The 67,874-nt window shown below is 48.4% G+C and overlaps 3 protein-coding genes and 1 pseudogene across 3 annotated transcripts in view; all 4 read right to left on the bottom strand.

Annotated features, from left to right (window-relative positions):
- Window positions 1-9,942: 9,942 nt before the first annotated feature.
- On the bottom strand, window positions 9,943-13,616 carry LOC144115355 (protein argonaute-4-like). The gene is made up of 3 exons (XM_077649708.1): window positions 13,404-13,616; window positions 12,075-12,427; window positions 9,943-10,080 (listed from the first exon to the last, which is right to left on the bottom strand). Exons 1-2 carry the CDS (start codon window positions 13,599-13,601, stop codon window positions 12,113-12,115), a joined length of 513 nt encoding a protein of 170 aa, XP_077505834.1. The 5' UTR covers window positions 13,602-13,616; the 3' UTR covers window positions 9,943-10,080; window positions 12,075-12,112.
- Window positions 13,617-16,935: 3,319 nt separating this feature from the next.
- LOC144120207 (uncharacterized) lies at window positions 16,936-26,300 on the bottom strand. The gene is made up of 5 exons (XM_077652623.1): window positions 26,291-26,300; window positions 23,978-24,435; window positions 19,594-19,824; window positions 17,830-17,961; window positions 16,936-16,953 (listed from the first exon to the last, which is right to left on the bottom strand). Exons 1-5 carry the CDS (start codon window positions 26,298-26,300, stop codon window positions 16,936-16,938), a joined length of 849 nt encoding a protein of 282 aa, XP_077508749.1.
- A 155-nt stretch (window positions 26,301-26,455) lies between these two features.
- LOC144116740 (U2 spliceosomal RNA) lies at window positions 26,456-26,598 on the bottom strand (annotated as a pseudogene).
- A 32,805-nt stretch (window positions 26,599-59,403) lies between these two features.
- The window catches only part of LOC144120197 (protein argonaute-2-like), an 18,193-nt gene continuing 9,722 nt past the window's right edge, over window positions 59,404-67,874 (bottom strand). The window contains exons 4-7 of the mRNA XM_077652616.1: window positions 65,448-65,675; window positions 64,268-64,471; window positions 59,869-59,960; window positions 59,404-59,761 (exon numbers count right to left, since the gene is read on the bottom strand). Of these exons, the coding sequence (XP_077508742.1) occupies window positions 59,404-59,761; window positions 59,869-59,960; window positions 64,268-64,471; window positions 65,448-65,675 (882 nt within the window). The remainder of the gene's footprint in view (window positions 59,762-59,868; window positions 59,961-64,267; window positions 64,472-65,447; window positions 65,676-67,874) is intronic.

Below are 67,874 nucleotides of genomic sequence, written 5' to 3'. Positions count from 1 at the left end.
TTTTTCTCTAGCTATGAGAACTCTGAGAAAATAAAGCAAGAAAAACGTAATGCAGGCTGAAAGTTGGTGCACCTTGAGCAAACATTCTAAGGGCTACAAAAGTGTATATGAACAGTCAAAAGCAAACGCATGTAACGAGTAACTTGGGTGTCCAAAAGAAAAGATGAGATGGGTGTACGCTGCAGATGCGCGGTTTCAGGTCACAGATTTTCTGCAAGTTGAAACCCCCTTCTCGCTTAGAGACTACATGAGCCTCGGAGCAAGCTTCAGCAACGTGTTATCAAAAAATAAATGATAGGTGTAATGTTAAGAGACAGGAAGAGGGCAGAGTGGGTCAGGGATCAAACACTGGTTAATGACATCCTAGCCAAATTCAAGAGGAAGACATTCATGGGCTTGGGCAGGCCATGTAATGCAAAGGCAAGATATAACGGAGTAGATTCCAAGAGAAGACAAGCGTAGCAGGGGTTGGCAGAATGTTAGGTGGGCGGATGAGATGAAATTTGTCGCGATGCAGTGCCCGCAGCTGGCAAAGGACAGGGTTAATGTAGAGACATGGGAGAGGCCTTTGCCCTGCAGTGGGCGTAGTCAGGCTGATGATGATTTCAAGCCATATTGCCGATTAAGAAAATTTAAAAACTGTGTTCACCATTGATATTGATGGCCTTCATTTGTGCCAGCTTCGCCATCTGCGCCGATGGCTTTCTAGAGCTATTCTCTTGCTCAGAACAAAAACTTTGAGAGCACTGCAGAGACTGCATTGGAGAAATGTGAAAGCATGCGCATTTGCTGCGACGTTGGTTGCTTCTAGTGTACTTTGGTAACTGTTTCGTGCTCTTTAGTAGCTCGTAGTCGACTGTGGTAACTTATTTATTAGTGCTCTTTAGTTGCTCCTAGTAGACTCTGGTGGCTCCTTAGTCCTCTTTGGTAGCTCCTAGTTGACTTGGATGACTTTGGTAGGTGTTACCCACTCCTTTACGATCTAACCGCCAACCTTAGACCTCCGATGCTACCACTCGACGCCGCAGCGTTCATTGGGTGACCAACCTCTTGGGATCAACCATTAATTTAACAACCGCCTACCAGAGTGGGAGCATTGCCTATCCAGTGCGCGGAACGCGCTCTATAATAGAGAGTTATAGCATAGCGCGATGCGCGATCCGCTACCGTGAACCACTTCCGCGAGGCGCCACTGCGCGTGCGCAGAACGCCCTAAGAGCGCCAGATGGCGCCACGTGCCCGTCATCTGTAGAAAGTTTTTCCAGTGACTAGTCATCTGCGTGCACACCTGCCGCGTCGAGACCAATCAACGCATACTCGGTGGTCACTGCGTCAGTGGTTCTCACGGAAACGCATCACGATAGTGGCGGATCGCGCTATGCTATAACTGTATTGTTGCAGACGCCAAGCCGCGTCTGTGGGAACCTTGAGCGTTCTTGCTGCGCCGCTGCCTTAGCAGCGCATCCCGTGACATCGCCGAGCCGAGTCTTTGCCGTCGTCGCTGCGCCGGGGCTCCATAGACGCGGCTTGGCGTCTGTAACATTGAGCGCGTTCCGTGCACTGAAAATGCAGCGTTCCCACCCTGGTAGGTGGCAGTTAAATTAATCGTTGATCGCAAGAGGTTGGTCACACACTGAACGCCACGGCCTATTGCTGCAGTTCTGCCTGTCTGCCACAACGTTGTCAGCACCAACGCATGCAGCCCACATCTGCTGACCCAGGGAGCCAGTTCTACACCCTTCCCTTCCTCAAAATCATCGGAGTCTAGAACGTTGTCAACGCCGACGAACGCCGACCTTTCGCTTTGTATATCCTGGATTAGCTGGGCTAATCCCCAGCCTAACTTCTTGTGACCCATGGCTCGCCACTTTTTCTGAGCCATGACTCGGCACTTTTCGTGAGCGATTTTGTGACCCATGACTCAGCACTTTTCTATCACCCATGACTGAGCACATTTTTGCGACTCAATTCGTAACCAATGACTTAGCTCTTTTTTGTGACCATGACACTACTTTTTGGGGCCCATTTCGTGTCCATGACATGATGAAGACATACAACCTTTGCCGGTAAAGTTCCGAGACTGAGTCGGTTAAAAAATGTGCGTTTAGCATTGAAATCATTTGTGCAGCACCCTTTTGAAATAGTCTCCCTTGCAGTCTATACACAGCTTCCAAGGCTTCTTGAGGTCTTGGAAACAGTTGGAAAGCGCTTCTTTTGGCAGGGCAGTCGGCTCCTTAATTTGTCGTGGCGTCTTGAATGGCCTCCACGCTCCCCACCCAGTGGCATTTTATGGCTCTCTTCACACGAGGAAACAGGAAAAAATCGCATGGAGAGAGGCCAGCTGCATGCCTAGGCGAGTATGGCGGATGGGGAAATACAGTAATACTGTGCTTGGCGAGAAATTTTGTCACGCTGAGAGCAGTGTGCGGCCTTGCGTTATCGTGGAGAACTCTCCCTTGCCCAGATGCCCATAAGTCAGGGCGACGGCGTCGCAGTGCATCACGCATGTGTTCGATCACGCGGATATAAAACTGATTCACCGTCTGCTTTTGTGGGACGAACTCGTGGTGTATGACAGCTCTGGCATCGAAAAGCCTATCAGCATCGTCTTTGTTTTGGTCTTCTGTCGCCGCACCTTTCTCGACGCCGGAGAGCATGTGGACTGCCATTCGGCGCTTTGCCTCTTTGTTTGAGGATCGTCTTGAAAACACCATATTTCGTCTTCAGCAATGATGCTGTCGACGAATGCAGCATCTTTCTCTGCCTCGGAGAGCAAATCAGCGCTCACTGATGCCCGCGTGTCCTTCTAGTCCTGTGTGAGAAAGTGAGGCACAAGTCTGGCATTCAGCTTTCGTTTCCACAAGTTCTTACGCAAAATTTGGTGGCATGTTGTCTTACTAATATCGAGAGCATCTGATAGCATGTGGACTGTAATGGTGCGTTCTTAATATACGTTTTCCCTCATCCTAGCCACGTTGTTTTCATTCCGTGAGGTTGAAGGGCGCCCCTGCCTTGTGTCGTCTTCCACCGACGTTCTCCCCGAAATGAACCTGTTGTGACGTGTGGCCCTGACGTGTGGCTCTAATTCATTGTCTTTCGTCGCTAAAATTTTTTTATACGTATAATTTGACGGTCATAAAGATATTACATTGACTTCGCGTTGAGAAGACCTCTCAGTGGAGACTAGTGTAGCTGCTTTTAACAGCTGTAGAATTCCTGAATGTTTACAAACAACCGAGATGGCGCTACAATCGCTAGCGGGCTCGAGGTAGGAAAGGGGCCGGGGGCGTCATCATGGGGTAGCCCTGAGCACCGGTTTTTCAAGGCTTGAAGGTGCGTTTTCAGTTAATGGGAATCACAACAGTGGTAGATGCTTTGCATGGGTTCGTGTTGACCCCCCTCCCCCCCCCCCCCCTACTCCGACCCTCCTTTCCTCATTCGCCTTTTATCAACGTAGGGCCCAGGTGTCAACCCACTGTAAGGCGGCTGCCACGCCTATCCTTATATCTACTTGCAACCCATACGGAGACGAACACTGTCTCTTTCAGGGCTGCAGTGCAAGGACGTCCGTGACTTGAACCATGCGCTGCTATAGCGGTCCGCCACCTACCACGGGACCACGGGTTTTTTAACGGCTACATTTTCACCTCTCTTTGTCCACCGATCTCTATCTGTTCGTCCGTCCGTCCTCAGCATGAGAGAGCTCGAGCAAATAAAAACTGTGCAAACAGATATGTCCGACTGGGATTCGAACTTGCACCTTTGAGGCGCCAATGTGGGTAATGCAACGCCGTGCGGTAGGGTCGCTTGTGACGACGCGAGCAGACGGCGCTGCTGCCACCTTGACCTGGCTAAGCATTGACGCTTATACAACGGGCGTTTCCTCATGTAATAGTTCGCATCCATTTCATGCGGCACGAACCACAACAGCGCAGCTATAAACGGGCTAATTTCGTACGCAGCGAAGTGCAACGGGGATAGCAGGGATTTATATAGAAGAGAACTTATACGAGATATACTCAGTCCTCTTATGATTGCACACTATCTTCACGAGATAACTAAAGATATTCCTTGACAGTGTCACATATAATAATGAGTCTAGAATAAAATTATGAAGGAAAGAGGTGTGAAGAAGACGGCGTGGTTTAACCGAAGAATAAAGAAGATGAAGAAGCATTCGGTGAGATGGAGAGAGATGACTGGTGAAGAAGCATTCGGTGAAGTGGAGAGAGATGATTGGTGGAGAAGAGAAGAAGGAGAAGACGACAAGCCTTACGTGGACGATCCCGAAAGCTATAAAAGGGCGAGGGAGAGCGAGGCACGGTGGGGAAGAACGGAGATGCAGAGGCTCTGGCGGGTCATGGACGCTTCGGCAGGAAGAGAGCGACGCCGGCCACTGCTCCGGTGAGCTCGCATTCTACGGCTTCGCATAGTGGACATCCTGCCGTTCCTGAGCCCGTTACGGGAGTTAACTGAGGACGCTACCACCTGCTACGGTCAAGGATGTCTCCGGCGCTGTTGCCACCCATCCGGGTGGTGCCCCCAAAGCCAACAACACCGGCATCAGGTCCACGGGCGGTTGGACCGGGAGCTTGTACGACGCCGCCAGCGACGCCAGCCGCAGCATGTCGAACGCCATCTCGACGCCGGCTACTGGACCGATACAACGCCGCAGCCGCACGGAACTAACCGTGAGCACGATGCCGACCGCTAACAGTACAGAACGCTAGCAGTAGACGCTGGTAGCAGTGTGTCCTTGTCGTGTGTATTTTTAATCTTTGTGTTTTGTGTTAGTTTTGTGTACTAGTGTGTGTGTCACGTAGGGTGTATTAAATGTGCATTTGTGTGGATACACCTGTCGCCTAGTCCATTCTTTCGGTCCGAGTGTTCTCCGGGGAGATCCGTGACAGACAGCACTGTGCCTTTACATCCGTTTAAAATGCGCAGTGTCTTCTTGTTATGCGTACTCCGTTGCGTTCGAGCACCCGTTCCTCAACTCCCTCGTACGTGCTATTTTACTAAGCGATCACGTGTCTTTCTACACTGGGGGACAGTGCCCGCGTTCGTTCTTTCGCGTGAGCGATTTTTTGTGGGTCTGGTTGGCTCGTCGGGTGCACAAAATGGCTGTAAGTGTGCTTGTGTCAACAATAGCGTACTGGCTCTTTGAATCCTATAGGTCTACCTCACCTAGTGCGCGTGACAACATTGCAAAGAAAATGAAATTAAAAAAATGGCGGATGATTTGGCGGGATTAGGCCAAATGCGAATTAAGTCTGCTAGAACTTTGGTTTTCAATTCGATTTAGGTTCCAGGCTCGGTCATCAAGGTCAAGCATTCGCCTCAGACAAAGATGGGCGAAATCGGACTTAAGTTCCGCCTTAAGGATGTGACGCGCTGGCATTAATGGGCTGATGCCCATGTATGTGGAATTGGTCACTCTCGACTTTTCATTCATAGATCGCTAGTAGTCCTTACACTGCTGCTGGCGCAGTGGAGCAGCTGTTAAGCGATACGCCTCAGCTCTGCGATGGCAGGTGCTGCCACCTGTGAGGTTTGCGCGACCCAGGTTTCTCTTACCGAGAAAACTCAAGGTTTCGTACAGGCAAGCGTCAGCGACATCTGAAACTGGGGGTTTCAGTCCTGGCGTACCAAAAAGATGCTTGTGCCGAGCCGCCGATAACAGGCGATAATTCCAAGCGGACATATCGTACACCCTGAATGCTTACAAGCGACGTAACATTAAAAACAGTGCAAAAATTGTAAATGCAAACCAAAGTTGACCAATACAAAGATTCTAGGCAGAAGTCGTCACACTGTGGCACGGTAACTACTGGTAGCGTTTATCAGAATAAAAGGCTGATACGTGTATGAGCGACACTTCAGTGCGTTTGAAACGAAAAATCATTTCTCGTGGAGTCGTGCGTAATATTGTGAAGATTTTGATATGATGGATGACTTCATGACTGTATATTTGCACGCGCGTTCTTTGTGAATAAAGAGATGTGAGTTAGCGCGCCTATATTGTCCCCTTCGTGTGTTGCGCTAAAAGTAGTCCCACTTTGATAACGATACAAGTGCATAAAGATTTCTATGCTGACAATCTTTCTTGTGTTGTTGATTGCGTGTGGATGAGATCAAAACAATGAACAGTAGGCATGCATTCCTGCAGTGGGGAAATATAGGTGTAGCATGGATTATCCTGCAATTTTTTAATCAATCAGGGTCGGCCGCATTAGGATCAAGCTGAAGGATCAAAGTCACATAAACTCGCACTCCCGTACAGCTTTTCTTCAGAATTCTCCTCTGCTTTCTGCTGCTGCCCACCCACCCCTCGCCGTATTTCACTCATCCGCATGGAACGACAGCCGAAAAAGCGGGTTAGCGTAGTGCTCACGTCACAACGAGGCAAGGCTTTTCGTGGACAGCGATACGAGTCGGTAACCAGGGGCAGATTCATGTGTTCCTCTTGGAAATGCTGGTCGCATTTGAACCGCGTATTTCTTGGACTTTTTTTTGTCCAGATAATGCGTTCCAGCCGACCGGGGGGGGGGGGGGGGGGCTTTCCTCCCATAAATACGCCCCTGTCGGTGACCCCGAAGATGTGCCATATATAGCTCCCACAATCTATACACGAATAAGCCGATAAAGGTGTAAAAACAAAGTAAGCTGTCCTCTAGCGCGCTGACATTTAGGGGCAGGGTATTTTGCCCAAGTTCCGTAGGAGATTTCAGTCACTAAATATACGGAATGCTTACTCTTAGCAACGGTAGTATATTCCCACTGCAAAGCATGGTAACTTGATGCAGTTGGCAAAGGCAGGAGGCATACAAGCGCAGCGGCGCACTGGTCGAATTGCGTTCCTTACAGTTAATTGTCTCGTGCAGTCGCTAGGATCGATGAGAACTGGCTTAACCTTCTTATCCATGGGTCAATTCAGGAATTTGTCGCACAAGCCCTCAAGTATGTAAACACGAAGCCAAACACGGAGGCCGTCAAAGCATAGACGCGGAACTATAAGGTATTCGTAGTGGTAGCTAGGCTGGCCATCACTGCTGGTGCGGTATGGCGAAGAACGTGCTTAGGCGAGAAATTCATCCCAGTAATCTATGGTTCATTCGAAAGGAACCGACTTGTCCAGGAAATCATCACCGATGTTGAGGGAAGCGATGATCAGCTGTTCCTCAGCTTTGGCCTCGTCGTCTACTGACGTAGCCTGTTTTCCAGCTGACGCCGCCGAAACTGAAGATCCGGCATCTCCCAGCGTGCGATCTTCACACAAGGCTTCTACGACCCTGTCCTTCATACACAGCGCTGTCCGCTCACACTCCCGCCTGACTAGCTCTTTCATGGTCCTCTAGTTTCCAGCCACTGCGTGCGTCATTTCCGACGCGACTTCGCGCTGGTGTTCAGCTAATGCCGTCTCGGCCAGGGTTTTAAGCACCGAGATCTTGTTTTCTAGAGAGTCTGTCACTGCTCTGGCGATAATCGTGGTCTGAGGTGCTACGGTGGTTTCGGTCTCAGGGCGCAGACACTGCTCGACTGAATCCAGCTTCATGCGCAGGGCAGCATTTTCTTCCTGTATTTTTCCTAACGCTTCTTTTACTTGCATGACGACGTTGTCAAAGGTATCGTCTGGTTTGCGTGCGCGAGACGGTACGCAGTCGCTCTCCAGATGTTCCTCAATGTCCTGGTGCAGGACCATCTCGCTGCACCTGGGGCAGGTCACGGCGTGGAACTGGCAGGTGTTGGCGAAGTGTTCCAATATGGCGGATGCCACGCACTCGGCGTCGCAGCTGTGCTCAGAGTTCCAGCAGCGTACCTTTCGGCCGAGAACGCCACGTCTCCCTCCTGGAAAGGCTTATTGTCCAGTGGGCAGTGGCTGCGCTTAGCAGCGGCGCCGTCGTTGCAGGGCTGGCATAGGGAGTGCCGGCATGGTGGCAACTCTGCCGCCAAAGCACGGACGAGACCGCACAGACTGCACACTTTGCTCGAAGGGAAACGGTTCAAGAAGAACGTCGGCCGCCGATCGAGGCCGGTGCCGAAACCGAACACTACCGGCATGCATGCGGGCGCTATGGCCTGGGGCATCTAGTCAAGTGTCTTGAGAGGGAACATCCGGCGCACACTCAGCTGAGAGTGCCGCCTGTCTGGGCGACCGTTATCAAATTTTCAGTCGTCCTTGTCCTGTCTGCCCTTATTACCTGAATCGCAGCTTGCTGCGGTGACTCGGGCTGCCGACGTCATGTCCCGGCATGTCCTACTTGATGCAGTGCCAGACCGCGCAGTGGCCCAGGGACCCAGCTGGGTCTAAACCTCACTTGCTCAATAAAGTTTTTCTGTCTATCTGTCAATACTTAGTTGCACAGGCAGGGGCCTATTGGTTTACATTCTTTTTCTGGCTGCCCCACCATACTTTTTTGTGTGTCTGTCAAGGTGGGGGCGTAAAAAGTAGACTATACTACAAAGCTCACAGCGCGGCTGCGAGTGGACCGAATGCAATGTCCTAGTAGTTTCTATTCATTGCCGAGGCGTAACCCTGACTGCGCTAAAGTGATACCCTATGTCCTTCGCTCTCGCACCGGCTTCCTTCGCATCGCGAGAAGGATCCAGAGTTTTCTGGAAGGCGGTTTCCGCGCTCGACCAACGGGGTCGCGCGCCCGACGCGAGAAGGTGAAGGAAATTGTGCAGTTGATACCGCATGTATGTGCGCGCCTGCCTTGAGGGAAAGAACGCGGACCGCACCTATAAATGAGGGCTTTAACCGCTGTCTGTCAGCCCGAGCCGCCGTTTAAGGTTCTGACATGCGCGCCCGCTCGACTCTTGGGAGAACTCCACTCGACCAGCCACGGAACAGCGAGGCAACGTGCGCCAGTCTGCAGATCGGCCCCGTCGTGCTCCTCAGGTCGTCGACTGTCGCAGTGCTCGGGGAACAAATTGTGTTTTGTTTGTTTATCTCTGACTGTGTTAGTGCTCTTTATATGCAAAGATTCTGTTGATTTGTATTCTCTCTCGATTGTTACTTTGCATGAGTTGCACTGTAACTGTAAACCTCTTTGTATGTGCTCGTACGAATGATTGCGAATACCTCTGTATAGTCTCTTTGCTGTATAAGCTTTGTTTTGTTTTGTGAACATTTGGCTCCGACCCATTGTCTGGCTTGCGACCGGCGAAAGCTGGGCACCAAACGACCAACCCCCTTGAGACTTGGTAGCGGGTGTCTGGCTGAGCTTCCCACATTAAGTCAAGGGCATCTCTTTTGGGACCGAGACCGCTACCTCCACACGCTCTAAGGGTGTCTCGGTGCGCACACAAAGGTGCGCGAAGTACTGACACCCACCAGCACAACTAATCGGACAAATATTGGGAATATACTGGCAAATTTTTATCACCAGAGCGAAACAAGTCATTCCCAAAATTGGCCCAATTGCCTGCGCTGCTTGGGAAGGGACTAGTTCACGAAGTCTAATCGGCTGACCGAGTTTGCACGGAGCTTGACTTTGAGCGTTAACCTTGGCGCATGAAGAAATAAAATATAATTGCTGCGACTGGGCGATGAACCCGCGGTGGGCGAACAGATCAGCTTCGCTCGCCACTGCACGACTGCACTATGCTATGTTCACAGCCGATCATACCTCGTGTCAAAAAGCCACACACACTCGTGTTGTGCATTGCACATAGTCGTCTATATCAACTTCCATCTGCGGCGCAAACAGATCGGATCAGCTTAACCTCGATCAGAGATTAACGTGAGTCCAATGTCCCAGCAAAGCAAAACCCATCCAGGAAAGCAAAACCATGAGCTAACCAAGCTAAACACATGTTTTAGGTTTAACTACGTTTTAAAACCCTTTAACTTTTTTAGCATGTGTTGCAGTAAAACAGACTGGCTTCGGCCAACACAAGCGCCAGTGACTGCAAAACAAGGAAACCTCATGTACTGGTCATCTTTATTGGCCAATGTTTTTTTATTGCAACTTCAAAATTTCAAGGCACATAAACAATAAACAACAATGTTGGCACCCGCACTCTTCGGACAGCCCGTGAAACAACAAAACCAAGGAAATCCTTCGCCTTGCGAGCCTGCAAGAAAACAAAAGCTGCAATTAGTGGCGGCTTGGTTGACTTACGTAACCTCGAAATTGTTCCGTCGAATTTGAATCAAAGGCAGCCCGAGCCTCTAACAACAAACACCAACGATTAACACCAACCACTGCTCAAACCAGGCTCGCCGAGCAACAATTGAAATACACTGATTATGCATTTCTTCCAAGAAAATAAACCCCTTATTTCATCGTCTCCGATTGTTTGCGATTGTTTCCGATCGCAAAGAACGGTTTTTGATCTCTATGTTGATCACACTAGGTATCTATACAGAATGCCTAAAAACAGTGACAAGTGGCACATACAGCAATCTCACAGAACGGACTCCGACATCCATGCTTCCGCTCGAAAAGGCCAATGTCATATAATTCGGCAAATAGCAAACAAATCACTGCTATGAATTAAACTCTCACCATTATTCTCTATTCAGGCAGTAAACACTGTCAGCCCCTTCGTGGGACATAGTGCGTATCACCATTTAATATCTTGTAGCGTTACTTGTCAATGCACCTCAGTCCAAATTAACTGCCCATTTATGCCTTATTCATATTTATTGTATTTTATTCTTTTACTTCTTTAAAGAAATTTTCTGCGCTTCTCTCCTTGAGACTTTCTCGCCTCAATTCCCTTTCCCACGCAGAGTATGCTCTAAACAGAAAGGAGTAAAAAGGGAGTAGGAAAGGGAAGTAAGCTGTCCTATGCGCTAGAAGGCAGCTTACTCCCTTACTCCCATATGGGCGTATATTTGTGTTTAGAGTGTAGCATGCCAGCTAAAATCTCTTTTTTAAGTTAAAGGGCTTCTCCCTCTCTCTGTCGTAAAGGGACACCCGCGGGGCTTGACAACTAGCTGACGGCTATGCAGTTGAACGTCGCGAAGGCTGCGGTTTTTTAAAGTTGGATCCCATTTTTGTGCAGCTACGAAATAGTTTCAAGCAGCACAAATCCTGTTAAGTTTGGTTTACGTTCTCCTCTGCCTGCCCTATGTACAGCATATATGAGTATAGCAAGTCGGGGCGCAGGCAGCGAGAAAAAGAGAAAATATCGCCGGACAGTGGTCAATAACATTTTGTTAGGACAAGACAAAAAAAAGCATATTAGGCGCATTTACATTTTACGCAAAATTTTTGTTGTGCGCTCATAAAAGATGCACAGATGAACTAAGCGCAATTAAACAAGCACGTGAAAGCCACACAACTCAGGGCAGGCGCTGTGTATTCATGTCCCTGTTCAGTTGCGCCTCTGTGATGTACGTGTAGCTTACAATGAACCAAACTGAAACACTTTAAATTTCGATCACAGAATTTGGATCAAAATTCTCTCGGTTTTAATTTCGTCTGGTGGTAAACTTCTTGTTTAGGTAACACAAAAAGAATTTACAACCGACTAATTTTTTTTCTTCGTGGAGGAAATCGAAGCAGCAGTCCTGAATGTGAGCGGAGAAGCACTTCACAGTTAAGTCGTCTCACTCCGACAAAACGCATTAAAAATTGTTGCTATACGCCAAGAGGAACGTGAGTAAATGTCCACTTCGTGTCTCGTATATCTTGTCCTCTACGTGTTGCGCAAGTGTCCAACATTCTTGGACAAAAAAAAAAGAAATTTAGGAAACTGTAAGATTCTGTTATTGAAATATTCAAGGTCTATTCGTCCGATATCTGGAAGAAGCTTCCTTTTATACTGTTTCCATCGCTCGCATCGAGCAGTTAAGACTGTAATAGAAAACCATTGAGGAACGCTTTGGACTGTAGCAAAAACGTTAATAGCAAAAAATGCAAGCCTGCAGGCGGGAGGTTGGGGATATATTGATCGTTGTGGTAGAATCTTACAAAATATGAGGAACACTGCGCTCATAATACCCTCCCTATACCCTATGTAACACCCTCCCTGCAAAGGCCTTTAAACGCGTTCCCGTTCAAAAATGCTTTTCTCCAGAACTGTTGGGTATGACGTCAGTGGTACTCCTCCAGGCTCACCGTAACCGGAATGCAGGGGCAGCGGAGAACCTCCTCCATTACACGAAGTACATGGAGGCCTGCAGTTCCTCCAGCACCTTGACGGCCTCCACGTATTGGGCAGTGGTCAACACTGCGTCTCCGCCGCCCTCAGACGACTGGCTGACCGCGCCTGACGTCTCCAGCTTGCTGGCGATGTGGTGTTTTGCGCGGAAGGCGGCCAGGTGCGCGTAGTACACAGGGGCCGGGATGCTCACGCTCCTTGCACACCGGGAGTATGTGTGGCACAGGTAGAAGCTGAGCTTCTGCAGGTCGTCCGCGCTGAAGTTGGAGTCATCCCACACGATATAGTAGTGGGCCGGCCGGCTGGTGCCCTGCGGGAGCGCAAAGGAGTAAAGTTATTCACATGCCCAGATTCCGAGTGCCATGTCGGGCTGGGTCGCTTCGCATCATGGTATGTGGTGGTGCGGTGTGGTCCTGCTTGTGGTGCGATGTCATGTGGGGTGGTGTGTGCGGTTAGAATACACTTATTTTATTAGCACACATTACGTGGGAAGGAGAGTGTTTAAACGCAATATACAAAAAACTGGCAGTGCCTATGAGCACAGCACGTGCTCGCCTTGCTCCTAATGCTGCATGCACAACATGTTTCTCTCTTTATTTGGCCTTAGATGCCCTTGCGCCGATGAATACCGTGAATAACTATTATTTCCTGCCTGGCTGTCATCAGCGCATTGGTCGGTCATCGTCATCTATGTCGCTGTCCCGACTTCGGTACAGCATAAAAAAACGAGGCATACAAGCCGACACGACTATTTAAAAAATCAGTTTTTTGGCCGTTTTTTGAGACTGCAAAGTCGCGTCCCGCTTTAACGTACGAGCAAGCAGGCCCAGGCGAGCATCAAGCGCTTCTCTTTTCACCCAACCCCATGCATTCATTGTCTGAGCAGACGCCATCCTGAAAAGAAAAACTAATGACCACATCCGTATGACAGCATCAATCCGCACTGGACATAAGGCCCCCCGTGCGCAGCTTCCGCTACCGCTTCCTCAAGGTCGAACGATGACGTTACAGTCACTCATAGCGCTCCTGGTTGCCTCGATGTGAAGCGGAATGCTTCCGCCACGGTGTCGCTTGCAGGTGATCTCGGAGGCCATGCTTCCCTTTCCTCAAGCTGCGGAAGGCCTCCACCGCAGGCGCTCCTGGTATTTGTAGCGCACTAAAGACGCGACGCGACTGTGGCGACGCCGGCGCCCGGACTAATTCCTCCGCAAATTGATAAACGAAAACACCGCGGACCATTCCTTTCCGCTGACAATAGCAACAAGGGCGGAGAAGAGGTCGCCTACCTGGATGCCGAAGTGGCTGCAGAGGAAGAAGTCGAAGTCCAGCGGGTGCGTGACCACCGAGTCTACGGTCGTGCCTGGTGGGACGTTGCGGAACTTGCCCACGCCGTCGCGGTCGTTGGCGGGCATGAACCTCGTAAGGTGTCGCTTCTGGACGACGATGAACGTCAGCGGTGGCTCGTAGGTCTCGGTGGGACACATTTCCGCACACGCCAGCCGGATGGCGCTCACCTGAGAGATTCGAGAGCGGAAACAAAGAAAAACTTGGTCAGGGTTTAAAGGCCATTCGACGAATCACGATATATACTTGAAACAGAATGTAAACAAAACGCTTTGGACCTTCACGAACTCTGCTGTCCTATTTTATATAATTGTCGTTTGGGAAAAACTCTATGGCGAAGAGCAGCGTTTTTTTAGCAACGCTATTATCGGTTGTAATCTGGTTAAACGAGCAGTTTCAGCAACTGTTCGGCTCAACGGAAGTGCAGCTTTTCCAACCAACGCCGAAATGAACAGCAGTCAGCTGCAGTTACTCGCACACTCCGCTAAATTGAGTTCACGCGGTCCACATTCTGGATCACATGATCGGTTTATATACATAACTCTAGGCACTGACTTACTATTTGACTTCACTCAACTAAAGTTTCTGTGCAAGCGTGGCGTTTGAGTATGCCGTCAGTGAACAACCACACAGAGCCAAGAAAATTCAGTAGACGGACGCCCGGCTTCACCGCTCAGCAGTTGTTTTCCTGGTGCCACTTCGCGGCATTTTTTCTTTGTGGCTAAACTAATTCCAATGATACAACTCAAGAATGAAGCCGCTTTTCCCCGTAAAAGGACCCCCTTCCAGTAAATGGCGTCGGCCTGTTTTCACGAACCTGCAAGGTGGACAATGCAGCGAGCGCGGTGACAATGACAATAGTCTCTACTGTGAGGGGGGAGACTAACCCCTTCCTTTTTCGACTTCCTACATGGTTACCTTAGGAGGCTCATGAGAAATGGTCTACACCATTGGCTGCGACCCCCTACTGCGACCCCCTACTGAGCTGAGATCTCAACTGCAGGTGGCGCTGCCTTTTATTACCCGTGCCACACGCGCACTAGAAATAACCACAGATGTTTGTAGCCTTAAGTTTGCCTATGCCATTATTTTCGGAGCTGGCGCTACACGCCCAGATTTAACGACATTACAATTTATTGGCAGATTTATTGATATTACAGATTCGCAACTATAACAGAGGAGATTACAATCCAATCAATGACGAAATTCAAATGTTTTCTGATAATATTCTGACGCCCTCTTTTCAATATAGGGCAGTATTAGATAACCGCGGGTTCAATTTAGAGACAAGCTCGCCTAACTTGTAGCCAAACGTGTCCCGCTTGTCACGCTATGAAATCATAAATCTAAGCTTTGCTTTACAAGAAAGCATCGACAAATGAGAAATAAGAAAAAACGGTTGTACAAAAATGCAAAGCACGAATGTTCGCCCTGCACGCGGGGTAAATATAAAACCTACCTAAAGCTGTGTTGTTATGGCCTTTGTGTCAAAAAAAAATAAATATTTTTTTCAAAAGCCCTTCCGGCGCTACTTAGGAACAATAAAAGCAAGCCCTTCAAAGCAATGCGTCCGAACAGTGTCAGTAATGATATATCAATACATGATATTCACAGCGCCCCCTACTTCGATGCTGAATGTCCTAAAGCTTTTAATTCGTTTTACGCATATATTTTCACCAAGAAGATAATCCTAACATGCCGTAAGTACCAGATTTTGGTTACCCGTACATGGCACCGGTTGACATTACACTTTATGGCTTAGTACACCTGATAAATAGCCTAGTACCCTATTCTTCTGGGGTTGATGAAATTAACTGAAAATACTAAATAAATGCCATTTCTGTCTCCAGCATCATCCTCCTTCATATCTTTAAGCAGTCAATATCTACAGGTGAGGTTTCCACCGGTTGGAAAATAGGAAAGGTTGTACCGGTTTTCAAAAGTGCTAACAAACACTCGCACGGAAACTGACGACTTGCACCTTTTTGGACTTTGCCAAAGCATTTTATCGGGTAGAACATTGCCGACAAATATCTAAGCTTTGTGCTCTCAAATTAAATTCTTTAACTCTGTCATGGGTCCGTAGTCTTCTTTCTAATCGCCAGCAGTTCACCGCTGTTAACAATTATTAATTTCCTGTTTCCGATGTTACATCGGGCGCGGCACTAGAAAGCCTCCTCGGTCCATTACCATTCTTAATTTACACTAATAACCTGCCAGCAACAATCTCATCTTATATGCGCATATTTGCTGACGACTGCATTATTTATTCACCAATAAAATTTACTAATGGCCACCTTGAACTTCAAAGTGACCTCGATTGCATAAACTACTGGTGTAAAACGTGTCTAATGACTTTAAACATTTCTAAGTGTAAGATAATTACTTTTAGCCGAAAATCAGTCACTTCGAATTTTCCATACCACAATAATAACGATACATTGGCTCGGACTACGCAGTATAAGCATCTAGGCGTCCATATTTCACCAAACTTTTCTTGAGCTGAACACATAACCATCACTTTCGCTAATGCTTCCCGGTCACTAGTTTTCATTCACCGTAAACTGCAATGCACTACCCCTCACGTGTGTGAACAAGCCTACATTACTTTTGTCACACCGCAGCTAGAGTACGCTTCATCCATCTGGTCACCTCATCAGAAATATCTAAGAGAGAAGTTGGAAGCTGTCCTCAATGGGGCTTGTCGTCTCATTTCGCAAGATTGCAGTTATCAGTCTAGTTTACACCAAACTTAAGATCAAACTTTCGCTCTATGCATCCGTTGCAAATCCGTCGCAAGACTGCCCTTTTATCCATCTTTCACAAATACGTCCATGCCACTGATTCACCGCCAGCACATCTGCAACGTCCCTCCTACTTATAACATAGATTACATAGTAACTACAGCTATGCCGCATTTATGGCAAAACACATGCTTTCAACTTCTGGTCACTCCCGCGTGCCATCCGTCTCTTGAAGAATCTTCCGGACTGCATCGCAAAGCAGGCTAATCATGACACCTTTAGCGAACATCTACCCAAACACTTCTCTGATAACGGTTAGCACGTCATTTATATACTCCGGATTCGTACAACTTCGTTTTCAGCAGCTTGAGACCTATTGCCTCTTTGGTTCCGTGGATGCGCAACTTTGCTCATTTGTGCCTGATACGTTTTCTTTGGCTTTTGTATAACTCGACTTCGTGCATTTCCCCTGTTTTTTTTCATGACGCAGTTGTTTTTACTTTTATCCCTTTTTGTGAATTGCGATATGTTATCTGAACTCACCTGTTTTTTTTTGTGTGTTTTGCTGCACTTTTACTATTTTTTTATTTGTAACATATTTTGCGCAATGTTCTGTATTTGACCCCACCCCCCTTTTATTTTTACACAATGCCTTTGCGGAGACCTGTGAGGTGTCTTTAAATAGATAAAAAAATAAAGAAAGAAAGAAAGAAAACAAAATTTAAATAAGTCACGGTGATGATAACGCCTTCAAGGGAGTAAAAAAAAATCACCTGAATATAAACAGTGTCAATGAGTCAGAACCTCAGCAATGTCATTCAAATATAATATAAAAATAAATTTGTAGAAAATGCCACTGTTCTTGCTTGACAAGTCGTAAAAGTCGAACTGGCGTGCCAGCTCACTGGCTAACATTGCTTCAGAATTGCTGGTAAAAATGGTGCTCTTTATGAATAAACCTATATCCACAGGATAGTGACTTTTCACAAAAAAAGTTGCATATCTTTCTGCATGCGGAATGGGGACAAGAGTATGCACTGCTTTGGCGAATGAGTTGTGGCGAACTCAGTAGGTCGCAAACAGCAGTTAGTCTGTCTAATGCCATTAAATACGAGCGCGTGACACTGTTCCGATGGCGTTAAAACTTGATCACTAAGTAATTAATGACATTAAACATGACCTTGTGAAACTGGTATAGCACCTCTAACTGTCGTTCAGTTCAACGGACGGTCAACTGCACAGCCGTTAATATCGCCCGTGCGTAAAAGGGGTGAGACACGGAGCGGGCACGCACAAAACCCAACCACAAGCCTCAGTCTTGGATGTTTACCACCTTTTGAAGAGAAACGATCAAGCTGACGTCAACTAACAGCAAGAAGACGTCTCCAGAAATGAATGTCCCGAATGTCCTGAAATTGTAGCGCTGTGGAGATCTATTCGGTGCCGTTACGTATATGCACAGGAAGTCCGCTTGTCATAAGACAAAAGGTTATTCAATGACGCTAGCGGCATTGAATGCGGTATAGCTGTCTTAACAAGATGAGAGTTTAGTGGACACAGTATTGTAGTAGGCGCAGTTGCTTACCTCATGGTTACGGACTTCCAAGAACTGCCCCTCGCTCACTCCATCCCTGTAGAAGACGATCCGAAGAGGCTTGTGCCCGGTGGTGCGGTAGAAAACCAGTAGCAGTTCCTTGATCATGTCCTTCAGGTCCTTGATAATTTCCACACACGCCTTAGCCTTGGAGTCTTCAATCTGTACCCGAATGGTGGCGTGAAACTTGGACGGTACAGAGTCTAGGCTTCCGACGCACGCGGCGATGGATGGCCTGATCTTGTCTCCAGGCGATGGGTGCGACACGTCTGCTCCGATGACGATCACGGGCCTATGTAATAGCTTCGGCTTCTCCTGCATAAGGAGACTATTGTTGATGCCGCCCATCTTGGCGTTGATCTTTTGGCACAGGTTTTGGATGAGCGCTGCGTTACACTTTTGGACCACGTTGTTGTCCAAGATGCATTGTGTGCGGAGGGAGAGCTCAGTTTCTGCCACCTGCTTGATCTCAGCGTAGTTCGTGGCTTTTGTGATCACAGCCACAACCATCTCCAACTGCGGGTGCTGCTTGCGCTGCTCCGTGAGAACGGTCCGCATGGGCTTGCGGTTTGTGTCGAACGTGATGACCGCAAGCGGCTGCGCAATGCGCATGCCCAGTTCTTGGCCGATGCGGATCAGCATCTTGATGAAGTTGTCCAGGCAGTCCTTCTGCGCGAAGCGGCTCACGTTGAGAACAATCCACTGTGTCATCGACATCGCCTTGTAGAAGCGCTGCCCTCGGAGATCCCACGTACCGTCACGCGGCTTGCATATGCTGTTGTTCTCAAAAACCAAAGACGGCGGGTCGAGAATTCTGCCCACAACCTGAGTGGGTTCGGGGTTGATCTTGACGCCGAACTCTCGCAGGTACTTGTCCGAGGTGCTGACCATGTCGCGCACAGACTGACGAATCTCTAGGAAGCGCTTGGCTGGCGGCTTGGCCGCGCGCTTGATCATCTCGGCGGTCTGACTCTCCTCGAGTTTCTTCCGACAGTGCTGGCCTTCGGCCAGCTCGCACACCTCCAGAGGAATGTAGACCGGATGCGTCGGGCTGCCACTCTGCACGCAAGGGAAGTTCGGGTACGACAAGCGCCTGTACCGGCTCTGGAAGTAGTCGGCGACGGAGATCTGACTACCTTCTGATTCAAAATAGATGTCCTTCGCAGCTTCCCTCGTGATCTTCACCACTTTGTACTTGCGCGGGTACGGAAGGTGCGTCACTTTTACGCGGAGTCCTTTGAGCTCCCTATTCAGCCGCGCGTACTGGTTGTCGCGCAATGACCGTAAGTCCGCGGGTGTCGACACACGCCGGCTGTCGCTGAAGAACCTGCACATGAAGTCTACCAGTGGAAGCGACTCGTAGAATGCTGTTGCTGACATGTCGACGTTAAGCATGGGCTTCCATTGGGCGGGTCGAACACTCGCGTAGTAGCCAAACCACAGCTCCCGCCCTCCTCCGAGGTCATTGTGCTCGTTGGGTCCCGGCGGTCTGAAGAACAAGCGTCCAACCGGCGCAAGGTTGATCGAGGGGCTGTGCCTCAAGACGATGTGGATGGCCTGGAGGACTTCCTGGGGCACAGTTTGTACGCGCTTTTGGAAGACGCCATGCAGGGCATCCAGGTTCACGGTGGCTGCATACTGGATCTTGATGATAAACTTCTGGCTTCTCTGGTCTTCCTCGAGGTCGACTGTGAATGTCCGCTCGCGGAAGTTGAGCTGGCGGCGCGTGTACAGGTTCTTGCGGCCATCGAAAGCCGGGATGCAGTTGGCCAGGTCTTGCCGGTACTTCTTTACTACGAGCTCGATGACTATCCTCTTGATCTTTGTACTGAGGCATCGGTAGTTTTTCTGCTCAGGAACCTTGGTCTCCTTGGCAGTTTCCGAGGAGATGTCGACGTCGTAGTGGTAGACGCTGCCGGTCGGTATCTCAATGCTGAAGTGGTTGGCAAGAAGTTGTATGGTCCGGCCCAGCTGGCCATGGGCGGGCCTCCGCGGGAAGTGAGAGGGCAGGGTTCGCTCGAGCTCCTGCGCCGTGATTGGTGGTAATTAGAGCAGGGCATGAAGAAGTAAGTATGCACGCACTGTTTCGTGTGTTGAGCGTCACACAAGTTTGGCCGAATGGTCTTCGATCTAAACTACAGTGCAGGACCGGTTCCGGTGAGTCTTAACGGGGAAAGCCTCCTGCACCCCGTGTGTTGTAGCGAGCCTATTAAAGGACGGCGCTTCAACATTAATATCTTCCCCTGAGAATGTCTTAAATGTTTTGTGCAAGTGAAGTTATCTGCAGCCAATATCTAAATTTCAGCGTCTTCTAGCCTTTCTATCTCCTTTCATCACTCTTTTCATGCTCACAGGTAGGCGCTCTTCAGCCAGCCCTACCCACTCGGCCCCACCGCCGGCTGCAGACGCGTTCGGGAATTTTCCCGGTAATGGTGGGGGAGGGGGGGGGGAGAGGGCTTCCTGAACCGCCGAAACGACACTTATTATTGGCAGCGGCCACAGTAGCTGCCATACTTCTGAATCTAACAGACAGCCACATCTAAACAAAAATACGCAGGAGCGCAAGGAGGAGAAATGCGCGGGCATGAAAAAATCGCTGGAAAGAGCTCGCCAACCTTCGCTAGGGATTGTGGGTTCTGTGCTCAATGTAGGAATATATGGTTCAGGTGTTTATGACGAAAGCTCGTAGTACTTGAGGGAGGTTATGTACACGGTTGGTCAAAAGTTCCGGGGTCACAGGGCTTGCTGCTTTCATCGGTATATCGTGGCACTTAAGGTGCGATTAAAACTATCAAGGTTTGCACAGTATAGAACGATACCTCTTCCGCCCTCTACGGATATTTTGAGTCTTTGGGTGTGTCATGTCTGCCTGATTATACAGCTCAAAAGCAGACCCTATGGCCTGGGAACTTTTGACCTACCCTGTACTTTCCTCGGAACGTATTTCAAAGCCTTGTGCTATCTTGAGCACATATGACAGGGACGATCGGGTCGATTGCAAAATCAAGGAAACGGACTGCGTGGTAGTGGTGTGCATCAAAAGCGAGACAGTAAGTACTAGTTCTTTCTGTGCCTTAATCTATTTATTCAGGGAACCCAGCCCATGATAGCGCAAGAGCTGAAGTATTTCTTCCAAGGTTTCTGAACCACTCAAAGGGCAACTGTGGGCGAGTTTGAATGTTTTAGACGCGGTATTGTGTTCCTATTCGCATAACATTTCTTGGGAGTCAATTCTCTGTGCATTTAAAAGCGTTTTTCAAAATCCTGAGTAGAAGCCCTTTAAACCAGCAAAAGCAAAGAACGCCGAAACTAAAACTGGGTTTCTCCCAAAGAATGACGTCAAGATAGAAGCTTGTCGTCATGCATACTGCCACAAAAACTTTCGGCGCATTGACTGACTAAACTGGAGACTGTAAGCGACAGACCACTGTTTGTGTGAAATGACCAAAAACAAAGGTCTTCATTTTCTTCTTCTTGCGCAAACTCCAAGCAAATATCGAAGGGCATGCAGCTGGTGACGTCACACGTGCAAGGTCGCCCGCAGAAATCGTCCCGATTGGGGCGACAAAATTGGAAAAATTTAATTATTCGTGCTGAAACAAACCGACACCCGGCGGCGAAGCTCGGCACAAGGAATTACCGTGGAAATTTCGGCATTCGTGGAGGCCAACAAAAGACGCCGCAGCTGCCCATTAACAGCGAAAGATGAACAACATTCACACGAATTTTTCTTTGAACTGAGAATGTGCAGACGCGTAATTTATAAAAATCAACAGCTGCAGCCCAAGGAAACATTAATTCGCCAGAGTTGATGTTTGGGCTCGACGGTGCACCATTTCGCTTCGAGTAAAAGAGCATTTAACGAGTGACTAAAAAAGACAATACACTCACCGCGGTGGCTCGGTGGTTAGAGTGCTCGGTCACTGATCCGGCGTTCCCAGGTTCGGAACCGACCGCTGCGGCTGCGTTTCGATGGAGCCGAAACGCTAAGGCGCCCGTGTGCTGTTCGATGTCAGTGGACGTTAATGATCCCCAGGTGGTCGAAATCATTCCGGAGCCCTCCACTACGGCACTTCTTTCTTTCTTCTTTCACTCCCCGCCCCTTTGTCCTTTCCTTACGGCGCGGTACGGGTGTACGCCGATATGAGAGACAGGTACTGCGCCAATTTCTTCCGCCCCCCCCCCAGAAAATTTAATGTGGATTAGCCCAATAATAATAATAATAATATTAATCGGTTTTGGGGGAAAGGAAATGGCGCCGTATCTGTCTCATATGCCGATGGGCACCTTGACCGCGCCGTAAGGGAAAGAGAAAAGGAGGGAGTGAAAGGAAAAAAGAAGAAAGAAGTGCCGTAGTAGAGGGCTCCGGAAAAATTTCGACAACTTGGGGAACGGTCTTTGGTAAGTTGTCAACGCCAATGAACTCTATGAACGCCGCCGGCTCACTTGTTTTATTTGGTTTTTGAGGAAAGGAAATGGCACAGTAACCGTCTCACTGTGCTGGACTCCCGAACCGCGCTGTGAAGGAAGGGGTAAAGGAGGGAGGGAAAGAGGAAACTACATTTAAAGTTGGATTTTGAGGAAATGTGCTGAGGTACAGGATTTTGAGGAAATGTGCTTCGGTGCGCAGCGGCGGAACACCTGTGGCTTGGTGCTACCAGTGGCGCATGGACAGTAAATAAGTAGGGATCGAGAGAGAGAGAGAAATGCGCCGTGTGTCGTCACTGCTCCTCATGCATGCGCAGCACGGCTCTCCAGGAATCACGCGAAACTGATCAACCTGCGGCCAGTAAAGCTTCCGCTTTAAAAAGAATTTCACACGCTGGCAACACAACACTCGGCCGCTGGTGCGTAAGTACTGAACCCAAAGGCTAAACCTGACGACGCACCAATTCCTCGAGCCACCCTTTATCCAGGCGACGACTGAGGCCCTGAACCTCAAAGAAGAAACTGGGAGAATTGAAAATTGGTAATCAGGGATAGGAAATGACGCTGTACCTTTCTCACATATCGGCGGACACCTGAAACGCGCGGTAAGGGAAGGGAAAAAGGCGATAGTGAAAGAGGAAAGGAAGAAATAAATACCCTAGTGGAGGGCTCCGGAATAATTTAGACTACCTGGGGATCTTCAACATACACTGACATCGCACAGCATGAGGGCGCCTCAGTGCTTCGCCGCCATCGAAACGCAGCCGCCGCGGTCAGGTTCCAACCACTCATCTAAATACGGTCGTTACGTCACAAACTTTCCTTTTAAATTTCGCCCACTCGCCTTGTCTATCTCATTGTTGACGAAGGAACCCATTGCGGTTCCCAAACGTTGTTCTCTATCTTGACTTTCTCAGCGGCTAAATCTGATGTTTCACTTCCAGAGAGCCCTATACGTCAATCACTACCACGATGCTTGCTACCCACGGAACTTTTGGTTATTAAAAACTAAGCCCTGCATAGTCGGCTGCAATTCGAGAAAGAAGCGACGGATGCTTTACCAAGGAAGCCTTGCAGCCAACGGCGTCGGCCGATTCTCCGGACGCAGCTCTCAATCTGATTAAACGGTGGTTCATCTCCTTTCATACGCCACTCCCTGAGATGTCACGCAGGTCCAAGAGGATTGACTAACCATGAAGTCATGAGAACCAGTCGACGCCTTTAGCTGGAGGGCCTCTTTCAAGAGGCATATGCTGATTCGTTCTTGAGTTGTATTATACCGGGGTTTGTTCTCGTACCGTCTGTGCAAGTCGATGTTTTGGAAAGGTGATGCTTCCTCTTGCCTTGAAACTAACAGTTAAAGCCCTTTGTAACGAAGCGGTTTATAACGAAACAACTTATATAACGAAGAAATTATGATTGCACGTTTAAGCTCAGCCAACAGGAGCTATAACGAAGCTACGCTTACAAAGAAGTTATCGCCGGAAACATTCAACTTCGTGGTAAAGAGGTTCAACCGCTTTAAAAAGATGCAACTTTATATGGACCGCTGGCATATCAAGCTGCACAGCATGGTTTATAACGAAATAATGGATATAACGAAGGAATTACGAATCCCCTTGGAAGCTCGGTCAACACTGCATATAACGAAGTAACAGCCGCGAACGAACTTTCTACTTTGTTATAACGAGGTTAAACGAGCTACATGCCATGGCCCAAGGTGAAGCCCTTTTCCAAAAACAGTACGCACCTTGATCCTGACATCGTCGCCTGGAGTGGCCTGGTCTCCAGCTTCGGGGGTCTGCTCTGTTACCGCAACGGGCGGCGTACATGGTGGCGAGGGTGGTAGGGCAGCTGCTGCCGGCTGACTGCGACTCACGGCGGCTGCTGCGGATGCAGGCCGCGGGCTGCTGGCCGCTACGTTGGCGTCACCTGCGGCGGCGGCGGCCCCGTAGCTGGGACGGTAGGCGCTGGGCTTAGCGGTGGGCTGAGCGGTGGGCTGCGCGGTGGGCTGAGCTCTGGGCTCCGCTGCAGGGGTCGGGCCGCGGCTGACGGCGCGCGGCTGCGGGCTGGGCACGGCGCCCTGCTGCAGTGCTTGCGCGAACAAAACCCGCGAAGGACCGGCGGGCGACGGAGCAGGAGCGGTGGCACCGGCGGGCGACGGAGCAGGAGCGGTGGCTTGATCGCCACCGCTGGCCGAAGGCACCGCTGCGAGCCGAAAATGCCCGTTTAACGTAGCGTTGATACATCTGCTGCGTTTGCGATCATAGCGATCGTTACGACACGCATATATACACCGCCGAAAGCTGAAGAGTGGACAGCCGTCGCCGGAGCTCTGTTGGTAGAGCACCGGACGCTAAATTCAGAGGTAGTGGGTTTCGGATACCAACGGCAGCATGTGGCTGTTTTCCTTCTCCTTTATAATCAATTATATTTAAAAAGTTTCGCCTTTTTTTCATGGGGGTTTAACGTCGCAAAGAGAGAGACGGAAAGGCGGAAAGGCAGGGAGGTTAACTAGGCAACACCCGGTATGCTACCCTACACGTGGGAAGTGGAACGGAGGGAGAGATAGAAAAGGCAGAGAACAAAGGGATTGATAACTTTTCCACGTGTCCGTCGGCCGCTACTTGCAGGGTACACAGGGCACACACTGATTGTTCACAATCATGCACTCAGTCCTGAGTCCTTCAAGAACTTTAAAGGTGCCTTCAAAGCTGTCCTCTGCGATGAAGGCGTACTCCAAGGACCCAGACTCTTTAACAAGTTTTTGCCGTATTAAGCCCCCACGGATGAACACCACATATTATTTAAAAAAACATCCCTTATGCTTCTTGGTTCGGTCACTGTTGGCCTCCGTCATGCATGTCATAACGAGCACCACTTGTCCCTTCCCTTGTCTGCTCAACGGTAAAAGACAGATGGTATAGAGTACCTAGTCGAGGGTTTGACGGAATGCCGTCTGGTCAGGTCAGCAGAATGAATCTTCGGTTTGCTGACCATGTGAATGTGGTCTGCTGACTTCAGCTAACATATCTGACATGGTCAGTGACCGAAAATTCAGTATACTGTGGTCGATAGCATACGTCGCAATAGCCGTCCCAACTAAGACAGCTGTGCAAGCCGACAATGGCATGCTCCGTGACTACACACGACTAAACACGCAGCGCCCCCAAACAGCGTCGTATACCCTTTGCACGGAAGAACTGAGTGCGAGGCCCTAGCTGTCGCACAGGGTCTTAATTTTCACACAAATGTGATCAGCGCTCCCCCCACAGCAACGAAGAAGCAACAAATGTCCCGCCGCGCATTCAATATATATGCGACAAAAGCGCACGCTTTCCTTCTAGTTGTATACTTGAGAACAAAAAAAAAACAATTTTAAACTTAACTTCGCTAACCCCGGAATTCAGCGAAAACAAGGACGCTTGCTAAGCACCTGAGGCTCGTCCACGGCACCGCTTGCATGGACAGCCGTTCTATAGTATATACACACACGACCACGTGGCTTGGACGTATATCATGGTCTTACACCCCCATCAAATGTGTTTAGGGTCAAAGGTGAACCCAAATGTCACCTAATGTCAAAGGTCAAAGATCAGAGGTCAACGAAAGGTCATGGGTCAAGGGCAGAGGTCAAGAGTTCCACGCCATAACTGTACCACGTACGGTCATACATGGCTAACGTGGTTGGGCTGAAGTTCATTGGAGGCCATTCTCCGGCCTATGCGACGACTGTTTTACCAAACGTGGTGAAGCTTTTCGCTTCGTGTTCAACTGCAGTGCCTTCTTTATTTTCACTACTTTTAAAGGGAAGCCCGTTCCTGCATTCCGCGTCGTAGTCGGTGTAACATATGCTGCTTGACAGGTGACGTGTTACAGAGTGTGACAGGTGACGTGTTGGCAGGTAGTAGCAGAGCAAAGCGTCACCTGACACAGAGAGAGGAATGGACAGCCGGTAGGCGGCTGCTACGGGACGATGCCGGAGGGTCGCTAGCAACGTAACAGGAACCTGCCAAGCGGTAGCAAGCGGCTTGCGAAGAGCTGCGCTCAAAATCCGAATTACCGTCTGTCATAATGGGTCGTCTGTCTGTCTGTGACTGCCAGGAAGAAAGAAAGGAAAGTGCACAGGCCTGCTCACTGGCCCAAGCCGAGCCACAATCGCTACCACGTGCAGATAGTAGCGAGAGTTGAAAGATGGGACAGAAAGACAGGATAGTAAAGACGCGCTAAAGACAAGGCCGATCCCGGAGGTAGTGCAATACCGGGCCAACCTGAGGCGGGAAAAAAGCATCCTTCAAACTCCCCGCCACATTTCCAAATATAAGTCCAACTTTGACCCGTAAGAGATACTCCACGGGTCCGGACAACTATAATGGGGCGTCAATTTTTTTTCATTTATATATCGGGCGTAAATAATGCACCTTTCGTACCGCGGACAACGCTTGCTGTCACGGAGGATGTCAACACATGCTGGTTGTGGGAAACGTTTCCCCAAATCCCTGCCTTTCCTCAAAATCGACGGAGCCCAGAACATCGTCAACGCCAATGCCAATGATCACAATGAACGCGGCGGTGGCGGCTGAATGACGTCATAGCTGTCACGTGGTTTCTCCTCGGTTCAAGGTAAAACTCTCCTACACGGCGAAGCAGCTACGCAAGGTAGTAGTAAAGCATTCCCTTCACAGGAAGGGGACGATTAGATGGCTGCCCGGCCCTATTGAGCTGCGATGTAGGGGCTGCCGCACATGTGGCGAGGGCTGCTTGTCACCGGAAGTACCTGTTGCTAAACCGTCGTCGTCGCTTCAGATGAGGCGGCTGTTGCGAGTCCTTTCTGCCAATCTTTTCTCTCAAATCTCGTTTAACTCTCCAAATATCTGCCCGTAGCAGCGATTATCTCCACATGGTAGTGATTACCTGCACGTGGTAGCTACTTTGGATCAGCTTGAGCCGGTGGGCGGGTTCGTGAACTTTTCATTCTTCCCTAAGTCTCAACAACGACAACAAAACTCTGCCACACATCGCACCACACAGCGGGACGCCAAGCTGTTAAGCCGGCTTGATTTCACCCGGGAGCCCCATAGAGTGCGCACTCATACCTAGAAACAAGAGACACGCAGTCGCGATAAACAGCGACCACAATCCGGGGAAAGACAGACCTTTGCTGAAAATTGAAAATTGGTTTTTGAGGAAAAAAAAAGACGCAGTAACCGTCTCGCATATCGCGGTGCACACCTGAAGCACGCCGTAAGGGAAGGGATAGAAGGACTGGGTGCAGAAAGGAAAAAAAGAGGTGCCGTAGTGGAGGGCTCCGGAATAATCGTACATATTAATATTGTACAGCACACGGGACCCTTTGTGTTTCGCCTCCATCGAAACGCTGCCGCCAAGGTCGGGTTCGAAACCGGGTACTCCGGATCAGTAGCGACCCGCCGCGGTGGCTCAGTGGTTAGGGCGCTCGACTACTGATCCGGAGTTCCCGGGTTCGAACCCGACCGCGGCGGCTGCGTTTTTATGGAGGAAAAACGCTAAGGCGCCCGTGTGCTGTGCGATGTCAGTGCACGTTAAAGATCCCCAGGTGGTCGAAATTATTCCGGAGCCCTCCACTACGGCATCTAATTCTTCCTTTCTTCTTTCACTCCCTCTCTTATCCCTTCCCTTACGGCGCGGTTCAGGTGTCCAACGATATATGAGACAGATACTGCGCCATTTCCTTTCCCCCAAAAAACCAATTATTATTATCAGTAGCCGAGCGCCCTAATCACTGAGCCACCGCGGTGGGTAATCCGGATAGCCCAAGCAAAAAATGCAGTGGAAACAGATTGACACACAAACTCGATACTCGAAAGACGTGGGCTCGATCCCGGCCGCGGCGGTCGAATTTCGATGGAGGCGAAATTCAAAAGGCCCGTGTTCTGTGCGATGTCAGGGCATGGTAAAGAACCCCAACGTAGTCGAAATTTCCGGAGCGCTTCACTACGGCGGCTCACATAGCCTAAGTCGCTTTGGGACGTTCAACCCAAATAAACCATAAAGAAATCGTAAACCATAAAGAAATCGTAAGTACGGTGCGGAGCTACGGAGGTGTTGCTATGCACCGAGAACGGACTAAAACGAGACGGGAGCGCTCGGAAACGTGCCGTGGATCAAGGCACTGATCAAGCGGAAGAGCGTTCCAAAGCACCTGCTCCGTGTCAGGTCAGCAGCATGGCCGGAACACACAGGCGCACGGGCGACGCGTGCAGAAGCGCATGCTCGAGGAGCGGCGAGCCGCACAGTGCGCATGCGCAAGGCGAACGTTCGGCAAGGCATTCTCGGCAGGAACGCGCCGCCGGTCACAAATGCGCGGCTTGGCTGGACCCCCTTTTATTTGTTCTATCAAAAAAAAAAAACGACGTGATGCGAAGCGACGCGATCCTCAGTCGCTTGCACGTGAACCAACCTTAACGCGATATAAAGGCTCTCGAGGTCTCTTCGGCTCAACCAAACCAGGCATTTTTTTTTACTCTCAAGTCACGGTCACTCACGCTCAAATAAAAATGACGGTGCATAATAGCGAAAACAAACGGGTAACGAAGCTCGTGAATTTCGTTCAGCCTTCTCGTTAAAATTTAATGCTTTAGAACACAATCATCCTAGCCCACGAGGCTAGGCCTAAAGCGACCACCATGTGACGCCAGACGAACAAAGGGATCGAGCGCCCAAACGACAGCGGCGAAGGCCACAGAACCGAAAGGAAATTCGCTACGCACCTGGAGGTCCACCAGCTGAGTCGTTTTTCTTCTTGTCTTTGCGCTTTCCTTTCCCCATTTAGATAGCGGGCCACAAACACAAATGTCAATCACCGTAACGGACGTCTTGACGGCCTGCCGAGCCACTAAAGAAAGGCAAAAAGGCTGCGTTGTTACTCTTTTATAGTGACCTTTTCCGCTCCGTGATTCGCTCATATGCTTCGCCACGAGCTGCACGTGTTCCGTCGTCATTGGCTGTGCTTGGAGACGTCATGCGCGTGCCGGGTCTGCTGCCTCCAAGAACGCATAAAGAAAAAAAAACTATGGAACCAAAGGAAATCGTCGTACGATACCGCGTTACCACTGCTCCTTATGGGACCGAAAAGCCCCGGCGCGTCTCGAACACGCGCGCTGTGGAACTCGAAGACAACAAGTGGAGGGGGACTCCGCTTCGAAACCCAAGTAGTCCTAGAAGCTACTTTGCTGCGAGGGTCTAGTTCGGAAAATACAGAGGCGCATACCAAGCTCACGGGCGTACAAAGTGAGAAAATGGGACGAGTGCTGCTAGCATTCATTCCCCATTTTGTCCAAGTCCGTGGTTTCAGCTCAGAGATCCACATAAATGAGCTACCAGAAAGCGGCAAATAAAGAGCTGTAGCGATTTGTCAACATTTTTGGCTTTTATTTATGTCTATCTATTTGTTAATGCATCTGTTTGATTCATTTTATTCCCACGTGCTAACGTGGTTAAGTCTCGGATTAAGGAGTGTGTTTTACTGCCCACATGTGAGGCGACCGTCTAATAATTGGTTTTGGGGGAAAGGAAATGGCGCAGTATCTGTCTCATATATCGTTGGACACCTGAACCGCGCCGTAAGGGAAGGGCAAAGGAGGGATTGAAAGAAGAAAGGAAGAGAGAGGTGCCGTAGTGGAGGGCTCCGGAATAATTTCGACCACCTGGGGATCTTTAACGTGCACTGACATCGCACAGCACACGGGCGCCTTAGCGTTTTTCCTCCATAAAAACGCAGCCGCTGCGGCCGGGTTCGAACTCGGGAAATCCTGATCAATAGTCGAGCGCCCTAACCACTGAGCCACCGCGGCGGGGCGGCGACCGCCTGAAAAATTGGGTTTGGGGGGAAAGAAAATGGCGCAATATCTGTCTCACATATCCGCGGAACCCTGAACCGGACCGTAGCAGAAGGGATAAAGCAGGGACTAAGAGAATGAAGGAAGAAACAGGTGCCGTAGTGGACTGCTCCGGAATAACTCGGACCACCTGGGGATCTCTAACGTGCGCTGACATCGCACAGCATACGGGCGCCAATCTCAGAGTTTATGTCGAGTCGTTGCGGTGGCCATTGCTCCCGAAGGAGGCCCCCGATGCACGGTTCGCCGGTCACAACCGTAGCACTCGCTCGGCAAAGAGGAGCCGCCAAACTTTGACGTCTCCCTTTGTGCGAGGCGAAAAAAAAACTCAAGTCGGCGACGCTAGGCCAGGCTTAGCTCAGCCGGAATATCTGATACGCGTCTCGCTGGAAATCTCCAACGCCGGCGTTTGGTGGTATTGTATCATCGCAGGCATCCATGTCCAAAGTTATACATTCCCTAAGGTATCCATGTTGTTGCGATTACAGGACGATACAGGAAAGTGCACGGGCCTGCCGACGGGCTCCAGCTATGCGTAACCATGCAATGCCGCGTGCAAGCAAAGGACAGTTCAGAGGTGTGAGAGGAACTACTGAAAGAAAAATGGTGCGCTCGATCAACTGCGACCGTAGGAGCGACGGTGGTTCTGGTGGGGCGCTATCTGTAGAGTCAGTTGTGTGGCGTTCGCAAGATAGCGACAGCACGCGTCACCGCGCTCATGCAAGGATAGTGCGCTCATGTAAGGATAGTGTTGTGGACGTGCCCAGCGACGGCTGCTATCAGAAAACGGCTCCTCAGGGAGGTGGGCCTGCGGTGGAACCGCGAAAGAGACTTCGTGAAGTGGACAATGGACAATCGTTTCATTAACAACCTCTGCGACTACCTCAGCGCAACGGTTCTTCACTCCTTCTTTTAACTTTCAATTCCGTGCATTCCTTCCCCCTTTCCTTTTCAACTTATGCCTCATGGCACACTTCTCGAATAAAAAAAAAAAGATAGCGCCGAGCGTTCCTTAGTGATTCGTGGGAACGAAGCCTGGCAGCGACGGCGCCGTTTCGATATATACGCGAAATTATGTAAAGAACCGTGTGTGTTCGGAGTTACTGCAGTACCCCTATATACGATGGCCACGTGTGACTTCCAGCCGCTTTTAATGCTGGCTATCAAATTCAGGGAAAGCGCCGAGTAGAATGGCAATGCAGTCGCCACGTTTCGCTTGATGAGCGCGAACTACAAGTGTAGTTTAAATATTTAGCTTAAACGCTTGTCGGCACCTCGTGTTCGGAAAAGAGGCCACGCTGGGTCGAACACTGCTGCCTACCACAGCAACGCCAGCTTCAAGGAAGCGCCACGTGACGTTTTCTTTATTTTGTATGTTAGGAGCAATAGATTATGGTTTAATACCGTTGCCGCAGCGTTTCTTGCTTTAATTTTGACGTTAGGAACGCTACATAAGGGTGGAACTCCAATGGCGCAGCATTGGGCTGCCACAACACCCTTCCAGACGGCTCCTGTTCGAATGTCGTATAGTTCGCAAAGTGCTGAGACCCTATGCCGCTAGGAAAAATTTTTTTTGAAAAAAGGAAACTGTCCCCCTATCCTCCCTTCCTCTCCCCTCACCTCTTTCATTTCATTTCTCAATTCTGTCTGCTATCCTTTATTTCCGCCGCCCCAGCTCAGGTGCTTCAGTATCGATGGCACATGCAGGAGCTAGCAAAAATCTTTTCTTTCCTTTTTACTATGATTTTAATAAAAAAAAACACTACCACCAGAAAGGAAACGGCGTAGTAATCGTTGTTATGGAGGAAAAACGCTAAAGCGCCTGTGTGCTGTGCGATGTCAGTGCACGTTAAAGATCCCCAGGTGGTAGAAATTATTCCGGAGCCCTCCACTACGGCACCTCTTTCGTCCTTTCTTCTTTCACTCCCTCCTTTATCCCTTCCATTACGGCGCGGTACAGGTGTCCAACGATATATGAGACAGAAAATGCGCCATCTCCTTCCCCTCCCCCCCCCCAAAAAAAAAAGCAATTATTATTAAGTAATCGTCTCACTTCTCGGTGGAACAACCCGCTTTCAATCTAGCGTCCATTCGAAAATAGAAGCGTTGGTACCGCCGTAGCGTTCTACTGCAATAAGGTGGTGGTTACAACTTTATTGCCACAAAATGGAAGGAACTAGCTGGGGCTCGTGCGAGCTCAGGGTAGCAGCAAGCCGGGGGCGACCTCTTGAGCTCGCTTGATGAGGGCCAGCTGCGTTGTTTTTCTTTACGTGACCAACAGCTTGACCCATTCCCCCACCGAGGAGGCAGGCAAGAGTGTCGTCAGAGCGGGTTTGCAATAATAATAATAATAATAATAATAATAATAATAATAATAATAATAATAATAATAATAATAATAATAATAATAATAATAATTGGTTTTCTGGGGAAAGGAAATGGCGCAGTATCTGTCTCATATATCGTTGGACACCTGAACCGCGCCGTAAGGGAAGGGATGAGGGAGGGAGTGAAAGAAGAAAGAGAAATAGGTGCCGTAGTGGAGGGCTCCGGCATAATTTCGACCACTTGGGTATCTTTAACGTGCACTGACATCGCACAGCACACGGGCGACTTAGCGTTTTTCCTCCACAAAAACGCAGCCGCCGCGGTCGGGTTCGAACCCGGGAACTCCGGATCAGTAGTCGAGCGCCCTAACCACTGAGCCACCGCGGCGGGTGGGTTTGCTAGCGCATTCCCGTAATATATGGTCTTGTGTGGCATGCGTCCCGTCACCACAGTGCGGGCATGCAGGGTCATATTCACCGTTGGTGATTAAGCATAACTGGTAGGGGCTAAGAATGGCCTTTGTTAGTAGGCGTCTGAGTGCCGCGGCTTGCGCCCTGTCCAGGTCGGGGTGAGGAGCAGGATACATGCAACTTAGTCCGCGATAACAGTTTGTAATCTCCGCGTACGGGGGAGGCACCTCGGCGGGGGCATCCGCTCCCGAGAGGCCTCCCGTCCCCCGGTTGGTGAAACCTACAGTAAGCCACTTTCAACTGTGCGTTTCTTCGAATGTCTGGTTTGGCGCTATCTCCCCTCTGGTCATTTTGCCGTGAGCCTGGATCTATTGATAATAATAATAATAAATCGCCTCTATTGTCGCCATTTCACCTCCTTGAGAAGAAGGTTTCTGGACGAGCCCTTGCAGTATCTTGGCCTTAATTTGAGCACCCCGCTCTTGCTTCCATTGGGCGCCACCGCACTTGGGTACATCCACAGATGTTTGTACCGTTGTTCAAAATTTCTTGCTGGAATCTCAACGACTGTGTTGCTAAGTGTTGCAATATTTCCTTTTCTATCCACTAATAATCTTTTAATTAATTATTCTTATTTAATCCCTATATTTTTTTCACATAAAAACTCATCCCTTTTCTGTTCATGCCTTTCTTGAGTTAGAATCCATCGGTGTTTCACTCCCGCGTGCTTTTCTTTTGCTTTTACCGAGTACAGGTGAATAGCAACCTCTGCCTCTGATTCTTGGCCGATCCCCTAGTGTGGGTATGTGCCATCTTTTGATGGGACAACAACAACAACAACAACAACAACAACAACAACAACAACAACAACAACAACAACAACAACAACAACAACGACGACGACGACGACGACGACGACGACGACGACGACGACGACAACAACAACAACAACAACAACAACAACAACAACAACAACAACAACAACAACAACAACAACAACAACAACAACAACAACAACAACAACAACAACAACAACAACAACAACAACAACAACAACAACAACAACATTAATGAAAACAAAAACAAAAACAACAACAACAGCAGCAGCCGCAGCAGCAGCAACAACAACAACAACATTCTTTCCAAGGTCACCTGGATAATATGAGCAGCTTGCATTCATAGTGAAACGCGGTGATTTATGTAGTGTTATAATTCCTATATCTCATTCAACCCTTATGATGATTGCACGGATTTTATTGTTAGAGTTGTTGCTGGAAAGTGCAAATGGAAGTGTTTACCGCAGAGTGCGGGCAGAAAATTGGGTCAGTGAAAATCGCGCTGGAAGGCATTTGCCCCTCAAAAGACTGGAAACTTGAAAGGCGCTCAAAGTTTTGTGATTTAGCTTACTGACTTCCTCCATCCCTAAAGAGGTACAAGCGCCAGCGCCGCTTAGAGCTACCTCTCCGCGCGTCTAAGAATGAAAGTTTCACTGGTCGCATGACATGGGGGGATCAAAATTCTCTTCGCTGTTAAAAAGTTTCTGTCTACTAGAAGAAACATGAAGAACCATTGCAAGCAGGGTAAGCCTGGCAGAAAGCACAGTATCAGACGGATGAAAATGACCTTTTCTAAGACCCACAGTCGCTGGTCGGTGTGAGAGCTTGTCCATATTCCGGCGATAAAATTTTACTCGAGGTACAGAGATAAACAATGCTTTCTGTTTTTTTCTTTTATTTAAAGCGAAAAGATTCACTATACGCTAGGTAAAGCAGTCGTCGCGTAGGTCGGAGAATGACCCTGAACGACCTTCAGCCCAACCGCTTTAGCCGTGTATGACCATATGCGGTACAATTATAGTGCCGAACCCTTAACCCCTGACCTTGACCCATGACCTTTAGTTGACCTCTGATCTTTGGGTTGATCTTTGATCTTAAGAACATCCGATGGGGTGATTGAAGCCTATGATGATATCCGATGGGCGTGTCGTAAGACCATGTGGTACCAAGTCATAACCACGCGGTCGTGTGGGTACATAAATATAACGGCTGTCCCGAGGGCGTAGCGGAGTTGTCATGGACGAGCCTCAGACGCTTAGCAAGCGTCCCTGCTTTTCGCTGAATTCCAGGGTTAACGAAGTTAAGTCACTGCAATTTTTTTTCCCGCGAAGCCTCGCAAGATAGCGCTGAAAAAAAGACATTGTAGCTATGATAACAAACACTGGATGAGGTATAGGAAAGAACAATGCTATCGGACGACAGCGAGGATTATTCGTCGCGAAGCTTTCTACGCCCCATCTGTCCATTGTTTTATCATCTCCTGTCCTCTGATACGCATGTACATCGACGACAGATGTTTTGTAATTCATTTAGCCAACTCTCTGAAGCTTATAATGAAGAGACTTGGCTCCCTACTGTCCCCGGCGTATTGTGTAAGCCTATAGCGCGTGACGAAAGTAGAAGGCGCCGACCAAAAGAAAGGATGGGATGACGTTTCGGCTCCCCCACGGGAGCTTTCTTTTGGTCCGCGCCTTCTACTTTCGTCATGTACCATCCCGACCAGACAGGTTTCCGTCAGATTCTAGACTTCGAGCCCTATAGCGCCCGGCGCACAGTTGTCAGGATGAAAACTGAACATGAAAAGTGTGCAGTCTCTACTCCTTGAGTTCTATCAAACGAATCAGTGAACAAAGGGTACTGGACACACACAAACAAGGACGACCCTTCAAGTCCTTCTTTGCGTGTGTTGACAATGACTGACCGATTCGGTAATAAACGCGATCCCTTAAAGAAGCAATCAAATTGGTTATATGGTCGCGTCATGTGGTTTTGGTGCGACGATACGGCACTCTCAACCAATCCGGACTTTCTTGTCACAACGCCGACGCCGGCTTTCCCGCCGAACGGGGCCTTTAATGCCACTGCGTTAATAAATCGCAGTAGATGGAATCGCAGCAAACTGTTCCACGTCGATCACAAGGCGACCACTTTGTTGGGGTTATTTTGATATGAGCTTTAGTGCAACACGCGTAGGAACGACCTGTCTCAGGCAGTGCCGAAGAACGCTGTTTGCAGTGCAGTGATTGGGACTGCCATGAAATAGGCGAATTATTTGAGAACCGGCTACATTCACTGCGTAAAACAATAGCTCCTCATGCAAGAATAGTCGCATTATGCTGCAGTAGCTTGCATGATTTACAGAGCAATGAGAAGCACCACTCAGTAACACTGCTCTTGTTGGAAGATTATGAGTATATGTACAACCACGTAGATCGCGTGCTCTCTGAAGTCATATCATCAGCCACGGCTAACTGCGGGTAAGAGCAAGGGGATTTCACCCATTTACTGCGCATATAACATGAACCGTCGCGTCGGCTTTGTGGCATTGGCTGTCCGCTGCTCATCCCAAGGTAGCGGGAACGAGTGCCGCGGTCGCGGTGGCGGAATTTTAATGGAACCTCAGGTGGTCTAATTTAGTCTGGAGACTTCCACCACGGCGTCCCTCCTAGCCCGTGTGGCGATGCGGAAAGTTGAACCCCACATAAGCACCTATTTGAACACTAAATTTCCTGATTGCAGCGGAAAAAGAAAGGCACCGCCTGCACTGAAGTGCACGGATTGAAACTCACGGATAGCCTGTGGCTTATTGGCGGAAATGTAGAACACACGCCGAAGAAGCTAAACAAACGGGAAAAAACTTCGCTGCTGTTTTCACAAACATTCTTCGACGTTCACATTAGATGTAAGCGACAGCAAAAGTCGAAAGCATTGTTTGGTTCGTGGTTTATGGGGGTTTAACGTCCCAAAGCAATTCAGGCTATGAGAGACGCCGTAGTGAAGGGCTCCGGAAATTTCGACCGCCTGGGGTTCTTTAACGTGCACTGACATCGCACAGCACACGGGCCTCAAGGAATTTCGCCTCCGTCGAAATTCGACCGCCGCGGCCGGGATCGAACCCGCGTCTTTCTGGCCAGCAACGGAGCGCCATAACCACTCAGCCACCGCGGCGGCTGAAAAGGCTGAAAGCATTGTAAAGCACGCTTTAAAATGGTAGCACTACTAGGGAACATTTTTTTTTCAGAAGGCAAAATCTGGATTCTCATGCTTACATCTCACAGAAAATCAAGACACTTGCCATCCAATAATATCGAACCCATTTATTAACGTGAAACAGTAGAGTAGGAAACAGCACGTCAATGTATTAGTTCACACACACACACAAAATGGAGAGACCTACGGTATAAATTCGAGCCGCAGGCGGAGTTTGTGGCTATCGATCAAGCCATGCTCGCCCAATTTCTGAACAGGTATCTTATCTGACCGTCCTAAAAACACAACTTTCTTACGATATTCGGCAAGAGGTCTAGTTAGTTCCTGCGAAATTGCACTCTCTATAGCCAGTTCCCTTGTGCTGTCGCAAGGGTTAATGAAAAGCAGCTTAATCTTTTTCTCCATGGGCCACTTAAGGAACCTGTCGAACAAGCCTTCGATCATATATACACGAAGCCAAACCTTCGAGTCACTAAGGCATAACCTGGGTACAATAAGGTACTCATAGTGTTAGCTAGGTCGGCCATCGTTACCTGTAAAATGCTGGGCAGAAAGTGGTGCTTTCGCGCAAAATTCAGTCCAGTCTTTTATGGTCTATTCGTACGGTACGGATTTGTTCAGGAAGTCGTTAGTGGTACTGAGAGACGCTACAACCAAAAGTTCCATAGCTTTCACTTCGTCGTCTACTATCTCCGTTAGCTTCTTGGCTGTCTCCGAAGATGACGCTCCGGCATCAGCGAGCATGCGGTCGTCACGCAAGGCTTCCACGATGCTCGCCTTCAGACCCCGGACGTTCCGCTGACACTCCCGGCTGATCACCTCCTTCACGGCCCGCACGATTCCCGCCATCGCCTGTCTGATCTCCGTAGGGACTTGACCCCAGCGCTTATCTAATGCTGCCTCGGTGTCCGCCCGGCACAGAGCAGCAGTTTTCAGCACTGCGGTACTGAGGGCATCAGACACCATGGTGGACAACGTCGCCATCGCATTTTCCATGTCGAGATGTTCCTCCAGCAAGTCTAGCTTGGTATGCATAACGGCATTTTCTTCAGAGAGTTTGTTCAACGCTGCTTGCACTGCACGGTATTCAGGAAAAGTGGCCTCGGCCTGGGCCCTAAGCACCGGAATACTATTTTCCAGTGCGACTATCGCTGTATCGGCTGTACTGGTGGACTGCGTTGCAAAGGTGCTGCCGGCCTCAGGTCGAAGGCGGTCCTCGAATGAATCCAGCTTCCTACGCACGGCAGCATTGCCTTCCAATATTTTCCCCAGCGCTTCTTTTACTTCCATAAAGGCGTTGGCAAAGTTGTCGTCCAGCGGTTGCTCCTGTGGGCGGGACGGCACAGAGTCGCACTCCAGATGTTCCGCAATGTCCCGATGCAAGACCTCCTCGCTGCACCTGGTACAGCTCACGGCGTGGAATTGGCAGGCGTTGGTAAAGTGCTCCAACATGGCGGACGCCACACCCTCGTTGTCGCAGCCGTGCTCAGTGTTCCAGCAGCGTACCTTTCGGTTGAGGACACTCTCCCTGCCGATGGTTGTCCACGCCACGTCATCCTCCTGGAAAGGCTCTTTGTCCAGTGGGCAGTGGCTGCGCTTGGCACCGACGCCGTCGTAGCAGGACTGGCAGAGCAGGTGGCGACAGGCCAACATGGCCGCCGAGGAGGGAACGAGACAGCAGACACTGCACACTCTGCTCGACGGGAACGGGTACACGAAACACGTCGGCCGCCAGTCTAGACCGGTACCTAAACCGAACACTGCGCGCTAGCGGGTGCCATGGCTGGAGACCACTCACAGGTGCCCCACGTTCGAGTGTCTCTCTCACAGCAGACTGAGTGTGGCGTCTGCCCTTCAGCGACAGTTATCAAATATTCCGTTGTTCATATCAGATACGGGAAAGGGCGCAGGAGAAGGAACGCTCGATTGCAAAACAATCCACGCGGTATGGAGCGAACGGGTCGATGACTACAGCAGCGCGTATGGGATGCATTGGCAGTAATTACACAATATATGCGGTACTTCGGATTTTCTTCATAATTAACATGACGGCTGTAAAAAGGTCGTTTTTAAACAATGCGCGGCACAGGCACTTAGAAAGGGAGAAAATGTTCGGGGACCCTCATGAAAACGGATACGAAGCGGCTGGCGAGTGACACCTGTCATTCACAGCGAAAATCTCGAGTTCAAATCATATCAAATCAACTCAAATCAAATTTATGTCTGCCTTCAAAAGGTGCAGAAAGCGGAGGCGCAGAAAAAGCTGTAAGACTGAGCTTGACAAAGCCGCAGCCCCTTTCGCTTGGCAGCGACTTGACAGCATGGCTTATAAAAGAAATGCAATTGGTCAACGTATGAACAGTTATACAATATTGAAACTACAAAATAAAGTGAGACAGCACTATACAATATTAAATCGACATTCACACTCGATAAACACAGATAGCGAAGGAAAAGAATAAACATATTCTACACCTCTACGTACATACCGCGCAAAGATTTTTTTGACGAACAAAGTTATTATATGCGTATGTATTTAACAGGGAAGGAAGAATGAATTGTAGGCGTTCTCTACTTGAATTTATTCGAGGAGTCGGCACCACCCAAGTCTCCGCATACCTTGTCGTGTAGCTGGTTTTTCGGGCATTAATTCAGCAAGGCTACGTATATAGTTTACATTCCTACCTGTTTCAAGTTAAAACCGTATGCTTAGACGATATTTTTACAAGTTGTAAATCTTGACCACACTACTTTGTAAAAAGAGATCCGTGCTTGGCGAGTCCCAGAGGGCACTGTAAATAAAACGAAGCAAATCTTTCTGTTTAATACAGACACGTTGAAGACAGCTATCCGTGGCTGTGCCCCACACTAAGTGGCAGTACGTTAGATAGTAGTAGAAAAGGAAATTATAGAGGAGTAGCTTTATTTTTCTTGGAATAACATATCTCAGCCGACTTATGACCCCGGTTAGTTGAGCCAGCTTCGTTGCTATAAGGTGCACGTGGTGATTCCCAGTCATGTTGGTAGAAATAACTGCTCCTAGACATTTTAATTGTTCAACCAAATCTATACACCGCGAGCCTAGTGTGATCTTGATGGAGGAAGGAAGCACTTTATTTTTAGGACGAAAAATAATAGCTTGTGTTTTCTTATCATTTATACGCATACATTTGGATTCAGACCATTTTTGTAATTCAGTCATGGTGTCATTGCTTTCCTGAACAAGGAGATGAACATCATTTTCAATAAAAAAAAAATGCTTGTGTCATCAGCGTAGATAATAAATTTCGCAGCGGGGTTAATGGTGGAGATATCATTTACATACCTATTAAAAAGTAATGATCCCAATATACTGATTGTGGGAGACCAGAACTAATACGTTTCAGTTCAAATTTCATATTGTCTATGCATACAGCTTGTTTTCTGCGCGATAGATATAATTTCAGAAGCGTCTGGGTCTCTCCTCGAATACCATAACAGTCTAGTTTTTTTAGGAGTATACAGTGGTTGACTACATCAAATGCCTTCGAAAAGTCTACGAAGACACCAATCACGAAGGCCTTCTTTTGAAACGATGTTAGTATATATTCACTTTGCTCGAGTAGCACAAATTCGGTTGATTTATTTTTAAGAAATCCAAATTGATTTGGAGACAAAAGGTTATGCTTGTAAATGAAATGAGACAATCTTGCATGTAACACTTTTTCAAGTGCCTTCGAAAAGATAGGGATTATAGATATTGGTCTACAATTTCCCAAAACGTCACGGTCGCCTTTCTTATACAGAACCGTTACTTTGGCTGTTTGTATTTTGTCAGGAAATGTACCGGTAGTAAAACACGAATTAAATATATTCGCAAGAAGGGGGGCAACAACTGCTACAATATGCTTCTAAGGCCTGACTTGAATGCCACCAATGTCGCAGTCATTGCTGTTATTAAGGTTCTGTATAACTGATATAAATTGTTCTGCCGTAACCAGGTTCAAAATATTGTATTATTACTGTAGGAACTATTATATTGTAAGTTGTAAGGAACTTGTAATAATATAATGTAAGTTGTAAGGAATATACTGTAAGGAACTAATTTATTGTAACTAATATTGTAAGTTGGCGCGAAGATCTGAACGCACTCTGCCTTCAGCTAATTAACATTTACTAAAGCTCTTTATTCCTGATGGCCTGGAATAGGCGAGGTGTCTTAAAAACCTCTTTCAGATCAGTTCCTGCACCCCCGACACTAATCCTGCTTTAGGAGTGGTTAGCTATGATTTTCCTACAAAGCCAGCTTTATTGTAGAATTGTGAACACATACTATTGTCTGAGATGAAAGTGAAACTCTGTCTCCGGCCCTGATGGCATTGCGTTTCATGTGTTCAAATCCTGTACGCCTACTGTTGTAAAAATTCGGGTTGTCTCATTCGAACTGTCCCAGAAATCAGAACTACAGTCAGATTGTAAAACACATTAAATTGTTCCAGTACAAAACACAATGGTTCTCAATGTCCCCTTTCAAATTACACTCCCGGCATTTCGATACCAAGTGCATGACTGAATTCTGCATAGCTCAGGAAAAGCGAAGGCTCAACCCAAAGACGACTCAATGGACTTTCAAGACTTTAGAACTCTATGGGACATGGAAGCATGCATGAAGGTGAAGACATCATTTGATGGCCAGAGCGCATTCTTCGCTCTGTTGTCGGAATACGTAATATCTTCCAGCATTTACTCCACAAAACGGAAAATTATTTCTCACCCGAATTCTCAACACGGCTTCAGGGCATGCCACTCCAGCGCGACACAACTGATTTCAGTTTACCTATTACATTTCTTTACATTACATGTTTTTCCGGCAGACAAGGTGACAGCATGTTGGTAGTCTTTCTGAATGGCCTTGGCGCTGTTCTGGGTTCATTTCTTTTTCTTTTGAAACTCTCCTAGCTTGGCTTGCCGAATGGTATACTGGCATAGCTTCAAGTTCATTTGGCAAAATTAAACAATAAAATTGTAATAAATCGAATAGAATCAGAAATAATGTCGACCCTGTCAGGTGCCCCGTCGGGGTTTGTATCGAGACCCCTTTCAGTTTTATCAAATATTTAAACATAAGCTTCGATATGACAGGACAGAATGAATTACATGCTGGCGATCGCAATGCATTATAATGATTTTGATAATCACGAAGACGCCACTGCATAGCAGTCAGAGCTAAGCCGCACTTTTGCGCTCTGTCAAAATTGGCATGTGACAATAAGTAGTGCGAGTTTCTTCACATGCGGGCTTGAGGGAAGCGCGCGTACGTAGACAAAGATGACAGGTATAACATAACTAAACTTAAATAGTAATGCAGACAACATAACAACAAAAAGCTGGCCCGGCAATTATTGAGTTAGAAGAAATTCCAGCAAACCAAGAGAGAGATAAATGTATACTGATTAAACGCCAAGAGAGTTCGGCAGGAAAGATGGATATCAGGCCTGCTAATCTGCACTGGGAAGGGAAAGAGGAGAAAAAAGAGGGTCGTCATAGGTGAGCATGTGGTGAGGAGAGAGACCAACCATGATCATACCCAGCAATTCTGAACAAAAGCATATTTGAGCGGGAAACCGTTTATGACCTAATTTTTTTTCATATAATGCAAGATTTCACTACAACGATCAATATATCTGCAGATCAGCCGACGACAGTCTCTTTCTTTTCTATTCACGTTTTTGTGTTCAAGAGCATTCCCCATTGTTTTCTATTGCAGTCTTACCTTTTCGATGCGATCGATTGACGCACTGTAAAGGAAATATTTTTACTTCATATCAGAAGAATGAACTATTGCCTTTGATATTTTCAAATTTTTTCCTCGAGAAAGCTGGACCTCGAATGGTCAGAGAGGTACTACACGTTGAGGGCATGCAGCTGCGGCGTAGTACTCCGACTCAGTAACCCTCACTAACATGTTGGAAGCCACTCGAAATCATGCAGCGCGATTCGTAAGAAACTCCTAATATATCATGTTAACATTAACATCACCGTGCTTTAAAGAATACGATGAAATTGGAAACGCTTGCGGTCCGCCGCAGCGTAGCAAAAATATATTCAATGTTGAATAACGTAGGTCACAGTCATATTTGCAATCGACCGCTCCGTTTTCAGGGTCCGCGAAAAGGGTGCTTGAGGTTGGGTATAATACGTTTGCATTATGTAGAGTACAGGCCACCGAGTGTTTATGCCGCATGCACGACCTCAAATGCGGAGCGATCATTTACAATTTATTTTGAAATTTTTAAAAATTACGAAAATATCTTGATGACAAGCCTCAGTACTCGGGCTCCCGGGTGGCATGGGACCAACGCACGGGGGAACAGTGCCGCCCCTGTGCATGCGCGTGCTCGCTTGCACCGAGTAACACGTACCCCTAAATAAGGTGGAGGACAGGTATACAACGCTGCCAACAACCTCTCACGCTGAATCCCTTCATTCCCACAGGAAGTCTAGACAGGTACACCCAGTACCTCATGTAGCGCTCGTCCAGGAGGAGGAATGTATTCTCCGCAGATTACGAACTCACTTTTCCACAACAGCCGGGCCACACCAGTAGAACCCTGTGCCTTAAATAGAGCCAAGAATTTCAACGTTGTGAGGCAAAATTCACATAATTTCACATTTTTTGAGCATTCCAAAGCCCTCAGAGGAGCATTGTCATGCCTATCGGCTCAGCGAGGACCCTGGCCCAAAATAGGGACTAGTCGAAACACCCCACGTCACAGCAGGCACCGCGGGACTGCTGGACTAGGCGTCCCACTTAAGGCACCCAAAAATCTTTATCGTCAATGAAGATGTGTTCGCTTGGTCTTTAACCACCAGCTCTAGCAACAGCTACCCTCCGGCATCCATTTCGACCAACGCGATCCCCATCACCAGGCCGCCACAACTGATGGCTTCCAGACAAAGACGACAAGCAATAGCCTTGGTACGCTAAGCTTATGTCCATTGTCACCATCATAACTCCGTTACGGCATCACTATTAGACCTATTATACGCTGAGCTTACGTGCATTGTCACCATCCTAACTCCATTAAAGCATCACTATAAGAGAACTTTCATCTACTTTCTGGTCGGCGCCCTTAGACGGTCGTTTAAGCACCGTCCTTTGTCCTGCACAGAATATATGGCCTAAGTGAGGGTGATAGCACGAACCACTCCTCTATCGTGACACACATGAGCGACGTCGCGCCTTGTATTGCAACCGCCCGCATTTTCGCAATGTATATGACGGCAAAGTAATGTACAGCTTGTTTGGTGCTGAGAAAGCCAATGGTGCCTTGCGTCTGCTATAGCCACTATCCCGAGTTGACGTCGTCACACACCTTCTACGCCTACGGCAATGTCTGGCCGTGGATGCGCGCATCCTCGGATCTTTTCGCTTCCAAAGAGGGCGAGAGAAAAAGAACAGTTCTTCAAGAGGCTGCTGGGGCGTGATGATGATGAAAACATTTTAATGCGCCCAAAATTGGCGCTCGGTCCCACTATTCGATTAATCTGTCGGATCTTGCAGGTGCTCTTGACCTTGTGGCTATCAGTATACGTGTCTCGATGCTGCCAGTAAACTGCCGGAAGGGGCCAAATGCGTCCTTCGTCTCGATTCTCTCTCTAATACGTGTTGCACGTTTTTCTAATTAACCACCACACTGCACACGCCGAGATTTTTGCAGGGATTTATTTCAGACAAGCTTTGGTGAAGACAGCCCACTAGAAATAGCCTAGCTCATTCACTGTGATGAAACGTTGTTCGCAGCAAAACCTGTTTTGCTGCAAAAAACAACAACATTGAATATGCACCAGTTTCTGTAATTGCTCCAAGCAACAACCCCTTCATGCAAGAGTAGAGGCTTTCCCTCATAGCTTGTACGCAAGAGAGCAAGGCAGCCGAACTACGCTAGACGATTCTAACGTTGGGAGCGCATGAAATTACTATACGGCCCCGCAATGTGCCTACACAGATGATTGAGATTGCACGTTTTCTGGCTACAAATAACAGTTACATGGAAGCGGACGACATGAATATGGGATTGTATCAGTCAATTCCCACCCAGTATACGCACCCTGAACCTCAACGACACATGCCGTGTAAGATACTCGCAATTGTTCGCACTAGGAACACCTTTAAGCAGCGCTCTTTACGGAGACTCCCATCAGTGCTGGAATCTTGTCGACTAGAAATATTGGGAGTCGGCCCACCGCGAGGAACGGGCAAAGAAACTTTCACGCTTATCCTTCGAAAAAAAATATGATCCCAGCCAAATATTATAGGCTTGACTTCATCAAAAATAATGGATGCCGTTGGCTGTTTCGCAAAAACTGCAACGCCCACGAAACCAAATAAACTGCAACCAAAACAAATTGTCTGATGTATAATTATTAAGAACAGATGGGAAAGTAAACAACCAGGAAGAACATCAGAGCAAGTGCTCAATATGTTACACCAACAGCCAGGGTGCCCATACTTCCGTCGCAATGCAGATGAACGAATAAATGCTCTTAGGTAAATGTAACGTGGCGGTGGACCAGTAAACGGAATGTGCTATAAGTTCGCACCAAAATAAAAAGGAAAGTAATAATAATAATAATAATATTTGATTTTGGGGGAAAGGAAATGGCTCAGTATCTGTCTCTTATATCGTTCGACACCTGAACCGCACCGTAAGGGAAGGAATAAAGGAGGGAGTGAAAGAAGAAAGGAAGAGGAAGGTGCCGTAGTGGAGGGCTCCGGAATAATTTTGACCACCTGGGGATCTTTAACGTGCACTGACATCGCACAGCACACGGGCGCACAGCACACGGGCGCCTCTGCGTTTTGCCTCCACAAAAACGCAGCCGCTGCGGCCGGGTTCGAACTCGGGAACTCCTGATCAGTAGCTTATGATTCAAATTCGAGCCGGAGCTGGAGTTTGTTGTTTCTGATCAAGCCACGTTTGTTGAATGCGTCAACCGTAATGTTAGTGTGAGAACTCCCTACAAACACAACTTCTTTACTAAAACCAGGAAGGGGATGTTTTGGGAGTGGAGAAAGTGAGCTGCTTAATGCCAGTTGTCTTGCGCAGTCGCAAGGATTGATTAAAAGTAGCTTCACCTTCTTCTCTATGGGCCACTTCAGGAACTTGTCAAACAAGCCTTCAATTATATACACACGAAACCAAACATAGACACGGCTAAAGCATAGCCTCGTAACTAACAGGTATCCATAGTGGTAACTAGGCCGGCCATCGTTGCCTGTAAAATAATGCAAACGATCAGACGATTTCCTGCAGAATCCATTCCAGTCATCTATGGTCCATTCGTATGGAACGGACTTGCTGAGGACGTCGCTTCTGATGCTGAGAGACGCTACGGCCAGCAGTTCCAGAGCTTTCGCCTCGTCCTCTACTGAAGCCGCCTCTTTTTTAGCTGCTGTCATCTCCGAAAGTGAAGATCCGGTATCTGCCGGCTTGCGTTCTTCACAAACGGCTTTTACGACCCTGTCCTCCAAACACGACACGTTCCGCTCACACGCTTTGCTGTTCTCTTTCATGGTCCGCTGGACGTAAGCCAGTGCGTCCCTGACCTCTGCTGTGACTTCGCGTTGGTCTTCAGCCAACGGTGCCTCCGCTCCGGTCGTCAGCTCCGAAGACTTGCGTTCCAGGGCGGCTGTCACTGCGTCGGCAATACTGGTGGACTGCGCTGCAAAGGCGCCACTGGTATCAGTGCGCAGACGGTCCTCGAACGAATCCATCTTCGTGTGCAGGGCAGAATTTTCTTCCAATATTTTTGCCAGCGTTCCCTTGACTTCCATAAAGGCGTTCGAAAAGTTGTCGTCTGATGCTTGGTAGTGTGCGCGCTGTGGTTCACAGTCACACGCCAGATGTTCCGCAATGTCTCGGTGTCGGACACTCTCGCTGCATTCGGGGCATCTCACGACGTGGAACTGGCAGGCGTTGGCGAAGTGCTCCAACATGGCGGATGCGACGTCCTCCGCGTCGCAGCCGTGCTCAGCGTTCCAGCTGCGTACCTTGCGGCCGAGGATACTGTCCCTGCTGAAGGTTGACCACACCACGTCTTCTTCCTGGAAGGGCTCCTTGTGAAAGGGGCAGTGGTTGCGTTTGGCACCGTCTCCCTCGTAGCAGGACTGGCAGAGCAGGTGTAGACAGGGTAACATGGCTGCCGATGAAGGAACGAGACCGCAGACACTGCACACTCTAGTTGGTGGGAACGGGTTCACAAAACACGTCGGCCTCCAATCGAAGCCGCTGTCGATACCGAACACTGTCTGCAGGCTCGCGGGCGCCATCGTTGGAGGCACGCACTCAAGCGTCCTAACATGCAGCGTCTCGCCCACAATCGGCTAAGGATGCACTCTGCGTGTGCGACTGTTATCACGTTTACGCCGTCCTTATCACAACAGGGTATGGTGTAAAAAGAGAAAACACTAGACTGCGAAGCTTTGCGCGCGGCAGCGGACGGTCAGACGGAATCCCGGCCGGTCTGCACTGCGTTGTCAATATTTCCAAGAAATTATATCTACCCGGTTTACCTGATGAGAAACGCGACGTTCTTCTGTATGTCGTTTTCACCTGCCTCGCTGGCCACAGCTACTCCCTAAGCAGAATTCTTTTCGTCAATCTGTCTCGAAAACGAACACGGAACAGCTGGCGACACCTGGTGTGTGCTGCGGAAATCAAGACACGGCGCGAACTTGGGAATCGAAACTGCGTTGAGGAGAACAATGCTTTGTCTTAGGACATTGCAACGGAAGAAGGCGCTTGTTGATGTAAATTGCGTGGAGAGAGGAGTAAGCCGGTAGGATAATAAGTTGATTACATATATATTTGTTTATAATAATAATAATAATAATAATAATAATAATAATAATAATAATAATAATAATAATAATAATAATAATAATAATAATAATAATAATAATAATAATAATAATAATAATAATAATAATATGTTTTTTTTTGGGGGGAAAGGAAATGGCGCAGTATCTGTCTCATATATCGTTGGACACCTGAACAGCGCCGTAAGGGAAGGGATGAAGGAGGGAGTGAAAGATAAAGAGAAATAGGTGCCGTAGTGGAGGGCTCCGGCATAATTTCGACCACCTGGGGATCTTTAACGTGCACTGACATCGCACAGCACACGGGCGCCTTAGCGTTTTTCCTCCATAAAAACGCAGCCGCCGCGGTCGGGTTCGAGCCCGGGAACTCCGGATCAGTAGTCGAGCGCCCTAACCACTGGGCCACCGCGGCGGGTCATATATATATATATATATATATATATATATATATATATATATATATATATATATATATATATATATATATATATATATATATATATATATATATATATATATATATATATATATATATATATATATATATCGAGAGCTGCGAATGACCGGAAACGTTTTCAAAATGCCACTACATTAAACGTGTAATTGTTATTCCTGTGGATAACGCTCGAATGGAGTTCAAAAATTTCGCTCGGTAGGAATGGGTGAGTAGCGTCTGTTTAGTTCCGGTGTTCCAGCGGGAACCTTCCGTGGTCCAGGCTTCAACTGTACAAGGCAGTGCTAGAGCACCGCCATATTGAGTTCTTCTGATGAACTTTGTTCATTACCTTGTGCATTTCTGACGGCTGTCTAGGGTTAAAGCTCTACGACGATAAAAGCAACGCATCCGCTGCAGCAGTGGCGAAGTACCCCGCACTCTGCCAGGCAACGTCTCGTGAGCTAAGAGAAATTTTTCATGCCTAAAAATTTGTCCACAGTTTCATGAAACAACGCTACCAGTTGTACTAGATTAGGAAACATGTGCTCCACGATAAAGCCTAAGGAAGGATCTGTGGTGGAGCTAGTCGAGGCGAAAACCGTTGCTACAAGCGTACAGTCACGAGGCTGAGCATCCGCCTCGCATGCGGGAGGTTTGAGGTTCGATCTCCAGCGTCGCTGGGTACCAAGCGGTGATACAAAGGGTACAAGCTTTCCCTGGCCTGTTGCTAGGCTTAATAAGGGTGAAATGCTAGGAAAAATGGGGCTTTGATCCCACCTTGAGCAAACGAAAATACCTCGTGCCATGGCGGCAGGCAACGTTACTCTTGAACTATACTCGGATGCAACTCAAGAACAAAGCGACATATGCCCCTATGAGGAGTCACTCCGGCCAATGGTGTCGACCGATTCTCCCCTTGACCGTTCCCTTCGAAGCTGCCAGCGTGAAATCGCAGGGGGTGGCAGAAGGATGGGAAATAACCACGGCTAAATCGGATTAACTGTGGCGTCATGAAAAACCTGTCGACGCCATTGCCTCGAGGGTCTCCTTTAACGGGCGTCTGCCAATTCGTTCTTGAGTTGTATCCGACTATAACTGGCGTCACCGGCGTCAGGTCAGTTCAGCAAACCTTGTCTTGAGACCCGATCTCGGAGGCCTTGGCTTAGTATAAATGCTACTTGTCTCATGCCCTGACGTGTGGCTCTAATTCATTGTCTTTCGTCACTAAAATTTTTTTATACGTATAATTTGACGGTCATAAAGATATTACATTGACTTCGCGTTGAGAAGACCTCTCAGTGGAGACTAGTGTGGCTGCTTTTAACAGCTGTAGAATTCCTGAATGTGCCCCGCCGCGGTGGCTCAGTGGTTAGGGCGCTCGACTACTGATCCGGAGTTCCCGGGTTCGAACCCGACCGCGGCGGCTGCGTTTTTATGGAGGAAAAACGCTAAGGCGCCCGTGTGCTGTGCGATGTCAGTGCACGTTAAAGATCCCCAGGTGGTCGAAATTATTCCGGAGCCCTCCACTACGGACCTATTTGTTCCTCTCTTCTTTCACTCCCTCCTTTATCCCTTCCCTTACGGCGCGGTTCAGGTGTCCAACGATATATGAGACAGATACTGCGCCATTTCCTTTCCACCAAAAACCAATTATTATTATTATTAATTATTATTATTATTATTATTACAAACAACCGAGGTGGCGCTACAATCGCTAGCGGGCTCGAGGTAGGAAAGGGGCCGGGGGCGTCATCATGGGGTAGCCCTGAGCACCGGTTTTTCAAGGCTTGAAGGTGCGTTTTCAGTCAATGGGAATCACAACAGTGGTAGATGCTTTGCATGGGTTCGTGTTGGCCCCCCTCCCCCCCCCCCCCCTACTTCGACCCTCCTTTCCTCATTCGCCTTTTATCAACGTAGGGCCCAGGTGTCAACCCACTGTAAGGCGGCTGCCACGCCTATCCTTATATCTACTTGCAACCCATACGGAGACGAACACTGTCTCTTTCAGGGCTGCAGTGCAAGGACGTCCGTGACTCGAACCATGCGCTGCTATAGCGGTCCGCCACCTAACACGGGACCACGGGTTTTTTAACGGCTACATTTTCACCTCTCTTTGTCCACCGATCTCTATCTGTTCGTCCGTCCGTCCTCAGCATGAGAGAGCTCGAGCAAATAAAAACTGTGCAAACAGGTATGTCCGACTGGGATTCGAACTTGCACCTTTGAGGCGCCAATGTTGGTAATGCAACGCCGTGCGGTAGGGTCGCTTGTGCCGACGCGAGCAGACGGCGCTGCTGCCACCTTGACCTGGCCAAGCATTGACGCTTATACAACGGGCGCTTCCTCATGTAATAGTTCGCATCCATTTCATGCGGCACGAACTACAACAGCGCAGCTATAAACGGGCTAATTTCGTACGCAGCGAAGTGCAACGGGGATAGCAGGGATTTATATAGAAGAGAACTTATACGAGATATACTCAGTCCTCTTATGATTGCACACTATCTTCACGAGATAACTAAAGATATTCCTTGACAGTGTCACATATAATAATGAGTCTAGAATAAAATTATGAAGGAAAGAGGTGTGAAGAAGACGGCGTGGTTTAACCGAAGAATAAAGAAGATGAAGAAGCATTCGGTGAGATGAAGAGAGATGACTGGTGGAGAAGCATTCGGTGAAGTGGAGAGAGATGATTGGTGGAGAAGAGAAGAAGGAGAAGACGACAAACCTTACGTGGACGATCCCGAAGGCTATAAAAGGGCGAGGGAGAGCGAGGCACGGTGGGGAAGAACGGAGATGCAGAGGCTCCGGCGGGTCATGGACGCTTCGGCTGGAAGAGAGCGACGCCGGCCACTGCTCCGGTGAGCTCGCGTTCTACGGCTTCGCATAGTGGACATCCTGCCGTTCCTGAGCCCGTTACGGGAGTTAACAGAGGACGCTACCACCTGCTACGCTCAAGGATGTCTCCGGCGCTGTTGCCACCCATCCGGGTGGTGCCCCCAAAGCCAACAACACCGGCATCAGGTCCACGGGCGGTTGGACCGGGAGCTTGTACGACGCCGCCAGCGACGCCAGCCGCAGCATGTCGAACGCCATCTCGACGCTGGCTACTGGACCGATACAACGCCGCAGCCGCACCGAACTAACCGTGAGCACGATGCCGACCGCTAACAGTACAGAACGCTAGCAGTAGACGCTGGTAGCAGTGTGTCCGTGTCGTGTGTATTTTTAATCTTTGTGTTTTGTGTTAGTTTTGTGTGCTAGTGTGTGTGTCACGTAGGGTGTATTAAATGTGCATTTGTGTGGATACACCTGTCGCCTAGTCCATTCTTTCGGTCCGAGTGTTCTCCGGGGAGATCCGTGACAGACAGCACTGTGCCTTTACATCCGTTTAAAATGCGCAGTGTCTTCTTGTTATGCGTACTCCGTTGCGTTCGAGCACCCGTTCCTCAACTCCCTCGTACGTGCTATTTTACTAAGCGATCACGTGTCTTTCTACACTGGGGGACAGTGCCCGCGTTCGTTCTTTCGCGTGAGCGATTTTTTGTGGGTCTGGTTGGCTCGTCGGGTGCACAAAATGGCTGTAAGTGTGCTTGTGTCAACAATAGCGTACTGGCTCTTTGAATCCTATAGGTCTACCTCACCTAGTGCGCGTGACAACATTGCAAAGAAAATGAAATTAAAAAAATGGCGGATGATTTGGCGGGATTAGGCCAAATGCGAATTAAGTCTGCTAGAACTTTGGTTTTCAATTCGATTTAGGTTCCAGGCTCGGTCATCAAGGTCAAGCATTCGCCTCAGACAAAGATGGGCGAAATCGGACTTAAGTTCCGCCTTAAGGATGTGACGCGCTGGCATTAATGGGCTGATGCCCATGTATGTGGAATTGGTCACTCTCGACTTTTCATTCATAGATCGCTAGTAGTCCTTACGCCGCTGCTGGCGCAGTGGTGCAGCTGTTAAGCGATACGCCTCAGCCCTGCGATGGCAGGTGCTGCCACCTGTGAGGTTTGCGCGACCCAGGTTTCTCTTACCGAGAAAACTCAAGGTTTCGTACAGACAAGCGTCAGCGACATCTGAAACTGGGGGTTTCAGTCCTGGCGTACCAAAAAGATGCTTGTGCCGAGCCACCGATAACAGGCGATAATTCCAAGCGGACATTCGTACACCCTGAATGCTTACAAGCGACGTAACATTAAAAACAGTGCAAAAATTGTAAATGCAAACCAAAGTTGACCAATACAAAGATTCTAGGCAGAAGTCGTCACACTGTGGCACGGTAACTACTGGTAGCGTTTGAAACGAAAAATCATTTCTCGTGGAGTCGTGCGTAATATTGTGAAGATTTTGATATGATGGATGACTTCATGACTGTATATTTGCACGCGCGTTCTTTGTGAATAAAGAGATGTGAGTTAGCGCGCCTATATTGTCCCCTTCGTGTGTTGCGCTAAAAGTAGTCCCACTTTGATAACGATACAAGTGCATAAAGATTTCTATGCTGACAATCTTTCTTGTGTTGTTGATTGCGTGTGGATGAGATCAAAACAATGAACAGTAGGCATGCATTCCTGCAGTGGGGAAATATAGGTGTAGCACGGATTATCCTGCAATTTTTTAATCAATCAGGGTCGGCCGCATTAGGATCAAGCTGAAGGATCAAAGTCACATAAACTCGCACTCCCGTACAGCTTTTCTTCAGAATTATCCTCTGCTTTCTGCTGCTGCCCACCCACCCTCGCCGTATTTCACTCATCCGCATGGAACGACAGCCGAAAAAGCGGGTTAGCGTAGTGCTCACGTCACAACGAGGCAAGGCTTTTCGTGGACAGCGATACGAGTCGGTAACCAGGGGCAGATTCATGTGTTACTCTTGGAAATGCTGGTCGCATTTGAACCGCGTATTTCTTGGACTTTTTTTTTGTCCAGATAATGCGGTCCAGCCGACTGGGGGGGGGGGGGGGGCTTTCCTCCCATAAATACGCCCCTGTCGGTGACCCCGAAGATGTGCCATATATAGCTCCCACAATCTATACACGAATAAGCCGATAAAGGTGTAAAAACAAAGTAAGCTGTCCTCTAGCGCGCTGACATTTAGGGGCAGGGTATTTTGCCCAAGTTCCGTAGGAGATTTCAGTCACTAAATATACGGAATGCTTACTCTTAGCAACGGTAGTATATTCCCACTGCAAAGCATGGTAACTTGATGCAGTTGGCAAAGGCAGGAGGCATACAAGCGCAGCGGCGCACTGGTCGAATTGCGTTCCTTACAGTTAATTGTCTCGTGCAGTCGCTAGGATCGATGAGAACTGGCTTAACCTTCTTATCCATGTGTCAATTCAGGAATTTGTCGCACAAGCCCTCAAGTATGTAAACACGAAGCCAAACACGGAGGCCGTCAAAGCATAGACGCGGAACTATAAGGTATTCGTAGTGGTAGCTAGGCTGGCCATCACTGCTGGTGCGGTATGGCGAAGAACGTGCTTAGGCGAGAAATTCATCCCAGTAATCTATGGTTCATTCGAAAGGAACCGACTTGTCCAGGAAATCATCACCGATGTTGAGGGAAGGAAGGAAGGAAGGCCTCAGACGTTGCTGGCACATACCCACTACGGGGGAGTGGCCAAGACACAGGCGGTTAATTACTGGATACAGGAAATTTTTGTCGGGAAAAGCAGTGGAAATAGTATGTAGTCTGATAGATTGGAAGAGGGAAGGAAAGGGGTCAAGTTAACTTGGAGATCGAAGACGGGACAATTGCTTAATGTGCATAATAGTACACAATGCCTGTAATGTTGCAATGTCTTACTGACAGAGATCAGGAAAAAGAAATTAGAATGGGAGTCGCTGCGTTTCTTGAAGAAAATTTTGCACAGCAGAGCGCACACTCCTGTCGCTTCGTCCAAGCAAAGAAGCGCCAATCGAAAGAACAACCGCGGAAGACACAGGCAAGCCCAGTTGATGAAATGGAATTTGCAAAAGACGCTTCCTCAAATGAGAAAAGCGGCGGCAGAACAGCAGGAAGTGATCTATTGTCTCAGGTTCGGCACAAAAAGGGCACAGTGGGGAAGCTGCCAGGCCAGATCTGTGAAGGTAGAAATTTAGAAGGGGAACCCGGAAACGCAAGCGCGTGAAAGAGACCTCTAGTCTGCGTGAGCGCCAGTCTTCGCTACTCCAAGGATGCAGAAGATGCTGATATTCGGGAGACGATGTAAGAGCCGAGGCAGCAAATTCCTGAAATATTGTGTCGCTGCGAAACCTCACCGCAGCTGTATATGCACACGATGGTAGGACAGCAACAATTGGGCCGCTGAGAGAGGCTCTTGCTAAGGAATCTGCAACCTCATTTAAGTGAAAGCCCATGTGACCTGGTACCCAAAGCAACCTTACCGAATTTAGATGCAGCGGAATCAGGAACTTAAAGAGGCGTAATGGCCGAGAGTCAGTGGGCGAGGATAAGGAAGAGCAAATGGACAGAGAGTCTGTCATAACCACGACCTGGGAAACGGTAGATTCTAATTTTCGTAAGGCTAAGATTACTGCTAATAATTCAGCCAGAAAAATTGGAGTGAAGTCAGGAAGACGGAGAGAAAAAGACCAATCCAGTGAAGGTGAAAAAATTCCCACACCTGCCTTTTCGCGATCCTGCGAGGCATCGGTAGCAATAAGAACATGAGAGGGAAAGGACCTTAGGTGGTCCTGCAATAGACCCTGAAGAAGCGGGAAGGGCTGCAGCTTTGCATTCGATGGGAAAATGTCATCGAATTCAATCTGGACAGATGAGGAGTTGTTATATATTTGGCGGACATCAGTGAAATGGATATTTATGCGATCAAGGAGGGACTGCACGTAACATATCTGCGGGGTATGAAATCGAGACCAGGCAGCACTAAAAAAGGCGGAAGGTTGACTAAGAAATATTATACTGGAAGGGTGAAGAGGGGAGTCGCACAATTTTAAAAATGTTTGAACTGTTAAAAGGCGAAACCTAGCTGATAACGAAGGCATTCGCGCCTCAAGGTGCAGAACAGCATTGGCGACATATTTTGGAAGCCCCAGACAAAGGCGCAACGCCTCACGCTCCAAAAGCACAAGAGGGCGAAGTTTATAGGCAGGAGCTCCTGAGAATAAAACACACCCGAACTCCAAAATTGGGCGGACGTACATTTTATAAATCATCAGAAGCGTATGCCTTCTCATGCCTGACCTAGCACTACAAAGCCTGCGCAGGATGCCAATGGCCCGAACTCCTTTTGCAGAAACTTGCTCAATGTGTGGCCGCCAGGAGAGAGTAGAGTCGTATATTACACCGAGATACTTCACCGTCTGAACTTGAGGTATTATGTTATTTCTATAGACCAGGCAGATGTTTACAGGAACAGAAACTGGAAATACTAACAATGCGCATTTCTTCACATTAAGGGACAGATGAATTCTTCCTAGCCAGTTGTCAAGAACATTGAGGTAATTTTGCAGGGTTTGATAAAGAGTGTGAATGTCACCTGCTGATGCAAAAAATGCAATATCGTCGGCGTACACATAAGTTTTCACATTTTGAATGCATGGAATTGAGCTTAGAAAAATGTTAAAAAGAACAGGGGAGAGAACTGATCCTTGCGGAACACCTCTTGTCTGTGGAAATCTCCTTGAGGAAATACCATTTTGGCAGCAGTAAAATTCTCTATTTTCTAAAAAGACAGAAATCCAGGCTACAAAATAGCTTGGGAAGTTGAGTTCCTGTAATCTTAGTAATAGAGTCGAGTGCTCCACGCTGTCGTATGCTTTACTGATATCCAAGGTGACAAGCGCAGCAAACTGTTTTCTATTGCGAGCTAATTTAATACGACTCTCAAGATCAGTATGAGCACACCAAATTGAACAACCCGGCCTGAAACCAATTTGACATGGATTCAATACAGCATTTTCTGAAATGAATGACATGACACGGCCGAGAAGGACCCTTTCCACCAATTTCACTAGGTTCGATGTTAACGAAATAGGGCGCATATTGTCTAAAGTTAAGCCCTCCCCTTGCTTTTTAAGCAATGGAACTATTTCAGCAAGACGCCACTCATGCGGTATCCAAGGACCTTTAATAGAATGGTTAATTAGAGCCAACAGGTCTGCAGGAGATTCATTGAACAAAATTTTGATCATAGATGAAGTGACCTTATCGGGGCCAGGAGCCGCTGGGGATAAGCGCAGAACAATTTGCGACAGCTCAGGCATAGAGACCTCAGTGAAATCACTTGAGGTGCATGTGAATATAGTAGGAGAAGGTAAAGCAGATGTAAAGCGAAGCTCTAGGCCACACGCAATATCTTCTAAGGCCTTTGCGATGTCAGCAGGGGACTGAACGAGGGATTCAATGTTGGCAGTCGGAGGAATCACCTTGTTGCGCCTCATGAAACTAAACAAGGCTCGTTTACTTCCCGATTGGGAAAGGAAATCATAATGATTTGTATTATACTCCTCCTTTGCACGGGCGACAGTGCGCTTAAATGTTGCTGCAACATACTTATAATCCAGCCAATTTTTTGGGCATTGATTGATGAGAAGTTTCTTCCAAGCTGCTTTCCGTCGTCTATATGCACGCGTGCACTCAGAATTCCACCAACTGTTCGCGATTGCACCCTTTGTTCTTTTAACCAAAAATTCAGACTTTTGCCTTGCAAGGTCCAGTACTGAACATAGATGTGCAGCCTTGCTTTCGGCACTTATCTGAGCGCGAGTGTCTGAAGTGATTTGGAGGGCTGATTTTAGAGTGTCTTTAAAGCAATTGTAATTTATTAACGTGCGCTGATGTCGCTCAGGAAGAGTTAATTTACACGCAAACTTGAAACTAATCGGTAGATGATCACTGTTTGTTGCACAGTCAACAGGCGCCCAAGACATAACGGAGACTCCTGGGGAGGAAAAAGTTAAATCCAGGGCAGAGCGGCATTGACTGCGAACAAACGTAGGCAATCCGGAATTGTTGCAGATCAAGTTGTTGCCAGAAGCCCAATCAAATAGCCTAGAACCAAAGCTGTCTGTTTTAAACCCCCAAGTCACATGGTGCGAATTGAAGTCGCCAAGTAATAGAACCTGAGATCGGCTACTAGACATGAGTGAGTCAAGGGGCCGAGTGTCACGCACACCAGACGGGAAATATGCATTAGCTACCGTAAAGGGCTGTTGACCTGGGACACTGAGGTCAACCGCAAGGATTTCACATTCATTGTCCGCATATTGAAAAGAAATGCATGCCCTGTGGCAAAACTTTTTAGATATGAGCAATAACAACCCTCCCCCTCGTGATGACCGGTCAAGCCGGAACGGATGGTAATCCTTGAGATGATAATTGAAATTTGGAGTTAGCCATGTTTCCTGTAAAGCAACTAAATCTGGTAGAAGCTGATTGCATAGGCAGTTTAAATCTATTGAAGCTGAGAATATTGATCGACAATTCCACTGGAGGACACTTAAGAACCCTATCTTGGCGGAAGTGCCGCAGCCGCGACTGCCTTTTCTAGAATACTGGTCTTAGCGTTTTGACTTGCGTTACTTTTCTTTGTCTTTGACTGGGGGAAAGATGGACCTGCAATATTCAGAGGAGACCCACTTCGTTTCTGGGCGCGGAGATCACACTCCATATCAATACAATCCATAGAGGATGCGTCCATAACGCTATTCGAAGGAGAGGGCTGAGAGGTCTTTTGTTGCTCACATTGTTTTTGGCCCTGTGGAGCGGAATCGATTACTGCAGAAGGTGGGGTAGCTTCCGAAGCCAAAGAAGACAAGAGCGGAGTGGTGGATGCCTGCAGAAGATTGGTCATCTGAGCAGCTATGACCTGCGAAATGCACGTGGACACGGTTTCCATAATGCGATCCATTGCATTTGCCACAGCTTTCTCAACTGCCGCTGTAATAGCCTGGGACAAACTAGAATCCATTATGGGTGGGCATTTGGCGGCCACACTAGAGTAGGCTGAGGCTCTCTCCTTGACTGCGGCAAAAGCCTCTCTCCGCGTGCATCTGCGCTTGTCTATAAGCTCGAGCACCTGAACTTCTTGTGCTCGAGCAGGACAGTCAGGCGAATCAGCAGGATGAGCACCGCTACACAAACAACACTTCTCTTGCTGTTCAGGACATTCCTCTCTGCAATGACGTTCCCCACAGGCACAGCAGCGTAAGGCCGATTTGCAGGCTTTGCCGTTGTGGCCAAATCGCCAGCAGTTTTGACATTGAAGGGGCCGAGAGTTAAAGGCATCTACTCGAAAAACCAATGGCCACACCTTAATCTCTGAAGGGCAAAATAATCCTGCAAATGTGGCAATGACGGACTCCGTAGGAATTTTTACTCCGTCAACCAGCCTGCTGCATCGATGGACAGCAATCACTCCCGCAGGCGAGAGGTTCTCAAGCGTTTCCGCAGGGCTCAATCGAGAGTCGACCCCTCGGACCAAGCCCTTGGAACATGCGAGATGAGGCGGAATGAATGCGCTCACCGGGTGGCTGGCGAAGGTCGTGCACTTTAGAAGATCTTCAATACAGTCTTTATCCGACGACCGGCACAAAACACCACCCCTGCCGAACTGCCGGACATCGGTAATGTGCATAAAGTGCTTCGATGTGGACTGAAGGGCCGCCTGCACTGCCTCCGGGTTGTTCAGTCGGATAGCGCCTCCATCGGAAGGCACTAATGCGACTGGAATGCTTGAAACACCGCTGCGGAAAAAGAGATCAAGTGGGAGCTGGTCTTTAGGAAGAGATGCCGACCAAGGGGAAAACCCCTGGCCAGGAGAAGAAGTCGACATTAAGCTCTCGTCCCGCACCCAGTCACCCCAGAACAGGAGCAAACAGGCACAGACAAAAAGAAGGAGAAATTTAGCAAGCTAACGCAACACCGCCAGGTACTTAGCCACTGCCCCGCAGCCTGGGTAGCTGAGCCACGTCAACAGAACAGCCAATGGAACAATGGAACAGTCGCCGGAAATGAAGCGTCTGGCTCCGTCGACGCTGATCATCAGCGATGACCATCGGCGATGATCAGCTGTTCCTCAGCTTTGGCCTCGTCGTCTACTGACATAGCCTGTTTTCCAGCTGACGCCGCCGAAACTGAAGATCCGGCATCTCCCAGCGTGCGATCTTCACACAAGGCTTCTACGACCCTGTCCTTCATACACAGCGCTGTCCGCTCACACTCCCGCCTGACTAGCTCTTTCATGGTCCTCTAGTTTCCAGCCACTGCGTGCGTGATTTCCGACGCGACTTCGCGCTGGTGTTCAGCTAATGCCGTCTCGGCCAGGGTTTTAAGCACCGAGATCTTGTTTTCTAGAGCGTCTGTCACTGCACTGGCGATAATCGTGGACTGAGGTGCTACGGTGTTTTCGGTCTCAGGGCGCAGACACTGCTCGACTGAATCCAGCTTCATGCGCAGGGCAGCATTTTCTTCCTGTATTTTTCCTAACGCTTCTTTTACTTGCATGACGACGTTGTCAAAGGTATCGTCTGGTTTGCGTGCGCGAGACGGTACGCAGTCGCTCTCCAGATGTTCATCAATGTCCTGGTGCAGGACCATCTCGCTGCACCTGGGGCAGGTCACGGCGTGGAACTGGCAGGTGTTGGCGAAGTGTTCCAATATGGCGGATGCCACGCACTCGGCGTCGCAGCTGTGCTCAGAGTTCCAGCAGCGTACCTTTCAGCCGAGAACGCCACGTCTCCCTCCTGGAAAGGCTTATTGTCCAGTGGGCAGTGGCTGCGCTTAGCAGCGGCGCCGTCGTTGCAGGGCTGGCATAGGGAGTGCCGGCATGGCAACTCTGCCGCCAAAGCACGGACGAGACCGCACAGACTGCACACTTTGCTCGAAGGGAAACGGTTCAAGAAGAACGTCGGCCGCCGATCGAGGCCGGTGCCGAAACCGAACACTACCGGCATGCATGCGGGCGCTATGGCCTGAGGCATGTAGTCAAGTGTCTTGAGAGGGAACATCCGGCGCACACTCAGCTGAGAGTGCCGCCTGTCTGGGCGACCGTTATCAAATTTTCAGTCGTCCTTGTCCTGTCTGCCCTTATTACCTCAATCTCAGCTTGCTGCGGTGACTCGGGCTGCCGACGTCATGTCCCGGCATGTCCTACTTGATGCAGTGCCAGACCGCGCAGTGGCCCAGGGACCCAGCTGGGTCTAAACCTCACTTGCTCAATAAAGTTTTTCTGTCTATCTGTCAATACTTAGTTGCACAGGCAGGGGCCTATTGGTTTACATTCTTTTTCTGGCTGTTCCACCATACTTTTTTGTCTGTCTGTCAAGGTGGGGGCGTAAAAAGTAGACTATACTACAAAGCTCACAGCGCGGCCGCGAGTGGACCGAATGCAATGTCCTAGTAGTTTCTATTCATTGCCGAGGCGTAACCCTGACTGCGCTAAAGTGATACCCTATGTCCTTCGCTCTCGCACCGGCTTCCTTCGCATCGCGAGAAGGATCCAGAGTTTTCTGGAAGGCGGTTTCCGCGCTCGACCAACGGGGTCGCGCGCCAGACGCGAGAAGGTGAAGGAAATTGTGCAGTTGATACCGCATGTATGTGCGCGCCTGCCTTGAGGGAAAGAACGCGGACCGCACCTATAAATGAGGGCTTTAATCGCTGTCTGTCAGCCCGAGCCGCCGTTTAAGCTTCTGACATGCGCGCCCGCTCGACTCTTGGGAGAACTCCACTCGACCAGCCACGGAACAGCGAGGCAACGTGCGCCAGTCTGCAGATCGGCCCCGTCGTGCTCCTCAGGTCGTCGACTGTCGCAGTGCTCGGGGAAAAAATTGTGTTTTGTTTGTTTGTCTCTGACTGTGTTAGTGCTCTTTAATGCAAAGATTCTGTTGAATTGTATTCTCTCTCGATTGTTACTTTGCATGAGTTGCACTGTAACTGTAAACCTCTTTGTATGTGCTCGTACGAATGATTGCGAATACCTCTGTATAGTCTCTTTGCTGTATAAGCTTTGTTTTGTTTTGTGAACATTTGGCTCCGACCCATTGTCTGGCTTGCGACCGGCGAAAGCTGGGCACCAAACGACCAACCCCCTTGTCACTTGGTAGCGGGTGTCTGGCTGAGCTTGCCACATTGAGTCAAGGGCATTTCTTTTGGGACCGAGACCGCTACCTCCACACGCTCTAAGGGTGTCTCGGTGCGCACATAAAGGTGCGCGAAGTACTGACACCCACCAGCACAACTAATCGGACAAATATTGGGAATATACTGGCAAATTTTTATCACCAGAGCGAAACAAGTCATTCCCAAAATTGGCCCGATTGCCTGCGCTGCTTGGGAAGGGACTAGTTCACGAAGTCTAATCGGCTGACCGAGTTTGCACGGAGCTTGACTTTGAGCGTTAACCTTGGCGCATGAAGAAATAAAATATAATTGCTGCGACTGGGCGATGAACCCGCGGTGGGCGAACAGATCAGCTTCGCTCGCCACTGCACGACTGCACTATGCTATGTTCACAGCCGATCATACCTCGTGTCAAAAAGCCACACACACTCGTGTTGTGCATTGCACATAGTCGTCTATATCAACTTCCATCTGCGGCGCAAACAGATCGGATCAGCTTAACCTCGATCAGAGATTAACGTGTGTCCAATGTCCCAGCAAAGCAAAACCCATCCAGGAAAGCAAAACCATGAGCTAACCAAGCTAAACGCATGCTTTAGGTTTAACTACGTTTTAAAACCCTTTAACTTTTTTAGCATGTGTTGCAGTAAAACAGACTGGCTTCGGCCAACACAAGCGCCAGTGACTGCAAAACAAGGAAACCTCATGTACTGGTCATCTTTATTGGCCAATGTTTTTCTATTGCAACTTCAAAATTTCAAGGCACATAAACAATAAACAACAATGTTGGCACCCGCACTCTTCGGACAGCCCGTGAAACAACAAAACCAAGGAGATCCTTCGCCTTGCGAGCCTGCAAGAAAACAAAAGCTGCAATTAGTGGCGGCTTGGTTGACTTACGTAACCTCGAAATTGTTCCGTCGAATTTGAATCAAAGGCAGCCCGAGCCTCTAACAACAAACACCAACGATTAACGCCAACCACTGCTCAAACCAGGCTCGCCGAGCAACAATTGAAATACAGTGATTATGCATTTCTTCCAAGAAAATAAACCCCTTATTTTATCGTCTCCGATTGTTTGCGATTGTTTCCGATCGCAAAGAACGGTTTTTGATCTCTATGTTGATCACACTAGGTATCTATACAGAATGCCTAAAAACAGTGACAAGTGGCACATACAGCAATCTCACAGAACGGACTCCGACATCCATGCTTCCGCTCGAAAAGGCCAATGTCATATAATTCGGCAAATAGCAAACAAATCACTGCTATGAATTAAACTCTCACCATTATTCTCTATTCAGGCAGTAAACACTGTCAGCCCCTTCGTGGGACATAGTGCGTATCACCATTTAATATCTTGTAGCGTTACTTGTCAATGCACCTCAGTCCAAATTAACTGCCCATTTATGCCTTATTCATATTTATTGTATTTTATTCTTTTACTTCTTTAAAGAAATTTTCTGCGCTTCTCTCCTTGAGACTTTCTCGCCTCAATTCCCTTTCCCACGCAGAGTATGCTCTAAACAGAAAGGAGTAAAAAGGGAGTAGGAAAGGGAAGTAAGCTGTCCTATGCGCTAGAAGGCAGCTTACTCCCTTACTCCCATATGGGCGTATATTTGTGTTTAGAGTGTAGCATGCCAGCTAAAATCTCTTTTTTAAGTTAAAGGGCTTCTCCCTCTCTCTGTCGTAAAGGGACACCCGCGGGGCTTGACAACTAGCTGACGGCTATGCAGTTGAACGTCGCGAAGGCTGCGGTTTTTTAAAGTTGGATCCCATTTTTGTGCAGCTACGAAATAGTTTCAAGCAGCACAAATCCTGTTAAGTTTGGTTTACGTTCTCCTCTGCCTGCCCTATGTACAGCATATATGAGTATAGCAAGTCGGGGCGCAGGCAGCGAGAAAAAGAGAAAATATCGCCGGACAGTGGTCAATAACATTTTGTTAGGACAAGACAAAAAAAAAGCATATTAGGCGCATTTACATTTTACGCAAAATTTTGTTGTGCGCTCATAAAAGATGCACAGATGAACTAAGCGCAATTAAACAAGCACGTGAAAGCCACACAACTCAGGGCAGGCGCTGTGTATTCATGTCCCTGTTCAGTTGCGCCTCTGTGATGTACGTGTAGCTTACAATGAACCAAACTGAAACACTTTAAATTTCGATCATAGAATTTGGATCAAAATTCTCTCGGTTTTAATTTCGTCTGGTGGTAAACTTCTTGTTTAGGTAACACAAAAAGAATTTACAACCGACTAATTTTTTTCTTCGTGGAGGAAATCGAAGCAGCAGTCCTGAATGTGAGCGGAGAAGCACTTCACAGTTAAGTCGTCTCTCACTCCGACAAAACGCATTAAAAATTGTTGCTATACGCCAAGAGGAACGTGAGAAAATGTCCACTTCGTGTCTCGTATATCTTGTCCTCTACGTGTTGCGCAAGTGTCCAACATTCTTGGACAAAAAAAAAAAGAAATTTGGGAAACTGTAAGATTCTGTTATTGAAATATTCAAGGTCCATTCGTCCGATATCTGGAAGAAGCTTCCTTTTATACTGTTTCCATCGCTCGCATCGAGCAGTTAAGACTGTAATAGAAAACCAATGAGGAACGGTTTGGACTGTAGCAAAAACGTTAATAGCAAAAAATGCAAGCCTGCAGGCGGGAGGTTGGGGATATATTGATCGTTGTGGTAGAATCTTACAAAATATGAGGAACACTGCGCTCATAATACCCTCCCTATACCCTATGTAACACCCTCCCTGCAAAGACCTTTAAACGCGTTCCCGTTCAAAAATGCTTTTCTCCAGAACTGTTGGGTATGACGTCAGTGGTACTCCTCCAGGCTCACCGTAACCGGAATGCAGGGGCAGCGGAGAACCTCCTCCATTACACGAAGTACATGGAGGCCTGCAGTTCCTGCAGCACCTTGACGGCCTCCACGTATTGGGCAGTGGTCAACACTGCGTCTCCGCCGCCCTCAGACGACTGGCTGACCGCGCCTGTCTCCAGCTTGCTGGCGATGTGGTGTTTTGCGCGGAAGGCGGCCAGGTGCGCGTAGTACACAGGGGCCGGGATGCTCACGCTCCTTGCACACCGGGAGTATGTGTGGCACAGGTAGAAGCTGAGCTTCTGCAGGTCGTCCGCGCTGAAGTTGGAGTCATCCCACACGATATAGTAGTGGGCCGGCCGGCTGGTGCCCTGCGGGAGCGCAAAGGAGTAAAGTTATTCACATGCCCAGATTCCGAGTGCCATGTCGGGCTGGGTCGCTTCGCATCATGGTATGTGGTGGTGCGGTGTGGTCCTGCTTGTGGTGCGATGTCATGTGGGGTGGTGTGTGCGGTTTGAATACACTTATTTTATTAGCACACATTACGTGGGAAGGAGAGTGTTTAAACGCAATATGCAAAAAACTGGCAGTGCCTATGAGCACAGCACGTGCTCGCCTTGCTCCTAATGCTGCATGCACAACATGTTTCTCTCTTTATTTGGCCTTAGATGCCCTTGCGCCGATGAATACCGTGAATAACTATTATTTCCTGCCTGGCTGTCATCAGCGCATTGGTCGGTCATCGTCATCTATGTCGCTGTCCCGATTTCGGTACAGCATAAAAAAACGAGGCATACAAGCCGACACGACTATTTAAAAAATCAGTTTTTTGGCCGTTTTTTGAGACTGCAAAGTCGCGTCCCGCTTTAACGTACGAGCAAGCAGGCCCAGGCGAGCATCAAGCGCTTCTCTTTTCACCCAACCCCATGCATTCATTGTCTGAGCAGACGCCATCCTGAAAAGAAAAACTAATGACCACATCCGTATGACAGCATCAATCCGCACTGGACATAAGGCCCCCCGTGCGCAGCTTCCGCTACCGCTTCCTCAAGGTCGAACGATGACGTTACAGTCACTCATAGCGCTCCTGGTTGCCTCGATGTGAAGCGGAATGCTTCCGCCACGGTGTCGCTTGCAGGTGATCTCGGAGGCCATGCTTCCCTTTCCTCAAGCTGCGGAAGGCCTCCACCGCAGGCGCTCCTGGTATTTGTAGCGCACTAAAGACGCGACGCGACTGTGGCGACGCCGGCGCCCGGACTATTTCCTCCGCAAATTGATAAACGAAAACACCGCGGACCATTCCTTCCCGCTGACAATAGCAACAAGGGCGGAGAAGAGGTCGCCTACCTGGATGCCGAAGTGGCTGCAGAGGAAGAAGTCGAAGTCCAGCGGGTGCGTGACCACCGAGTCTACGGTCGTGCCTGGTGGGACGTTGCGGAACTTGCCCACGCCGTCGCGGTCGTTGGCGGGCATGAACCTCGTATGGTGTCGCTTCTGGACCACGATGAACGTCAGCGGTGGCTCGTAGGTCTCGGTGGGACACATTTCCGCACACGCCAGCCGGATGGCGCTCACCTGAGAGATTCGAGAGCGGAAACAAAGAACAACTTGGTCAGGGTTTAAAGGCCATTCGACGAATCACGATATATACTTGGTACAGAATGTAAACAAAACGCTTTGGACCTTCACGAACTCTGCTGTCCTATTTTATATAATTGTCGTTTGGGAAAAACTCTATGGCGAAGAGCAGCGTTTTTTTAGCAACGCTATTATCGGTTGTAATCTGGTTAAACGAGCAGTTTCAGCAACTGTTCGGCTCAACGGAAGTGCAGCTTTTCCAACCAACGCCGAAATGAACAGCAGTCAGCTGCAGTTACTCGCACACTCCGCTAAATTGAGTTCACGTGATCCACATTCTGGATCACATGATCGGTTTATATACATAACTCTAGGCACTGACTTACTATTTGACTTCACTCAACTAAAGTTTCTGTGCAAGCGTGGCGTTTGAGTATGCCGTCAGTGAACAACCACACAGAGCCAAGAAAATTCAGTAGACGGACGCCCGGCTTCACCGCTCAGCAGTTGTTTTCCTGGTGCCACTTCGCGGCATTTTTTTTTTGTGGCTAAACTAATTCCAATGATACAACTCAAGAATGAAGCCGCTTTTCCCCGTAAAACGACCCCCTTCCAGTAAATGGCGTCGGCTGGTTTTCACGAACCTGCAAGGTGGACAATGCAGTGAGCGCGGTGACAATGACAATAGTCTCTACTGTGAGGGGGGAGACTAACCCCTTCCTTTTTCGACTTCCTACATGGTTACCTTAGGAGGCTCATGAGAAATGGTCTACACCATTGGCTGCGACCCCCTACTGCGACCCCCTACTGAGCTGAGATCTCAACTGCAGGTGGCGCTGCCTTTTATTACCCGTGCCACACGCGCACTAGAAATAACCACAGATGTTTGTAGCCTTAAGTTTGCCTATGCCATTATTTTCGGAGCTGGCGCTACACGCCCAGATTTAACGACATTACAATTTATTGGCAGATTTATTGATATTACAGATTCGCAACTATAACAGAGGAGATTACAATCCAATCAATGACGAAATTCAAATGTTTTCTGATAATATTCTGACGCCCTCTTTTCAATATAGGGCAGTATTAGATAACCGTGGGTTCAATTTAGAGACAAGCTCGCCTAACTTGTAGCCAAACGTGTCCCGCTTGTCACGCTATGAAATCATAAATCTAAGCTTTGCTTTACAAGAAAGCATCGACAAATGAGAAATAAGAAAAAACGGTTGTACAAAAATGCAAAGCACGAATGTTCGCACTGCACGCGGGGTAAATATAAAACCTACCTAAAGCTGTGTTGTTATGGCCTTTGTGTCAAAAAAAATAAATATTTTTTTCAAAAGCCCTTCCGGCGCTACTTAGGAACAATAAAAGCAAGCCCTTCAAAGCAATGCGTCCGAAAAGTGTCAGTATTGATATATCAATACATGATATTCACAGCGCCCCCTACTTCGATGCTGAATGTCCTAAAGCTTTTAATTCGTTTTACGCATATATTTTCACCAAGAAGATAATCCTAACATGCCGTAAGTACCAGATTTTGGTTACCCGTACATGGCACCGGTTGACATTACACTTTATGGCTTAGTACACCTGATAAATAGCCTAGTACCCTATTCTTCTGGGGTTGATGAAATTAACTGAAAATACTAAATAAATGCCATTTCTGTCTCCAGCATCATCCTCCTTCATATCTTTCAGCAGTCAATATCTACAGGTGAGGTTTCCACCGGTTGGAAAATAGGAAAGGTTGTACCGGTTTTCAAAAGTACTAACAAACACTCGCACGGAAACTGACGACTTGCACCTTTTTGGACTTTGCCAAAGCATTTTATCGGGTAGAACATTGCCGACAAATATCTAAGCTTTGTGCTCTCAAATTAAATTCTTTAACTCTGTCATGGGTCCGTAGTCTTCTTTCTAATCGCCAGCAGTTCACCGCTGTTAACAATTATTAATTTCCTGTTTCCGATGTTACATCGGGCGCGGCACTAGAAAGCCTCCTCGGTCCATTACTATTCTTAATTTACACTAATAACCTGCCAGCAACAATCTCATCTTATATGCGCATATTTGCTGACGACTGCATTATTTATTCACCAATAAAATTTACTAATGGCCACCTTGAACTTCAAAGTGACCTCGATTGCATAAACGACTGGTGTAAAACGTGTCTAATGACTTTAAACATTTCTA

Source organism: Amblyomma americanum, chromosome 1 (genome assembly GCF_052857255.1).
Source record: "Amblyomma americanum isolate KBUSLIRL-KWMA chromosome 1, ASM5285725v1, whole genome shotgun sequence".
NCBI lineage: Eukaryota > Metazoa > Arthropoda > Arachnida > Ixodida > Ixodidae > Amblyomma > Amblyomma americanum.
This window is presented reverse-complemented; position numbering and strand designations above follow the sequence as displayed.

What these genes read in the sequence shown, in the direction of transcription:
- LOC144120207 (XM_077652623.1), bottom strand. An exon ending in GCGACGATGTCAGGATCAAG is followed by an intron (nt 19,825 to 23,977) that starts GTGCGTACTGTT and finishes ATCACGGCGCAG; the next exon opens with GAGCTCGAGCGAACCCTGCC. An exon ending in GGATAGTCATCGAGCTCGTA is followed by an intron (nt 17,962 to 19,593) that starts GTAAAGAAGTAC and finishes ATTCGGGTACAG; the next exon opens with ATTGAAGACTCCAAGGCTAA.
- LOC144115355 (XM_077649708.1), bottom strand. Translation starts at nt 13,601, where the DNA reads ATGTGTCCCACCGAGACCTACGAGCCACCGCTGACGTTCATCGTCGTC. An exon ending in GCAGCCACTTCGGCATCCAG is followed by an intron (nt 12,428 to 13,403) that starts GTAGGCGACCTC and finishes GCGCTCCCGCAG; the next exon opens with GGCACCAGCCGGCCGGCCCA.